Source organism: Heteronotia binoei, chromosome 15 (genome assembly GCF_032191835.1).
Source record: "Heteronotia binoei isolate CCM8104 ecotype False Entrance Well chromosome 15, APGP_CSIRO_Hbin_v1, whole genome shotgun sequence".
NCBI lineage: Eukaryota > Metazoa > Chordata > Lepidosauria > Squamata > Gekkonidae > Heteronotia > Heteronotia binoei.
In genome coordinates, this window is record NC_083237.1 from 14222715 (window position 1) to 14294349 (window position 71635).

At 41.8% G+C, this 71635-nt stretch overlaps 4 protein-coding genes across 4 annotated transcripts; all 4 read left to right on the forward strand.

Moving 5' to 3' along the window:
- The first annotated feature begins 3568 nt into the window (after positions 1-3568).
- Positions 3569-16253, forward strand: LOC132583096 (vomeronasal type-2 receptor 26-like). The gene is made up of 5 exons (XM_060254762.1): positions 3569-3730; positions 4778-5662; positions 14009-14236; positions 14796-14922; positions 15352-16253. The coding sequence occupies exons 1-5, from the start codon at positions 3569-3571 to the stop codon at positions 16251-16253; spliced, it is 2304 nt and encodes a 767-aa protein (XP_060110745.1).
- Positions 16254-23050: 6797 nt separating this feature from the next.
- On the forward strand, positions 23051-38005 carry LOC132583097 (vomeronasal type-2 receptor 26-like). The gene is made up of 4 exons (XM_060254763.1): positions 23051-23212; positions 27448-27675; positions 36205-36331; positions 37107-38005. The coding sequence occupies exons 1-4, from the start codon at positions 23051-23053 to the stop codon at positions 38003-38005; spliced, it is 1416 nt and encodes a 471-aa protein (XP_060110746.1).
- A 5012-nt stretch (positions 38006-43017) lies between these two features.
- On the forward strand, positions 43018-59253 carry LOC132583098 (vomeronasal type-2 receptor 26-like). The gene is made up of 6 exons (XM_060254764.1): positions 43018-43179; positions 52643-52870; positions 53245-53302; positions 53408-53539; positions 57140-57142; positions 58358-59253. The coding sequence occupies exons 1-6, from the start codon at positions 43018-43020 to the stop codon at positions 59251-59253; spliced, it is 1479 nt and encodes a 492-aa protein (XP_060110747.1).
- Positions 59254-61790: 2537 nt separating this feature from the next.
- LOC132583099 (vomeronasal type-2 receptor 26-like) lies at positions 61791-71293 on the forward strand. The gene is made up of 6 exons (XM_060254765.1): positions 61791-62005; positions 62849-63140; positions 64604-64819; positions 66135-66362; positions 69355-69481; positions 70377-71293. The coding sequence occupies exons 1-6, from the start codon at positions 61791-61793 to the stop codon at positions 71291-71293; spliced, it is 1995 nt and encodes a 664-aa protein (XP_060110748.1).
- The last annotated feature ends 342 nt before the right edge of the window (positions 71294-71635 follow it).

Consider the following 71635-nt stretch of genomic DNA (forward strand, 5'->3'; position numbering starts at 1 on the left):
CTGGAAATTCAATGTCTCTCTTTTTATAAAGAAAATGAAACAAAATTTTAAAGCGGAGTTTATGAATGTTGAACACCTCTAGTAGTACTTGTTTCCACAGTTAAAGTCACTAGCGAATCTTGGGAAAGGAGCATCTAAGTATCTATCACAGATTAGCCAGGCTGACTCATTTTTAAATGATTGAAGCAAAGGAATTGTATTTATTTTATTTTATTTTATTTATAAACTGCCCTCCCTGCAACATAGGTTTAGGGTGGGTACCATCAAGAATAAAACAATTAGCACTCACTAAATATAAATAAAACAGTTAAAAATACCGCAAGGGCATAAAATTCTGCCTCGACAGTAATGACTATTTACATTTTATTGCTTTGTTCCTGTAAATCTCTGGAATGATCTAGCCGAGTGGCTAATTCAGCCCTCTGGCACTTTCCTCTCTCTTACACATTTAGGATTATTAACCTGCATTTCATAACCAGGATGCTGTTGCATTGCCTACAGTTGTTGATACAATCAGGGCTTTTTTAGTAGAAAAAGCTCAGCAAGTAATCCTTTGCATATTAGGCCACACCCCCAGACATGACCATTGTTTCACACAGGGCTTTTTTTAAAAAAAGCCGAGCAGGAACACCTTTGCATATTAGGCCACACCCCCTGACATCACCATTATTTCATACAGGGCTTTTTGTAGAAAAACCCCAGCAGAAACTCATTTGTCTATTAGGCCACACCCCCTGATACCAAGCCAGCCAGAACTGTTTTCCTGTGCATTTCTGCTCAAAAAAAGCCCTGGATAAAAGGAATCAATTCCAGTTATGCCTTCTTCCACCTTGATTCCATTGTTAGGATTACTGAAGGCAAATCTGAGTTAGTATAACCCCAAAGGACTATCCCACTAGAGAGAAGGTGCAATGACAGCATGAGAAATATGTTTCCTTCAGCACTTGTGACATCAATGATGTCACTAGCGACAAACCCTCAAAGATTATGAGTATCCCTGTAATTATCATAATCACTGTCATTTATATTCTAAATTCAAGCTCCAATGGCCTTCCAGAAAAAAAATAACCCCCTGTTCCAGTTACTCATCAGATCTGCAATAGAGATAAACAATTTTCCAGTTTCTTCTAATTGTGTCTTGATTGGCATACAAATTTACTTCTGGAACTCTTCTGGGATTACTGATGGTGATGATGGTAGCTGAACCTTTTAATATAGCTACTTGGTCGAGTGAACTGCAATCCTGGACACTTTGTTGTAGGCTTTCAAATGTTAGTGATGATGCTAAAAATTTCTTCAGGAGAGTCTACAACAAGAAGACTTCTGTAATGCTGCTGTTGATACTGTTCCTGATCCCTCAACTGGTTTGTGAAGTACATGCATTGCAGTGTACTCAGACAGAACTTCTTAAAATACAACACGAGTGGTACCAGCCCAGTGAGATTATCATTGGTGGGATTGTATCTCTTATTTTTCAAAACATCCCCCAGATTCCCTTTGTGAAACACCCTTCTGAGGCATCTTCTAACTTTCCCATGTAAGGAATCAATTGTGCCCCTATTGAAATGATGGTTGAGTTTACTACTTCTGTATATATTTATTCTGCCGTATTTAGAGACAGAGACGAGTAATGTGCATGCATGTTGTTCTGCAAGTAGATGGATATAAATAATTATGAATGAACAAATGATTGAATGGATTGTATACATTTTTCATTATTGAATAAGAGCTACATGGTTACATTTGCATACATATCCCACAAACAACATGAGGCAAAATTAATAGTACAAAAAATATTTCTTATGAATAGCTAGTAGATATCAAATATGTTTCTTTGTGTTGCAAAGAGTCGGACTGGACTGCGAATGAACAACAAATCAAATGTGCGTTGAGAATGGAAGAGGCATGGAGATCTAGTATTTTGGTTTCCTTAACCAGTCAAGCACTGGGATTTTAGATTTTTTATAGCATCTGGTATTTCACAGGGATGGGGTGCAGATGAGGAAACCTCATTTTTACATCTCTACGATATGACTTCTCATTAGATTTTGCATGGTAGCTACAATTACATTGGGGTCAGGGGTGTATAACCCTCATGTCATCTTCTCACCTGAGAAGCTCTAATTAGAATGGGTGATATTATCTCAGCTTTTTAAAAATCAGCTTATTTACTTTAATACAAAAACCCACACAACCATTTTAGCCAAAAAATAAAGAGTCAAGATACACTGACCTCAAGGGACAAGTGTTCAGATGTTGTACACATTGAATGAGATAGTTGAAGCAGATATTCAGTTTCAGAAAAAAGCTACTAATGCAGATATATAGATAACTATCCCAACTACCTTTATTTGCCCTTTTTGCTATAATGTTATGAAATTCTTTACAAAAGGGGAGGGACGGTGTCTCAGTGGTAGAGCATCTGCTTGGGAATCAGAAGGTTCCAGGTTCAGAACCTGAAGACATTTGGGTGACATTTTTAGGGTGACCAACCCAACATTTTCATAGGAAAATAAGAGCATGACGTTACTAATGCATCTATATGCAAATTGGGGCACAGAATAGCTGTGCTCTGTACTTTCTCTCAGTCTGGCAATCATGAGTCACTAATTTCTATTTGGATATTGGCAAAGATCTAGCAAGAATGGAAAAACAAAGAATTTAAACCATACCTTTAAAAATAAGATGAGGATGCAAAATATCTGGATTATGGATGGTACAAGAACTATATATCACAACACAAATCAACACATGTGGCATTTATGATTTTAAATGCTGTTCCATGAAATGTTAAAGTTATGCTCCATTCTGCTTCTTAGAGAGTTCATTTAATAATTGTACAATTTATTTTATTATGCACTTCTGAGTTGCATTTCACATTATTATTTGTTTAACTTCTTTTCTTCCCTTCTAACCAATACAGTTGCAGGAGTTTATACGGCATAACATGTGTTGATTTTTCAAAGTATAGCAAAACTGCTTTGAGTTGCAGCATCCTCTCCGCAAAGAGCAGTAAAATGTTTCAGTCCCCTTAGTTCACAAAAATGGACCCTAAGAGGAGAAATGAAAAAGCTGTAGAACACACAAATATTTTCTTTATATTTATGAACTCCTTGGCAATATGTTTAGCATAGACAACACATTCTCCAGCAAAGGATGCGGTGGGGGCTACTGAACTGAATTGATGACATGCCTTGCTTTACTTATTTTAATTTTGAATATTTATATCCTGCATATGTATTTACGATAAATGAATTAAGATAAATCGACAAGACATATTAGTTTACAAGGGGCATCAGGCTGTAGCATATATAGTCCATTGGGGTGCTGGCTGATCCAGCTAGACTCTTCACACATTTTTATAAGCTATATTATAATACTATGGTCTCAGGTAGGGTTGAATTCTCTAATGAAACCAAGGAGTCATTTTATTTGCAGTTTGGTCCCCAAGTTCTATCAGCACGTTCTGGCCTTGGTTTTTGCCATCAAGGAGATCAATGAGGATCCCTCAATCTTACCCAACGTTTCCCTTGGATTTCACATTTATGACAATTACAATAATGCATGGATGACCTACCGCACCACTATGGACCTTCTCTTCAAATCATGCACTTTCATCCCCAACTATGAGTGTGGCATTCAGAAAGGTCTCATAGGAATCGTTGGTGGACTTGGTTTGGACACCTCCTCACATGTGGCAGATCTTTCCAGCCTTTACAAGATTCCACAGGTAGGATGAATGAATAGGGTCCTTTTGGTTTCTAAAGATTTCTTATGGATCATTTGAATCAGCAAATGCCCACAGAAATTTTCATCTGGCTCATTGGTCATTACTTCCCCCACCATAGCTGGCAGAGCTTTATAGTAAAGCATTATTCCTTGTTTCTTGCCTTAGCAGCTGGTTGGTTTCAGTTCCAAGACTATACTAAGCACTTTACTAGAAGTCAATAATAATAATAATAATAATAATAATAGTAAGAAAAATTATTTATATTCCGTCCTTCCCGCCAAGGCAGGCTCAGGGTGGCTTACAAGACATGATACATATACCATGATATAACAATAAAATACAATTAATACAATAAAATACAGTTAAATACAAATTCGTACATTTGAGTTAAATAAATAAGTAAAGAAGAAAGCATAAATTCTTTTGTCATGAAGGGATCGATGCTGCTGCTGAAACTTCTTATGAATCCTATCATTCTGCTACAACTGCATTAATTACTTCATGCTCTGCACAAATGTGCAACATTTTTTGCCACCTCCTGACCAAAAAGTCGGAATCCTTAATTTCCCAGGAACCAGATCAGTAGTGGCACTTTTGCAATGGTTTCTGCTGAAAATTGTCATCATGATTGATAATACAAGGCAACTGTGTTTGTGTGTTTTACAGTATTTCAATATATGGTCAATCTACATTACTGCTTATTGTAATAAACTGATAAATTTTAAGGTGGCATGTACTAGGCACAGGGGTATAATTCTAGCAGGAGCATCCTTGCATAATAAGCCACACACCCCTGATGTAGCCAATCCTCCAAGAGCTTACAAAAAAGAGCCTTGTAAGCTTACAGAGGACTGGCTACATCATGGGTTATAGCCTAATATGCAATGGCTCTTCTGCTAGAATTCTACCCCTGACTAGGCATATTGCTCTATGACATTAATGTGATTAATGTACCATACATATAGTTAGTGAAGACAAACATGTTATGAGTGAAGATGCACCCATTCTAGCCTTCTTTTCTAAAAGGTGTCCTTTTGGTTTCTAAAGATTTCTTATGGATCATTTGAATCAGCACCAAAGGATCAAACAAATTTCCCTCCTTTTTACCGTATGATAGCCAATGAGGCCCTTCAGTACATAGGAATTGTCCAGCTACTTCTGCATTTCAGGTGGAAATGGGTTGGGCTTTTCATAAAGGATGATGAAAGTGGAGAACATTTCTTGCAGACATTGGAGTCGAAGTTTTCCAAGAATGGAATCTGTACAGCTTTCATAATAAGGAATCAAGTAAATGTGCATTTTGATAGTATGTTACACGTGCTCCAAGACTCTTACAGTAATACTTCAGATTTAGTAGAAAGTACAGCCAAGGTAGTTGTTGTCTATGGAGAGACAGCCACCATTATGCGGCTGGCATGGATTATATGGATGCCCATATTAATGGCACCAGTACCAGAGTCACGTTATTTGGAGAGGACCTCTTCAGGAAGGGTATGGATTGTGACTGCCCAGATTGATTTCGCTTTCGATATGTTGCAAAAGACTTTTGATATGCAAATGTTCCATGGTGCTCTTTCTTTCACAATTCAGAAAAATAAGATCCCAGGTTTCCAAATATTTCTTCAGAGTATCTATCCTGCCTTGGCAAACAAGAATGGTTTTATCAAAGACTTCTGGGAACAAGTCTTCCATTGTGCATTTTTGGATTCCATTGGCACAACCGACTTTGATGAAACGTGTACTGGAGATGAGAGAGTGGAAAGTGTTCCAGCACCTTTTTTTGAAATGAGTATGACTGGCCACAGCTACAGTATCTATAATGCTGTCTACGCTCTGGCACATGCATTACATATGAGGGACACATCAAGAACCAGGCACAGAGCAATTAAATATGGGGACAGACTGGGTACTCTAAATTTGGAGACCTGGAAGGTAATTCCGCCCCATTGTCCATGTTTTCTACTATGACTTTGGCTCAAACCCATTATTGTGACATTCATCTATCAGTGTGTCATTTACCAGGACTCAGTTACAAAAGTATTGGCCCACTTTTATTCTCTCTTGACTAACTCCCTTCCTTGCCAGATATAGATACATCAAAATAATTTTGTTCAGGGGTCATTTTGTGGGAAAATAAGTGGTGGGGCTCCTCAAGGTATTGTTATGAATCTGCACCTACTATTCAAAGGACAAGGTGGAAAGGAGGAGGTCAACTCTCAGAAAGGTTTAGGAGCTGTGCTCCTGTGAGTTCCAGCTAAATCCAAGCCCTGATTTTGTTTATATTTTCCTGATCCTATATTAGATTGGGCATAAGCCAAACCATAAGGCATAAATGTAGCCCTGTTCACAGTTCACAAACAGGAGTTCTTGGCACATCTACCATCATGAACGTCCATGAATGTTTAAAGCAGAGGTGTCAAACATGCAGTCCATGGACCTAATCCAGCCCCCAGAGGGCTCCGGTGAGGCCTACCCGCAAACGGCCAACATCTGCTTCCTTTCCCTCTCTTGCTTCCTTTGGTAGCCTTTTTTGTGTTTCTTCCTGTGATGCTGCCAAGCCAAGCAGCCTCTTGCATTTTCCCTCTCCCCCCTCCCTTTTCCCAAAGGGAGGAGGATGGAGGAGGAACCTCAGCCAATGGACGGGCTTGACTCTGTAGCTCTGGTGTGCAATTGATAGAGCCTGGGTCTCTTAATCAAACAGCAGAGCTACAGAGCCAAGTCCCTCCATTGGCTGTGGCTTCTCCTCCTCCCTCCTTCTCCCTTGGGGAAGAGGGAGGGGGGAGAGGGAAAGAACAGAGGCTGCTTTGCACAGCTGCCTTAATCCCACCAGAGATTCAAGGAATAAGCTTTTTTCCTTGCTATTCTCTCATATTGTGATTATGTGTATTGTTAAGCTCCTTTTGTCTTGCAATTTACAGATACACACCTTAACAGCATAGTCAAGATTGCTACAGCAAAACCATCTCCAAATTTTGACGCAGTAATTCAGAGCAAGAGGTAGCAGTTATAAGAGATTGTTAAACAAAATATTGCAAACATGCTAAGGTTTTAAGCAATTTTTTTTAAAACAAATAAGATCTTTAGTTGTGTTTGTCTATGACCTATAAAGTTTATTTCTTTGCTACCTGGCATTATGACAGACATAGCCCAGCACACCAAGTTCTCATTATGTCAGATCAAGTCCTCATAACGAATGAGTGACACCCCTGTTTAAAAGCGATTTGTAGTGGGGACTTCCGGGATTAGAAAACAGCGAGCTGAGCTGCTTTCCTTAACTGGGGCAGGCTGGCACTTCTGTTCGGGGTAGTAGAAGGCAAACTAATGCCTTCTGCCTACTTTTCTCAGCTAGAGAATTGTCCAAGATATGCACAGATACTTTGAGGAGAGTTATCTTAGCTGAAAGGGTGTCTTCGGAGAGAAGTTGCATATTCATCATCTACAGAAGTTTCCAGAGTCATTTATTTGACTTAAGCTCGACAGGTTCCGAGTCTTCTTTTACAGCTTTAAACATCTAATCTACAAAAGACTGGTGTCAATTTGGATAAACTACAAAAAAAGGTATTGATCGCTATCTTTTCACTCCCGGACTAACTAAAGCTAAACAAAACAAAATTAAAAGGTGGGCGTTGGATATAATGGAAGCTTGAAAGGAGGAGAAGGGGCTAAATTTGAACTTTGTAAATTTAAAAGACAGTGCTAAAACGAGAAAGGAATTTATTGTTTAGTCTATCTGCGTTTGAGGAAATAGCCCCATCGTCATAGATCTGCAGCACTCACAGTCAACACGGGAAGTACATCAGACATTGCGAGATTTCTCTACCAGTGAAACGAGACTTGGTGGCAGGAAAAGCAGGAAGTACCAGAGGAAGAAGAAGGAAGTACCAGAGGAAGAAGGAAGTAAGAGAAGGAAACAGCCTACTCTAGGATTACAATATCAGAGAGAAACATCGGCAGCCATTGCTGGGAGGACAAAATTTTAACAACGTTTTTAAAGTGACTGGGACAATAAAAATTGGTGGAGTTAGTTGAGTTGGTAATTTTAAAATAAGGACTATTGGACAGTGGTGAAGAAGATTTGAATTGAATAAAAGGAAGAGAACGAAAAATTTTAAAGTGAAGCAAAAGTCATGACCACCATTTTGGGGGAAATAAAAACTTTGAATATTAATATCTGAGCCTGGGAGGCCCAGAGGATGGCAAAATTGGGTTCATTGGAAAGGGTAAGCTTCACTTTATTAAACCTGATGGTCCAAATTTAATTTGGAGAGATAAAAATTTTCGATCTTTTATATGTCAGACCCTAAGCAAATCCATACTAGGTCTTCTTCAATATAGAAAATGCAAGCCCATTTACATGCAATGGAAGCCAGGATAATGAAGGGGGTGAAAGAAATGATAACTGCCTCTAAAAAAGAAATAAGAAAGGACATTGAGGACTCAAAAAAAGAATTAAAAAAAGAGATAGAGAATCTCAGAAATGAGACTGTAAATAACAAAAAAAGTATAAGAGGTGGAAGAGAGAGTGAAAACACATGATTCCACCTTGTTAAATTTACAAGAAAAGGTGATAATACATGACTGCAAGTTGATGGAGACACAGATTGGTCTGAGAGGTGTACCAGAAGATGAAGAATCTGATTTGAAAGAATATATCATAAAAATAATTGCAGAATTTTCAGAGGAAGATCCTTAAGGGAATAGAAATATGTATGATTATATGTATAGAGTGAACTCACTCTATGCAAAAAATAACAATCTGCCAAGAGATGTGGTTATAAGATTTATGACAAAAGAAATGGTGGGAAAAATCATGAACAAAAATTTTGAAAAGACATTGATAGTGGGTGGTAGCACAATAAGAATTATGAAAGAGTTGCCAAGACAAGTGTTAACTGACAGGAATGCATATAAAAAATTGACAGAAAGACTACGTGACAATGGAATGAGATATAGATGGATAATAACTGAAGGTTTGAGCTTGAGCTTTCAAGGGAAAAGGATTACAATTACAGGAACTGCGTAGATTTTATGGAGAGAATAAAGAATTTGCACCACGATGGATTACAAATTGATATCTTGGAATGTAAATGGACTAAATTCACCACAAAAAAGAAGGGCAACATTTCATTGGATAAAAAAAAAAAATGTAATATAGTTTGTTTACAAGAAGTGCATATTAAACAAAAGGATTATAAATTTTTATGGAATAAGCAACTGGGACTAGAATTTTATACATTGGCTGAACAGAAGAAGAGAGGAGTAATTTTTTATATGAAAAAAGAATTAGACCTGAAATTGTTTTTTAAAGATAAAGATGGAAGATACATAGCAGTGGAAATTTTATTGAATGCTAAAAAGACTTTATTGTTGGGACTCTATGCTCCAAATGGTGCAAAGGACATTTTCTTTAAAAATATTCTGCAACATCTTGATGAAGTGACTTATGAGCAAATTTTGTTGATGGGAGATTTTAATGGAACAATTCAAAACACAATAGATAGATATGGGAAGAAAAAATTGATAAAGAAGGGAAATTGCCAAAATCTTTCTTTGAGCTGGTTAAACAAGAGAGTTTGGAGGATATATGGAGGAAGTTTAATCCTGAAGTATGGGACTACACCTTTTTCTCAGCCAGACATAACTCCTTTTCTAGAATTGACATGTTGTGGGGGTACTAAAAATTTGGGACTTATAACAAGGAAGATAGAGATTCTACCCAAAATAGGAGCTGACCATAATCCATTAGTGTGGATTACAAAATTGTCTAAAAAGTCGAGATGGAGAATAAATGAAGATTTACTACAAAACAAAGAAATAGTGACAGATACATGGGAATATTTGTGGAAGAATTCTATGAAACTCTCAACATGTCAGAGTATTAAAGATAATTGTTTTAAGATGATGTATAGATGGTACATGACGCCTAAAAAGTTGGCAAAGATGAATAATAAGATGCCAGACAGATGTTGGAAATGTATAAAACATGAAGGTTCTTTCTACCATATGTGGTGGACTTGTGAAAGAGCGAAAAAGTACTGGCAGATGATTCAACAAGAGATTTCTAAGATCTTGGAATATGAATTTAATAAAGAGGCAGAGACTTTTCTGTTGGGATTACAAATGGAAAAAATTCCAAAAGAAGATAGGACTTTAATCTGGTACTTGTTCTCAGCTGCTAGGACATTGTATGCGCAGTTGTGGAAGCAAGAAAAAATACCAGAGAAATGGGATTGGATTGTAAAAGTTATGACATGGAGTGAAATGGAGAAGTTAACAAGAACCTTAAGAGACTATGATTTAGAAGTATTTAAGACGGAATGGAAAAAGTTTAAAAGATACATAGAAAAAGAGTGGAAAATAAAAGGACATTGGACAATTTTTGATAATGACTAAGTATAAGAGGGAGGAGGATATGAATTTTGCTTCTTTTTAATTAGGGTACCTTTAATACTAACTCCATTGCCTCCAAACTCGAAAACCTGCCAACAGGTCACTCAGATCGCATCATGTCCATGCGCCTCCCACTTCAAAACAAGCAGCATGCAACACTCTTCAGTGTGTATGCCCCAACCCTTCAAGCAGATCCTGCAGAAAAGAACAAGTTCTATGCTGATCTACACAACCTCGTACGGAAGACCCCTACAGAGGACAAGGTGATCATCCTTGGCAACTTCAATGCCAGAGTAGGTAAAGACTCGGAAGCCTGGAAAGGAGTACTTGGCAAACATGGCATTGGCAACTGCAATGATAACGGGCGCCTCCTGCTAGAATTCTGCACTGAGCACAAGCTCACCATCACCAACACTATATTTCAGCAGAAGAACAGCCTGAAGACAACCTGGATGCACCCACGGTCCAAGCACTGGCACCTTATCGACTACATTCTGGTGCGCCAGAGAGACCTTCGAGATGTCTTACACACCCGAGTAATGCCCAGTGCGGAATGTCAAACGGATCATCGTCTTGTACGCTGCAATCTCCGTCTTCACTTTAAACCCACACCCAGGAGAGGAGGTATCCCTCGGAGGAAGCTTCAGGTTGGCAGCCTTCAGTCAGCTGAAGTTAAAGCTGCCTTCCAGGCAAAACTCCAGTCAAGAATTGAGGACCCCAATTGCCCCACAGATCCTTCTCCAGAAGCACTCTGGGAACACCTAAAAACTACCATCCTGTTGATCTCTGAAGAAGTCCTCGGGTTCTCCACAAGGAAGAACAAGGACTGGTTTGACGAGAACAATCAAGAGATCCAAGAATTACTAGCGAAAAAGAGATCTGCCTACCAAGCACATCTTGCTCAGCCCTCCTGTCCTGGGAAAAAAGCAATCTTTCGTGCTGCATGTAGCAACCTCCAGCGCAAGCTTCGAGACATTCAGAACGAGTGGTGGACCAAGCTTGCAGAGAGAACCCAGCTGTGTGCAGACACTGGTGATTTAAGAGGGTTCTACGAAGCCCTGAAGGCAGTATATGGCCCATCATATCAGGCTCAGAATCCCTTGCATAGTGCAGACGTCCAAGTGCTCCTCACAGAAAAGGCATCCATACTGAACCGGTGGTCGGAGTATTTTCAGGTTCTCTTCAGTGCCAACCGCGTAGTTCAAGATTCAGCAATCCACCTCACCCCATTTCAACCAGTGAAAACAGAGTTGGATGAGATCCCCACCCTAGAAGAGACTGTTAAAGCCATCAAGCAACTGAAAAGTGGCAAGGCAGCGGGAGTTGATGGAATCCCACCAGAGATCTGGAAGCATGGGGGCACAGTACTACATAGCACACTTCACAAAGTACTTGTCACCTGCTGGGAACAAGGCAAACTACCACAGGACTTTCGCGATGCAATCATCATCACTCTACGCAAGAACAAAGGGGAAAAGTCAGACTGCTCCAACTACCGGGGGATAACCCTGCTCTCCATCGCAGGCAAAATCCTTGCCAGAATACTCCTGAACAGACTGGTGCCCACCATTGCAGAAGAACTCCTCCCAGAGAGCCAGTGCGGCTTCAGAGCTAACAGGAGCACCACCGACATGGTATTTGTTCTCAGGCAGCTCCAAGAGAAATGCAGGGAATAGAACAAGGGTCTATATGTGACTTTTGTCGACCTTACCAAAGCTTTCGATACCATTAGCAGTAAAGGCCTGTGGCAAATCTTGGAACGTTTAGGATGTCCCCCAAGGTTCCTCAGCATGATCATCCAGCTACATGAAGACCAGCGAGGCCAAGTCAGACACTGCAACGACCTCTCGGAGCCCTTCCCAATAGGCACAGGTGTAAAGCAAGGCTGCGTTCTCGCGCCAACTCTCTTTACAATCTTCTTTAGCATGATGCTTCAAAGATCCGCAGGAGATCTAGATGATGACGATGGTGTCTACATCCGCACTGATGGCAGCCTGTTCAACCTGAGGCGACTAAAGGCTCACTCTAAGACAATGGAAAAACTTATCCGAGAGCTACTGTTTGCTGATGATGCTGCACTCGTCTCCCACTCGGTATCAGCTCTGCAGCATATGACATCCAGCTTTGCAGAGGCTGCCAGGCTATTCGGCCTAGAAATTAGTCTGAAGAAGACAGAAGTTCTCCACCAGCCTGCACCCCAGGAAGATTATCACCCTCCCTGCATCACTGTGGGTGAAACAGTTCTGAAGACAGTCCAGCAGTTCAGCTACCTGGGGTGCATCATCTCCTCAGATGCCAAGATCGACAAGGAGATTGACAACAGGCTGGCAAAGGCAAACCGTGCCTTTGGCCGACTGCACAAAAGAGTGTGGAGCAACAAGCATCTGAAAAAAGGCACAAAGATCAATGTTTACAAAGCGGTTGTGATGACAACCCTCATCTACGACTCTGAATCGTGGGTTTTATACCGTCATCACCTGCGACTCCTTGAGTGCTTTCATCAGCGCTGCCTTCGCACCATCCTCAACATCCACTGGAGTGACTTTGTGACCAACACTGAAGTCCTCAAGAGGGCGGAGGTTACAAGCATCGAGGCACTGCTGTTGAAGATGCAGCTGCGCTGGGCAGGGCATATTTCTAGGATGGAAAACCACCGCCTTCCCAAGATTGCTCTGTATGGCGAACTCTCCACCGGCCATCGAAATAGAGGGGCACCAAAGAAGAGGTACAAGGACTCCTTGAAGAAATCCCTTGGCAGCTGTCGCATCAACCATCACCAGTGGTCTGACCTAGCTTCAGATCGCAAAGCATGGAGGCACACCATTCACCAGGCTGTCTCTTCCTTTGAGAACGCATGCATAGCTGGTCTTGAGGACAAAAGGAGATTGAAGAAGAATCGCACTGCTACAGCACCAACCCCAAATCAGACTTTTCCCTGCAGCCACTGTGGCCAGACCTGCCTGTCCCGCATTGGTCTTGTCAGCCACCAGCGAGCCTGCAGCAGACGTGGACTACTGCACCCTTCTTAAATCTTCGTTCGCGAAGTCAAGCCGAAAGAGACCTTTAATACTAATATTTTAAGTATAGTACACCGGCAGGGGTCAAGTAATGGGGGGAGCGGTGGTTAGAAAGTAATATATGGGATTTAGGAAAAAGTAGTTATTAATGATGTAAGAAATTGAATATACTACCATATGTTACTAATAAAATTGTTTGAAACACAGCAATTTGTAGTGGAACATGGATGAGATAGAAAGAAGCAATTTAAAGGGACACTGAGCCCCTTTAAACACCTGCTTTTTGTTCACCATGAAAGTTGGAAAAAATCTGAGTGGCAGGGAGGCGCTCCCTTTCTCTCAGCTGTTTTGAGGGGTGGTTTTTTAGTCCCTTTAAAGTTTAAAAAGACAGCACAAGGCAGCCCAAAACAGCTAAGCATCATGGAGCAAACTGATCCTCACTGTTCAGGGTTTTTTTTTTTTTGCTTTCTGCAAACCGCATTTAAAAGGACTGTGGTTCCTTTTAATAGAGCTTTGAGTGCCATGAACCACAAACTGGCTTAGTTCATGAACAAGCCTCCTGTTTTGGTTCATGGTTCAGTGTGGGGGTGTAGTCATTAACCATGAACCAAACCACATTTTCCTGGTTTGTGCCCACCTCTAGTCCAATATGGATATTTTTAGGAATTTCAGTTAGTTCCTGAAAATGATAAAACATCCAGATTCATGCTTATCAATAGTTTGTCTTTATCTGCCACTTCATATGTCATATACCTTTAAATGCAATATAACTGCATTCATAAAATGATAACCTAGATCAAGATAATCAAAATGCAGAAACTATTTCCCAGAACATTTCATTGGCCTTAACTTTCTCTGTCTTTCCATGCAGATTCACTCGTTCCTTCAGAAGATCTCTTTTAACAACAGTGCTGGAGATGAAATTCAGTTTAATGAGGATGGGGAACTAGTATCTGGATTTGATATAACAAACTTGATTACTTTTCCAAATAACTCCTATACCCGAGTGAAAGTTGGAATGCTGGATCCTCAGGCTCCTTTAGAGAAAGAGCTCACCATTGATGAGGACAAAATCAAGTGGCACAAATTCCTCATTCAGGTGGGATAAGAATGACATAATATCTCAAATAGCTAGCTTCAGGCTGATTCTGCACTTACCTTGCTCCTGGCTAGGCTTTTGTTTCTCTCTGGAGCAAGCTGGCAATTTCGCACCAGTTGCTCTTCGCTGCCATTTTGCTCAGGGAAGATCTGCTGCACAGCAGCTTAAACCTGTTTTTTTCAGCATAAACATGTAACCTCCCAAACCTGCAGGTTTTTCAGCATAAACCTGCAACCCCTGACCCAATGTGTAAGCAATCACCGGGAATTATCTTCATGATGATTTTGTGGAAGGAGTACTCACTGGCTATTTCACAAGGAACACAGAAAACACTTTTGTTCTTACTAAAAGCCACTAAGGAAATGATGTTGATACTGTAGATTGTGTGCTAGTTCAAATTTCCTGTTGACCATCAGGATGAATATGAGAACGATGATGATGATGTTTATTGTAAACAGCACTCAGTTCCAGAAAGAGTTGTATATGCCTTTTGTATATAAAACAACTAGTATTCAAACAACTTCTCTCAACTCTGAATTTTTCTTTTGCTCAAGGGAAGGTTCCTCCCATTTCTCTGTGCAATGACTTCTGCCATCCTGGTAACAGCAGGAAAAAGAAAGAGGGGGAGAAATTTTGCTGTTATGATTGTGTTTCATGTCCTGAAGGGAAGATATCGAACCAGGAAGGTAGGAGTTATCTTGCTAAAATTGAGAATCTAATAAAAAATCCAGAAATTTGGTGGGATTGGAGGCAGGAGTAGTGTCCAGGAGGATATATTAACTTCTTTATGTTTGGACAACAGGAAAGAATGGCTAGACATGGTATTTTCAAACATGCTAGAAACATTTCAAAGATGAGTAATTGGAAGACTAGTGTTTATTGCTTATGCAGTAAAGAAAAATGATGGTGACAAAATGTCACAAGGCATTACATTAAAAGGAAGACTGCAGACTTTGTCTTCAGACCCCATGCACTGTCTGATATCTGAGATTCAACATAGTGTACAGATGGCAAATTAAAATGTGTGACTGGGAACTGATCTGTAATCCCTTGAAAGGAATTTTTAATCTTCAATAACGCAGTAGCTTTAAAATATCCCTATGTTTCTATTTCAGACATGGATTGCTGTATTGCTTGCCAAGAAGATCACTATCCAAACAAGGGACAAAATCAATGCATTCCTAAGATTATGAGTTTTCTATCCTCACAAGAAAATACGGGGATAATTTTAGAGTTTTTGTCTCTTTTCTTTTCTTTGATCACGGCTCTGGTGCTCCTCATCTTTCTTAAGTACCAGGACACTCCCATAGTCAAAGCCAACAACAGAAGCCTCACCTACATCCTACTTGTCTCTCTCCTTCTTTGCTTCCTCTCTTCACTGCTCTTCATTGGACAGCCTAACAAGGTGACCTGCCTCTTCCGACAAGCAGCTTTTGGCATCATCTTCTCAGTGGCTGTTTCTTCAGTATTGGCAAAAACCATTATTGTAGTGGTGGCTTTCATGGCCTCTAGACCAGGAAACATTTTCAGAAACTGGATGGGGAAAAGACTGGCACATTTGATTGTCTTTGTATGTTCTCTCATTCAAATAATCATCTGTGTTATGTGGCTGAGTTCTTCTCCTCCATTTCCAGATTTGGACATGAAGTCACTGACTGAAGAAATCATAATAGAATGTAATGAAGGGTCAGTCATCATGTTTTATTGTGTCTTGGGCTACATGGGGTTCTTGGCCACTTTCAGCTTCACTATGGCTTTTCTAGCCAGGAAGTTACCTGATACTTTCAATGAAGCCAAGTTCATTACATTCAGCATGTTGGTCTTTTGCAGTGTTTGGCTCTCTTTTGTCCCAACCTACTTGAGTACAAGAGGGAAAGATATGGTGGCTGTGGAAATCTTCTCCATCTTGGGCTCCAGTGCTGGGTTACTGGGTTGCATCTTTTTACCCAAATGCTATATCATTATCCTGAGACCTGATCTGAACAGCAGAGACCTTCTAAAAAGGAATAAGAATTAAAGCATTTGATAATTTATCTGGTCTACAGTCATCTGTGTCCTTTAAATGATTTATGGAATGGATCAGGCTATCTGTTTAATTTATGTATACCTTTAGAGCATTATGCTTGTCCAATCCAGTCTCTCCATGAGAAAAGGTTAACTCTTTAAAATGATTCCCCTCCCCCAATACACACAATACTGATGAGTAAGTTTTTAGGATTTGGCAACATTCGGGGCAATGGAAATGAAGGAAAATGCAGCTTCTTTCTAGAGAAACACTTGCATCATCTTGCTTCCTTCCCTCTCCTTTAAGGGAAGCAGTCATCCATACAAGCAGTCATCCATACATTCAGGGTTTGGCAGGTGGCTGTTGAGTGACAGACGTCAGCTTGATATTCCTTACAATGGGCTGCCTGACAAAGAGCTCTGTCTCTCCCATTCCATTGTATAAGTCTCATTGGGAAGGTGGTTGTGATGTCTGGTCCTATAGGAATGTGTGGTTCTAATTCAAAAATCTTACCAACTCCTACATTATTTGGGGTTATGCATAATTGTGGCTGAGAGTGGTGAGAGTTAAGATGTACCTTTCTTTGGATTCTACAGTGTCATAATAGCATTCATTTGATACTATCTGAAAGCACATATTAGTGTAGTGCTTAGAGCAATGGAATAGGATTGGGTAGGGTAACAGGGATAAAAATACTCTCAATTCTGAAATGCACTGGGGATTGTGATAGATAGCTCTGGTCAAAACACAAGATGATTCCTTTGGCAACATCTTCTAATTTACCATGTCTTCTGTGTTGGCAAAAACCTTAACAGTGCTGAAATATTTTCAGAAAAAGATTGGGGATGTAATTTGCATTTGTTTTGTTTAGTTAGCAACTTCCTCTCCATTCACAGATTTGGAAATGGACTCAATGACTGGAGCAGATTAGTGAAATGTAAGGAAGTGTCAGTCACCATGTTTTACTGTGTCTTGGGCTTCCTTGGTTTCCTGACTATTGTCAGCATCACTGTGGCTTTCCTGGCCAGGCAGTTACCTGATAGTTTCCATGAAGTCAAGGTCATCACCTTCAGTATGTTTTTTTTTTCCTGTAGTGTTTTGCTGACTTTATCCTCAGCCTATCTGAGCACAAAAGGAAAAGACATGGTGGCTGTAGAGATCTTCTCCATCTTGACCTCAGTTATGTAGTGACTGGGCTGCATCTCTTTGCCAAAATGCTATAGCATAATAGTAAGACCTGAGAAAACAAGAAATCATTTAAAAGAAAAGGCACCAATGTTTTTAGTTGTTAGGCTGTTTTGTTTCCACTGAGGGTGAGTCTCTGAATCCCATGAAGGCCAGAATTATGTGTAAGTGCTGGAAATTCAATGTCTCTCTTTTTATAAAGAAAATGTAACAAAATTTCAAGGCAGAGTTTATGAATGTTGAACACTTCCATTAGTACTTTTTTCCTCAGTTAAAGTCACTAGCAAATTTTGGGAAAGAAGCATCTAAGTATCTATCACCGATTATCCTGGCTGACTCATTTTTAAATGATTGAAATAAAGGAATTTTATTTATTTGATTTGATTTTATTCAATTTATAACCTGCCCTCCCTGCAACATAGGTTTAGGGTGGGTACCCTTTGAGAATGAAACTAATAATAATATAGGTAGATTAGGCATTTTTTCTAAAGTTACAAATAAAGACTTAAAATTAACAATAGGCCCTAGAAGAGCATCATTAGACGTTTGGAAGAAATGGCAACCCTATTGGTTAGGAAAAGTTTCTAGATGGGCACCCCGCGAAACTGTTAACGAGGAAGTGCAAGAAATTAATTGGTGGGAAATGTTAAATCTTAAAGGTTATCACAGAGTGGGGGATATGTTTAGAAGTGGAAATCTTAAACCCTTATAGGAAGTAACAGAAGAGATAGGTAAACAATATTGGTTAAAAATAGCTGGGCTATATAAGGCAATAAAAACGATTAGCGAAAATGAAGAACTCTGGATAGATGCACCAATGGAAGTAATATACAAAGAAATGGCAAAGCAGAAAAAGGGTTTGGTAGGGAAAATATATAGAGAGATGATAATAAATAAGGATAAAATAACAGAATACTTACAAAGGTGATGGAGCCATGAAGGTTAGATAGCAGAGAGGATGGCAGATAAAATTATGAAAGGAACAGAGGAAATCAAAGTAACCAAATTTAAAGAACTTGAATATAAATTCCTTACAAAATGGTATAAGACACCAGCACAGCTAGCTAACATGATTCCAGGATTAAGCCCGTTGTGCTGGCACAGTAAACACTCTAAAAGTTGGTATGCACACATGTAGTGGGAATGTTCGGAAGTAAAGACCTTTTGGAAGGAAATTATCAAAATTATTAGAAAAGTATGCAATATAACACTAACTATAGATTTTAATCTAATGTTGTTAAGTACAATAGGAGGCCCGATAATGGATAGGAATATTCAAAATTTAGTTAAGGCTATGATACTGGCGGGAAAGGCGGTTATAGCTTTGGGTTGGAAAGACAAAAGTAAATGGACAGTAGAAATCTGGCACAACTATTTGTTTGAATTTATACAGTCAGACATTGTGGTGTCAATCAACAAAGAGAAAACATGGGAAGGGAAATCTAATGAAATTAAGACCAGATGGAAGACCTACCTAGATTGGATATTGAAAGAAGGAAGAAAAGACATTCAGTGCAAGATTAAGACTTTGTGCCCATGGCTGGGGTGAAAAGACTAAGAGTAAAGGGAGGGAGGGTGGGAGGAAGGGAGAGATCGAAATGTATATAGCTAAAAATATTTGTTGTAACAGACTAAATAGAACAATAAAAAAATCACTAATAAAAAAGGGTGGGTATCATCAAGAATAAAGCAATTAACACTCACTAAATATAATTAAAACAGTTAAAATACAGCAAAGGCATAAAACTCTGCCTTGACAGTAAAGACTATTTACATTTTAGTGCTTTGTTCCTGTAAATCTCTGGTATAAAAAGGAGAGAATGATCTAGCCGAGTGGCTACTTAGGCCCTCTGGCACTTTCCTCTCTCTTACATATTTAGTATTATTAACCTGCGTATCATAACCAGGATGCTGTTACATTGCCTACAGTTGTTAATACAATCAAGGCTTTTTTAGTAGAAAAAGCTCAGCAAGTAATCCTTTGCATATTAGGCCACACTCCCTGACATCACCATTATTTCACACAGGGCTTGTTAAAAGAAAAAGCCCAATAGGAACTCCTTTGCATATTAGGCCATACCCCCTGACATCACCATTGTTTCATATAGGGCTTTTTGTAGAAAAAGCCCAGCAGCAACTCATTTGCCTATTAGGTCACACCCCCTGATACCAAGCCAGCCGGAACTGTTTTCCTGTGCATTTCTGTTCAAAAATAGCCCAGGATACAAGGAAACAATTCCAGTTATGCCCTCTTCTGCCTTGATTCCATTGTGAGGATTACGGAAGGCCAATCTGAGTTAGTAGAACCCCGAAGGACTATCCCTCTAGAGAGAATGTGCAATGACAGCATAAGAAAATATGTTTGCTTCAGCACTTGTGACATCAATGATGTCACTAACAACAAACCCTCAGAGATTTTGACTACCCCTGTAATTATCATAATCACTGTCATTTATATTCTTAGTTCAAGTTCCAATGGCCTTCCAGAAGAAAAATAACCCCCTGTTCCATTTACTGATCAGTTCAGGCAATACACAAAAACAGTTTTCCAGTTTCTGCTAATTGTCTCTTGATTGGCATGCAGATTTACTTCTGGAACCCTTCTGGGATTACTGATGGTGATGATGGTAGCTGAACCTGGTTGAGTAAACTGCAATCCTGGACAGTTTGCTGTAGGCTTTAAATTTTAGTGTTGATGCTAAAAATTTCTTCAGGAGAGTCCACAACAAGAAGACTTCTGTGATGCTGCTGTTGATACTGTTCCTGCTCACTCAGCTGGTGTGTGAAGTACATGCATTGCGATGTACTCAGACAGAACCTCTTCAGACACAACACGAATGGTACCAGCCCAGTGAGATTATCATTGGTGGGATTGTATCTCTTATTTTTGATAGTATCCCCGAGATTCTCTTTGTGAAAAACCCTTCTGAGGCATCTTCTAACTTTCCCTTGTAAGAAATCAATTATGCCCCTATTGAAATGATATTTGAGTTTACTACTTCTGTATATATTTATTCTGCCATATTTTGAGACAGAGAAAAGTAATATGTATGCATGTTGTTCTGCAAGTAGATAGATATAAATAGTTATGAATGAACAAATGATTGAATGGAATGTATACATTTTTCATTATTGAATAAGAGCTACATCATTACATTTGCATCTCTCTCTCTCTCTCTCGGCTTGGCTTCGCGAACGAAGATTTAAGAAGGGTGCAATAGTCCACGTTTGCTGCAGGCTCGCTGGTGGCTGACAAGACCAATGTGGGACAGGCAGGTCCGGCCACAGCGGCTGCAGGGAAAAGTCTGATTTAGGGTTGGTCCTGTAGCAGTGCGATTCTTCCTCAATCTCCTTTTGTCCTCAAGACCAGCTATGCGTGTGTTCATATCCCACAAACAACATGAGGCAAAATTAATATTAGAAAAAATATTTCTTCTGAATAGCTAGAAAATATCAAATATGTTTCCTTGGGATCGCAAAGAGTCAGACTCGACTATGCAAATGAACAACAAATCAAATATGTGTTGAGAATGGAAAAGGCATGGAGATCTAGTATTTTGGTTTCCTTAACCAGTCAAGCACTGGGATTTTAGATTTTTTATAGCATCTGGTATTTCACAGGGATGGGGTGCAGATGAGTAAACCTCATTTTTACATTTCTGCAATATGACTTCTCATTAGATTTTTCATGGTAGCTACAATCACATTGGGGTCAGGGGTGAATAACCCTCATATCATCTTCTCACCTGAGGAGCTTTAATTAGAATGGGTGAGATTATCTCAGCTTTTTAAAAGTCAACTTATTTAATTTAATGCAAAAACCCACACAACCATTTTAGCCAAAAAATAAAGGGTCAAGATACACTGACCTCATGAGACTAGTGTTTAGATGTTGTATACATTGAATGAGATAGTTGAAGCAGATAATGTATAAACTTGGTTTCAGAAAAAAGCTACTAATCAGATGCATAGATATCTAGCCCAGCTACCTATGTTTGCCCTTTTTGCTATAATGTTATGAAATTCATTACAAAAGAAGAAAAAGAAAACTGGCATCAACCACAAATATCTAAAGCTGGTCTGCCACCATCCATTTATCTTCTCGCCAAGAAAGGGAGAGTTTGCCATTGAACCCAAATAGGCCAGAAGCCCTTTTTGAAATGAGGATTTCTTCAAAAGAAATCAAGTATCCTCCTCATTTAGAAATATTTGGAAAGTTCCCTCCATGCTAGCTCTATGCTAGGATGGGACAATTTTATCCCAACAGGACTATGACAGGGATAGAGAAGGGCAGGGATTTCATCTGGAAATTATGACCTTCAGAACCCCAAGACATTTGGGTGACATTTTTAGGGTAACTAACCCAACGTTTTCATAGTAAAATAACAGCATTATGTTACTAATGCATCTATACGCAAATTGCTTTATAGAATAATGAGGAGTAAGCATTGCCAAAACCCAGTAGATATCAATTGTTCTTATTGTGGTAACCTAAGGACCTTTTGAATGCTTCATTTTATTTGTCTGAGCCATCTATGTATTACAATTTATTTGTACTTCTAATGTCATGGGATAGTTGCTCACAGTCTTTATTGTTTAGAAGATACATGGGGCACAGAATAGCTGTGCTCTGTACTTTCTCTCAGTCTGGCAATCATGAGTCACTAATTTCTATTTGGATATTGGCAAAGATTTAGCAAGAATGGGAAAACAAAGGATTTAAACCATACCTTTACATATAAGATGAGGATGCAAAATATCTGGATTATGGATGGTACAACAACTACATATCACAATACAAATCAACATGTGGCATTTATGATTTTAAATGCTGTCCCATGAAAAGTTAAAGTTATGCTCCATTCTGCTTCTTAGAGAGTTCATTTAAAAATTGTACAATTTATTTTATTGTGCACCTCTGAGTAGCATTTCACATTATTATTTGTTTAATTTCTTTTCTTCCATTCTAACCTATACAGTTGCAGGAGTTTATACGGCATATCATATGTTGATTTTTCTAAGTATAGCAAAACTGCTTTGAGTTGCAGCATCCTCTCCGCAAAGAACAGTAAAATGTTTCAGTCCTCTTAGTTCACAAAAATGGACCCTAAGAAAAGAAATGAAAAAGCTGTAGAACACACAAATATTTTCTTCATATTTATGAACTCCTTGGCAATATGTTTAGCATAGACAACAGATTCTCCAGCAAAGATTGTAGTGGGGGATAATGAACTGAATTGATGACATGCCTTGCTTTACTTATTTTAATTTTGAATATTTATATCCTGCATATGTATTTACGATAAATGAATTAAGATAAATACTCAAGACATATTAGTTGACAAGTGGCATCAGGCTATAGCATATAAGGTCCTTTGGGGTGCTGGCTGATCCAGCTAGGCTCTTCACACACTTTTATAAGCTGTATTATAATATTCTGGTCTCAGGTAGGGTTGAATTCTTTAATGAAATCAAGAGGTCATTTTATTTGCAGTTTGGTCCCCAAGTTCTATCAGCACGTTCTGGCCTTGGTTTTTGCCATCAAGAAGATCAATGAGGATCCCTCAATCTTACCCAACGTCTCCCTTGGATTCCACATTTATGACAATTACAATAATGCATGGATGACTTACCGCACCACTACGGACCTTCTCTTCAAATCACACACTTTCATCCCCAACTATGAGTGTGGCTTTCGGAAAGGTCTCATAGGAATCGTTGGTGGACTTGCTTTGGATACCTCCTCGTATGTGGCAGACCTTTCCAGCCTTTATAAGATTCCACAGGTAGGATGAATGAATAGGGACTATTCCCCAATTTTGCATGTGTCTGTTTATTGCTCTGAAATTACCATTGATCGTAGGAAGAATCCTGTTTTCTATGCAATGGCACAAGTGTGGGCAAATGCCCACAGAAATATTCATCTGGCTCATTGGTCAATACTTCCCCCACCATAGCTGGCAGAGCTTTATAGTAAAGCATTATTCCTTGTTTCTTGCCTTAGCAGCTGGTTGGTTTCAGTTCCGAGACTATACTATTCACAATACTAGAAGTCAAGAAGAAAGCATAAATTGGTGTGTCATGAAGGGATCAATGCTGCTGATGAAACTTTTTTATGAATCCTATCATTCTGCTACAACTGCATCAATTTCTTCATGCTTTGCACAAACGTGCAACGTTTTATGCCACCTTCTGACCTCAAAGTCTGAACCCTTAATTTCCCAGGAACCAGATCAGTAGTGGCACTTTTGCAATGGTTTCTGCCAAAAATTGTCATCATGATTGATAATACAAGGCAACTGTGTGTGCGTGTGTGTGCGCTTTACAATATTTCACTATATGTCCAATCTACTTTATTGCTTATTCTAATAAACTGATAATTTTTGAGGTGGCTTGTACTAGGCACAGGGGCGTAATTCTAACAGGAGATCCCTTGCATAATAAGCCACACACCACTGATGTAGCCAATCCTCCAAGAGCTTACAAAAAAGAGCCTTGTAAGCTTACAGAGGACTGGCTGCATCAAGGGATGTAGCCTATTATGCAATAGATCTTCTGATAGAATTCTACCCCTGACTAGGCATATTGCTCCATGACATTAATGTGATTAATGTACCATACATATAGTTAGTGAAGACAAACATGTTATGAGTGAAGATGCACCCATTCTAGCCTTCTTTTCTAAAAGGTGTCCTTTTGGTTTCTAAAGATTTCTTATGGATCATTTGAATCAGCACCAAAGGATCCAACAAATTTCCCTCCTTTTTACCGTATGGTAGCCAATGAGGCCCTTCAATACGTAGGAATTGTCCAGCTACTTCTGCATTTCAGGTGGAAATGGGTTGGGCTTTTCATAAAGGATGATGAAAGTGGAGAACATTTCCTGCAGACACTGGAGCCGAAGCTTTCCAAGAATGGAATCTGTACAGCTTTCATAATAAGGAATCAAGTAAATGTGCATTTTGATACTATGTTACACGTGCTCCAAGAATCTTACAGTAATAGTTCAGATTTAGTAGAAAGTACAGCCAAGGTAGTTGTTGTCTATGGAGAGACAGCCACCGTTATTCGGCTGGCATGGATTATATGGATGCCCATATTAATGGCACCAGTACCAGAGTCACATTATTTGGAGAAGACCTCTTCAGGAAAGGTATGGATTGTGACTGCCCAGATTGATTTCGCTTTCGTTATATTGCAAAAGACTTTTGATATGCAAATGTTCCATGGTGCTCTTTCCTTCACAATTCAGAAAAATAAGATCCCAGGTTTCCAAATATTTCTTCAGAGTATCAATCCTTTTTTGGCAAACAATAATGGTTTTATCAAAGACTTCTGGGAACAAGTATTCCATTGTGCATTTTTGGATTCCATTGACACAACCGACTTTGATGAAACGTGTAGTGGAGATGAGACAGTGGAAAGTGTTCCAGCACCTTTTTTTGAAATTAGTATGACTGGCCACAGCTACAGTATCTATAATGCTGTCTACGCTCTGGCACATGCATTACATATGAAGTACACATCAAGAACCAGGCACAGAGCAATTAAATATGGGGACAGACTGGGTACTCTAAATCTGGAGATCTGGAAGGTAATTCCGCCCCTTGTCCATGTTTTCTACTGTGACTTTGGTTCAAACCCGTTATTGTGACATTCATCTATCAGCGTGTCATTTACCAGGACTCAGTTACAAAAGCATTGGCACACTTTTATTCTCTCTTGACTAACTCCCTTCCTTGCCAGATATAGATACATCAAAATAATTTTGTTCAGGGGTCGTTTTGTAGGGAAAAAAATGTTGGAGCTCATCCAGGAATTGTTATCAATCTGCACCTACTATTCAAAGGACAAGGTGGGAAGGAGGAGGTAAACTCTCAGAAAGGTTCCAGCTGAATCCAAGCCCTGATTTTGTTTATATCTTCTTGATCCTATATTAGAATGGACGTGAGTCAAACCACAAGGCAAAATGTGTCATAAATTTTGTTGTGTTCACGGTTCACAAACAGAAGTTCATGGCACATCTACCATATTGAACATCCATGAATTTTTAAAGCAGAAGTGTCAAACATGCAGTCCATGGACCTAATCCAGCCCCCAGAGGGCTCTGATGAGGCCTGCCAGCAAATGGCCATCATCTGCTTCCTTCTCCCTCTCCTGCTTCTTTTGGTAGCCATTTTTGTGTTTCTTTCTGTGATGCTGCCAAGCCAAGCAGCCTCTTGCATTTTCCCTCTCCCCCCTCCCTTTTCCCGAAGGGAGGAGGATGGAGGAGGAACCTCACCCAATGGATGGGCTTGACTCTGTAGCTCTGGTGTGCAATTGATAGAGCCTGGATCTCTTAATCAAACAGCAGAGCTATAGAGCCAAGCCCCTCCATTGGCTGAGGCTTCTCCTCCTCCCTCCTTTTCCCTTGTTGAAGAGGGAGGGGGGAGAGGGAAAGAACAGAGGCTGCTTTGCACAGCTGCCTCAATCCCACTGGAGATTCAAGGAATGAGCTTTTTACCTTGCTATTCTCTCACTCTCTCAATCATATTGTGATTGTGTGTTTTGTTAAGCTACTTTTGTTAGAGCTCTCCTGGATGTAACTGGATTTTCTTCTGCTTTTCAGTGTATTCATGCCCTTATCTAATCTTTCTCAATAGGAACGCAATGGGAACTATTTAGATGAGGAATAACCACAGTCCACAGTAAGGTGGATTTGGTGGAGAGTGTGTGCCCAGCACATTTCCTGTGTAGATTGGAGATTTTGAACCTAGACTTCCCAGAGAGTAGGCTGATAGTGACCACTATACTGGCTGTCTCTATTCTTGCACTGACTCACAGGAGTTTTAGTTATTTTTCTGGGGAAGATGATGGGTTTATAGATAAACACATAGCCCTCATTCTATGTTATGGTGCCTTCACATGTTCATGACCAGCACAAAAAACAACTCATCTACAAAAGCTCACAATGCCCAGCCATTTCATGTTTTTCTCTTGGGTCTTAGGGCACAGAGCAGTGACCATGAAATTTCTGTAGTGAATGTCAATAAAGCAAAAGTAAACGTGCAATTTACAGAAACACACCTTAACAGCATAGTCAAGATTGCTACAGCAAAACCATCTCCAAATTTTGACGCAGTAATTCAGAGCAAGAGGTATCAGTTAGAAGAGATTGTTAAACAAAATATTACAAACATGCAAAGGTTTTAAGCATATTTTATTTTAAATAAATAAGGTCTTTAGTTGTGTTTGTCTGTGACCTATAAAGTTTTATTTCTGCTACCTGGCATTATGACAGACATGGCCCAGCCCACCAAGTTCTCATTATGCCAGATCCAGCCCTCATAACGAATGAGTTTGACACCCCTGTTTAAAAGCAATTTGTAATGGAACATGGATGAGATAGAAAGAAGCAATTTAAAGGAACTCTGAGCCCCTTTAAACACCAGCTTTTTGTTCACCATGAGAGTTGGGAAAAATCTGAGTGGCAGGGAGGTGCTTCCTGTCTCTCAGCTGTTTTTTGGGAGGGTTAATTTGTAGTCCCTTTAAAGTTTTAAAAGACAGCACAAGGCAGCCCAAAAGAACTAAGCATCATGGAGTAAACTGATCCCCACTGTTCAGAGTTTTTTTTTTTTTTTTGCTTTCTGCAAACCCCTTTTAAAGGGACTGTGGTCCCTTTTAATAGGGCTTTCAGTGCCATGAACTATAAACTGGCTTAGTAAGCCTCCTGGTTTGGTTTATGTTTCAGTTTGGAGGTGTAGCCATTAACCATGAACCAAACCACATTTTCCTGGTTTGTGCCCACCTCTAGTCCAATATGGATATTTTTAGGGATTTCAGTTAGTTCCTGAAAATGATAAAACATCCAGATTCATGCTTATCAATAGTTTGTCTTTATCTGCCACTTCATATGTCATATACCTTTAAATACAATATAACTGCATTCATAAAATGATAACCTAGATTAAGATAATAAAAATGGAGCAACTATTTCCCAGAACATTTCAATGGCCTTAACTTTCTCTGTCTTTCCAAGTAGATTCACTCGTTCCTTCAGAAAATCTCTTTTAACAACAGTGCTGGAGATGAAATTCAGTTTAATGAGGATGGGGAACTAGCAGCTGGATTTGATGTTACAAACTTGATTACTTTCCCAAATAACTCCTATGCCCAAGTGAAAGTTGGAATGCTGGATCCTCAGGCTCCTCCAGGAAAAGAGCTCACCATGGATGAGGACAAAATTGAGTGGCACAAAGTCCTCACTCAGGTGGGATAAGAACTCTTATATAAGGAGAACAAATGGAATGTCTTCTTGATGTTTAGCTTAGAAATCTCACAAAATGAAGGGAGCAAATGGTAGTGCTGTAACTCTTGCCAAGCATGGGCTACAGTTACAGTTACTGTCGGATTATATCCTTTCCAACAGAGAAGGAACTAGATTTGGTGATGCTAACCCATTCCCTTGAGCTTCTGTTTAGCACAAGGATTTCCACATGAAGCTCTGATTATTCGGCCCCGTTCCGGCCGGGCCGCAACGCGGCTGCACGCTGCGGGGCCGCCTTTTGCAGCCCCGGCACGATCAAGGGGCCGCTTTCCCGGGCATCCGGGGATGTTGTGTGGGCTGGGGCTATAAATAGCCTCAGCCCCACCCCTCTCCACGCAGTTTCGTGGAGTTGTTGGTGGGATTGGCAGCACGTCGGCTGTCCGATTGAAGCTGCGTCATCGGGTGCAGGCCGGGAGGCGGCCTGTTCAGGCGGTGCGGAGCACGCTTGCCCCAGCATTGAGGAGGCTTCTCCAGCTGGCGTGCAGGGGGCGGCGTGGCTGGCGGCTTGCCTTAGACGGGAGTCGGGAGTGCTTCGGCAGCGTGAGTTTTTTTCTCGGCTGCGACTGTGAGGCCGGTGGTCGCGTCCCGTGCCGGGCGTCGGGGGATTGGCGGCAGCGCGTTTCTTCTCAGCCAGGACTGCGAGGTCGGCGGCAACATCTTGAGCTGGGCGTTGGGGATCGTTAGCTGCGCGTCGCTCCTAGGCCAGGACGGCCAGTGTGTGTGTGTTGCGGGTTGTTTGCGGAGCGGCCCTCCCCCCCTACCCCCTTATTGTATCACTATTAGTGGGGCCTGGGGAACGGAGGCAGCACTCTTCGCTGCTGTAAGCAGCAGAGTGATAGGGGCTTGGGTGAAGCAGAGGCCTCGGGGTGTAGAGGGGTTTGTAGTGTGGTTTAATTGGTGGGAGCAACAGGTGGGGCTGGCCTTCATTAGGGGGTTCGCCTACACCCCCTCCCAACTGCACTCAAACACTCCCCCCCTCCCAGGTTCATTGGGGTGGTCTGCAGCAGCCCCCCCCTGCATAGAGTGATTATTTTAGGGTTTGGTAGGTGGGTAGCTTAGGTTGCTATGGGCCCCAAGAAGGGACAGGGCCCTTCTAAGGGCAAGCAGCCTGCCAAGGCTGCTTCAAAAAGGAGAAATGAGGAACCCCCCGGCGACGACCTGGATCGCACTGTCGTAAGGCAGGCCATATTAGATAGGGTGCAAGTGATGGAGGATAACCAAGGTGCGTCAGGGTCGCAGGCAGTTTGGCCTGGACGCCATAGCGCTTCTGGGCGATCGGGGACGCTCACTTTTGAACGTGAATTGCTGGCCAGGCTTTCTGTTTTACAGGACAACATGGTGTCCAACTCAAGGGCGGTGCAGAGCCAGGAGGTCGATCCGGCCATGGAAGCGGCACCAGCGAACGACGGCGGTGACCATGAGGAGGCTGAGGACCACCAGCAGTTGGCACAACTTGTGGTGGTCGCAGTGGCACCAGCAGTGGAGGAAGGTAGGGCAGCGCCTACCCCTCAACAAGGTAGCTGGCCTTGGGGGGTTTGGGGCCCAAACACATTACAGCATACCGGAGGGGTTGGTCAAGCGCCCTCGCCGTTGGAAGGCGCACAGTGGTTGCCCCCGGCACAGCCAGGACCATCTTGGGCGGGTGGTTTCCAGATGGGTAGTGTGCATGGTATGCAGGCAGGGTGGGGCCAGGCGCCTTTAGCCACGGGAGGGGTGGTGCCCGCACACGGGCATACAACACCAGCGGCGTTAGCAGAAATTTTGCCGTGGGGGGGCCAGATGCCAGTTACTCCTCCATTGGCATGGCCCGCGGTGGCTTGCACCCCTTGGGGTTATACTCATAACCCGTATGGGTCTGTCCCCTTTTTATTTATCCCGTTTGGAGACCCAGCATTGCCGTTGTGGAACCACCTCACTCCGGCTACAAGGGAGAAGATATTGAGAGGGGAATACGTGGACGTCTTTAGTCTCTTGTACAGAGAATTGGAAAAGAAAAGTAAAGATGAACTAGACGAGAAGGAAAAAGAAAAGCTTAGGCGTCGCAAGGTTGAGAGAACCTGGGTCAATTGGCTTCCAGGTTTTCTCATTTACGTGGGGGTTATCGCCAGGGCTCAGCCGAGCAGGGCCGCTCCCCTGTTTCAATACTGTGACATCATATACCGGGCCTACTCCAATTTCGCGGGGTCGGCCTGGCTACAGTATGATGAAACATTTCGTATGAGGGCGGCCATTAACCCATTGTTGCCGTGGGACCAGATCAACCAACAGTTGTGGTTGCAACTGATGGCCCCGGCTAAGCCCAATCTCGGGGACCGGGTGGATACTGGGCATTTGGTCCACAGACAGGCAAGTACCCCAGCAGCCCACTCCACGGTGGGTCAGTCGGTTCAACCCCGGCTGTTATGTTGGGAGTACACCTCGCAGGGGGTCTGTTCCAGGAAGGCATGTAAATTTAAGCACGAGTCCCCACTCTGCGGGGGCTCTCACGCTTTTACTGCATGCAATAAGGCAAAGCCGAAGAGCGGGCCCAAGCGGCCCGGGGGCGGCGACGGTTCACAACCTCTGGGTAAAGGGTCCCAGCCCCATTCAGCTGAGGGTTCTTGAGCAGTTCCTGGAGAATTATCCTAGGGTTGCTGATAGGATTTATTTGTTAGAGGAATTTGTTAGAGGGATTCACGTTTGGTTTTAGGATCCCATTCGCGGGGCCTCGGGCCCCCTCCGCGGCCTCAAATCTGCGTTCCATTGTACGTATGGAGCAAGTGGTTAGGAACAAAATTGCTAAGGAGTGCACAGAAGGGCAGGTCCTTGGTCCTTTCAGTGCCCCGCCTGTGCCAAATTTGAAGGTCTCTCCATTGGGCGTCGTTCCTAAAAAGGCCGCGGGGGAGTTTAGGTTGATCCATCATTTGTCTTATCCCTCTGGGGGGTCGGTGAACGACGGCATTCCCGATCACCTCTGTTCTGTTCGTTACACATCGTTCGACCAAGCGGTCAGAGTTATACGGGGTTGTTGGCGGGGTGCGGAAATGGCGAAATGCCATATCAAGTCTGCATTTCGGCTGTTGCCTGTGCACCCCGCTGACTTCGAGTTGTTAGGTTTTCAGTTTGAGGGCTATTATTATTTGGATCGAGCTTTGCCAATGGAATGCTCGGTGTCCTGTGCTGCTTTTGAGCGCTTTAGTTCATTTTTAGAGTGGCTGGTCAGGGACAGGTCGGGACGCAGCGAGGTCGTGCATTATTTGGACGACTTTTTGTTCGCAGGTGCGCCAGGTTCAGGGCACTGTGCGCGGCTGTTGGAGCTGTTTACCCGGCTTGCCGGCGAGCTGGGAGTACCTCTGGCTCAGGAGAAGACAGAGGGTCCCGCGACTTGCATTATGTTTTTAGGGATTGAACTGGACACTGTGCAGCAGACCTCTCAGCTGCCGAATGAAAAGGTCCAACAGCTCAGAGCGAGGCTCGCAGCATTGAAGGAACTGCAGCAGCTGGTGGGGTATCTAAACTTCACCTTTAGAGTTGTAGCTCCAGGCAGGCCATTCATACAGCGCCTTTGGGATGCCATAGTGAACCTCCGTTTGCCACACCATAGGGCACACATAACTGGGAGTATGCGCAAGGACCTTGAAGTTTGGGAGAAGTTTTTGGGGGTTTTCAACGGGGTGTCCTTTTGGAGGGAGGACATGAAGGTCGAAGCCGACCTCCAGATTTGCTCCGATGCCGCAGGCTCCTCGGGTTTTGGCGTATTTTTTAGAAGGCAGTGGTGCGCAGAACAGTGGCCTGCGGATTGGCAGGACAGCGGCATCTGCAGAAATCTGACCTTCTTGGAGTTCTTTCCGATTGTAGTGGCGGTTTTTATATGGGGGGAGCAGCTCGCCAACCGGGTCGTGCACTTTTGGTGTGACAATCTGTCTGTTGTGCATGTAGTTAACTCCCTGTCTTCTAAATCTAAGCCGGTTATGACCTTAGTTAGGGTTTTTACCCTCCGTTGCCTCCGTTTAAATATTTTGTTCTTAGCCAAGCACGTGCCGGGAGTTAATAACGGGGTGGCGGACGCCCTGTCTCGCCGGCAGATGGAGCGATTTCACCTGTTGGCCCCGGAGGCCGAGCCTCGCCCGTCACGGATGCCACCCGACCTTTGGCAGCTTGGCAGGCTGAAGCCGGTAGGGCTATCCTCTTAGCACTGCCCCCAAGCACTCGGAGGGCATACGATCGCGCAGCTTGTCAGTTTAAGGTATTTCGCACCTCCTCGGGGCTGGGAGATACCTGGCCCATCCCAGTTGCACACTTGATGCAGTTCTGTGTACTGCAAAAGTCTAAAGGTATGAAGGTTAAATCCATCCGGGGCCAGTTGGCGGCTTTAGCTTTTTTAGTAAGGCCCAGGGTTACCCGGCCTCGGGCAATGACTTTAGAATCAAAAAGATGCTCGAGGGATGGTCTAGGGAGCAAGGGTTGAGGGCCGACACTAGGCAGCCCATGTCACCTTCTATTTCGTGGGGTCTGGGTAGTGTTTGGCCTGAGGTTTGCAGCTCAGATTATGAGGCCATCTTGTTCCATGCGGCAGCTTTAACAGCCTTTTTTGGTGCCCTGCGGGTCAGCGAATTGGTGCAGTCTTCGTATAGTGACCCTTCTAACACCGCTTTGCAGGGTGGTGTTGTTCAAAGATAGGCGTGTTTTGTTGCATGTATGTCGGTCCAAAACGGATCAGCGTCAGAAGGGCACTACAATCACGCTTGACCCCTGTACTGAGCCAGGGCTATGTCCGGTTCAAGCCTTACTGCAATATGTAAAGGCCCATGGGACCGCGCAAGGCCCCTTTTTCCGCCATGAGGATGGGTCACCCCTCACAAAATATCAATTTTGGACCATGACCGCCCATGCATTGGGTAAGCTTGGTTCAGGTTTGGGACCCATTCCTTTCGGATTGGGGCGGCGTCGACGGCCGCTGCCATGGGATATCCGGGCCCAACTATCCAGCGGGTTGGGCGGTGGAGGTCCTCAGCATACCGGACTTATGTGCGCCCCTTGTTGTGCCCCTAAGGGGGGGTCTGGTTGTTGTTCTGTTCTAACTATGTTTTGTTGTTTCAGGTGCTGTGGCTCGTCATGGGAGGCTGAAGATCCTTGTATGCAGGCACAGCATGGTTTTTTGGGCAGCTCACTTTGCCAGAAGATCGTCGGTCGGCTCGCAATTGGGGTTGAGCGAGTGGGCTGTGGTCGACTGGTTGGGGCGACGTGGGCTCAGATGGGCTGAGCTGTTGCCATTATTATTTGTTGGAAGGGCCTGTCCCCAGCCCGACGTACTGGTCATCCACCTCGGTAGGAATGACCTGGGCCTGTTGAAGGGGAAGGCCCTGTCTTTGCAGGCGATTGCAGACTTGCAGGTCATTGTGAGGAGGTGGTCCGGGGTCCGGATCATTTGGTCTGCTATTCTGCCTCGCCGAGTCTGGCGTGCCGCTTGGAACCCGGCTGGGATCGAGCGAGCCAGTTGGTGGTGTGTTTTTCGCCTACCTTGTACTGCTAACAGTGGAGTGGTTGTTAGGTAGGTAGTTAATTTGGTCACTTAGCGGAATTTGCAAGGGGTTTAGACCTTGCCGGTGAGCACCCAGGCCTAGGCACCTGTGTTGTGCATGCGATCCGTAGGAATGGCAGATGGGCTTCACGGCTCAATGTTCTGAAATACGGATCGGGTTTCATGCCTCCCTTTGGTCGCCCCCTTCTGGGCATCGGGGTGGGGGTAAAGGGAGGGCATGTGGGTCTGCCGGCCTGGTTCTAGCCACATTTGGTTGGCTGCGACTGGGGGCAGGGTGCCTCGCCCTTGTAGGACTTGGCGGGGTCAGGCGTGACCCCAGGGCTCGTCCTATTTCAATTTACCTTGCCAGGTTGTGTTAAAGTTAATAAAGTGGCCCGTTTTCCCAAGTACGTTGTCTGCCTCTTTATTCCGTATGGGGGTGCAAATTTAGGCTCTTAAACATTTGCATTGGAACGTAGAAAAAAATAATCTTTTTTCAAATTAGGTTATTTATATATAATGATGATACACAGGTATATCTATCTTTAACTAAGCCTCAAGAGGAAGACAGATATGTACTGAACAAGCATATGAAAATTATGGTTAGGTAGATCAATTGGAACAAGTTTTAACTTAATTCCCACAAGAAGGCAAGGTGCTAGTGAAGAAGTAGATACTGTGGAAGGGAGTGATTTACTTCTCTTCAAAGGGCTAATGTTATGCCATTCACCTGAGGGAAAGAGCTTGGTGGATTCTCTAGGACTTAGCTGCTGCAAGAGTTAATGGGACAATCTTGAAGTGACTGATCTTGTTTCTCCAAGATCAAAGACAATGGGTGCTGCTGGAGGGTAGTGGTGAATGTCAATTAGTCACCCACTAATATCTGGAGTGCCTCACGGGGCAAGCCTCTTTCCAGTGCTAATAACCATATGCACACCTTGCCCAGCTCGTTTGGAGATTTGGGCTGTAACTGTTGATGGGAAGCTGAATCCAACTAAGATGGATGTTCTGTGAATAGGCAGGGTGACTGAGGATTGGGAGCCAACTCCCAGCACTTGACAGGGTGCCTCTTACTCTGACACCTACCATCAGGAGACTGTGGGTGATCTTGTACCCAACTATGTTATGAACAGAAAAGAAGTACCAAACAGGATCAGTGAAGCAAAGCCGTTTATTGTAACGATTTGCAAAGCATGGGAGGACCCTGGGCCAAAAATTACCCCAAAGTCCTCCAAAGTCTGCAATGCAGGCAGCTCATTATTAAGCCTCTTTGGTTCTGCCTTCTCTGTCTTGTCAACAAATTGGCTAACAAGCTCACAATCTAACCAACCTCTATGTGTACACTTCTAACATGCGTGCTCCCCGTGTTTCCCCCTCCCTGTTCCCCTTAAGATATATTCTGGTGTTTTTTCTTCGGCTGTAAAACCTTGGCTGACTTTCCTCATTAAATTCCGTTTCTTTGTTCTTAAGCAAAGGATATGAGTTATCTACTGCTGGCGGTGTGCCTACTTTTATTTGGCGGTTAAAGCAATGTTTTTCTACTGCATGCCTAATTAACTATGTATGCTTATATGTCCTGTCACGCATATACGTCCAGGTGCTTTATCACAAAATAAAACAATTTCCTTTAGCCCTTTTACCCTATCAATTATATATATTAAAGCTCAGATCACAAATGTTGTAAAACAGGCAGTTTTTTTACTGTGCCAACTCAGACAACTGGCCCCATCTGTCTTGCCCTGACCTTGCCACAGTAACACATGGAATGGTCATCTCCAGGCTGGATTGCTTTAACTTGCTTTAAGTAGGGGTACCCTTGAGACTGACCTTGAAGCTCCAATTGGTCCAAAATGTAGAAGCGCGGGTCCTTATGGGGACCCCATGGAGGACATGCATACATACAGTGCTCTGCAATGTGCATTGGTCTCTGGTGGAGTATCAGATTACATTCAAATTTCTGGTGCTCACCTTTAATGTTCTTAATGCTCAGGCACCCACATGTCTTCAGGACTGCCTCTCCCAGTACATCTCCGGAAGGGCATTGAAATCTGTAGATAAGAACCTTCTGGTGGTCTCCAGCACAAAACTCATCCGGCAGGCCTCAGCCAGGGCTTGGGACTACTCTGCCCTGGCCCAAGCCTGGTGAAACTCTCTGTTGAGTAGTATCCATGGCCTGTAAACCGGCCTAAGCCCTGCAGAAGCAGGTAAGGCAGTCAAAAAATCCAATTAAATAACAATAAATAAATAAAGATCTTTTTTGGCTGCTTGTCTACTTCAGGCACAATTCAAGGTGTGGCTTAATGTCTTTAACACCTTTTGTGACTCATGGGACTAAGGTTTCAGGCCTCTAGGTGGGGCCTGGAGATCTCTCAGAATTACAACTGATATCCAGATGACAGAGATTAGTTTCCCTGAAGAAAATGGCTGCTTTGGATGGTGCATTCTATGGCATTATACACTGCTGAGATTCCTCCCAAAACCCTGTCCTCCCCACAAGCCACCTGCACGTATCTAGAGTTGGTGACCCTCCCTGGGATCTCCATACCCAGGTACAGTCTCTGTTGACCTTAAACTGCATACAGACATAAGTCAACTCAGCAAGAATGTTTGGACTTCTTCTCAACCTGTACGTTAAGAAATGTTGTAATAAAAGAACTGCTGTAGTAAGAGCAAGCCCCCCCCCCCGGGATGTATAACCAATCATGTGGAAATATCTTCAGGAAGATATTGTGGAAGGAGCACTCTCCAGCTATTTCACACAGAACACACAAAACATTTATGTTCTTACAGAAAGCAATTAAGGAAATAATGTTTACACTGCAGATTGTGTTTCAAATTTCTTCTTGTTGTTGAATAAGAAGGTGATGATGATGTTTATAGTAAGCAGCTCTGTGTTCCAGAATGTATTGTTTATGCATTTTTTAAAATGTTAACAAATGTTAACTCTGCATTCTTCCTTTGCTCAAGGGTAGGTTCCTCCCATTTCTCTGTGCAATGACTTCTGCCTTCCAGGCAAGAGCAGGAAAAAGAAGGAGGGGGAGAAATTTTGCTGTTATGATTGTGTTCCATGTCCAGAAGGAAAGATATCAAACCAAGAAGGTAGTATATACATTGATAAAAATGAGAATCCAAACAAATATGCAGAAATTTTGTGGGATTGGAGGCAGGTGTAGTGTTTAGGAGGACATATTAATTTCTGTATGTTTGGACAAAGGGAAAAAATGGCTCGACATAGTGTTTTAAATGTTCTAGAAACATTCAAAGATATGTAATTGGAAGAATAGTGTTTATTGCTTAGGCAGTACAGACAAGTGATGGTGGCAAAATGTCACAAGGCATTTCATTAAAAGGAGGACTCTAAAGACTTTATCATCAGACACCATGCACTGTCTGAGATCTGAGATTCAACATGACATGGAGATGGGAAATTAAAATGTATGACTTCAGTTTGAGCCAAAGTTGAGCCAAGTTGATTTTGGTGTAGTGGATAAGTGTGAGGACTCTTATCTGGGAGATCTAGGTTTGATTACCCACTCCTCCACTTGAACCTGCTGGAATGACTTTGGGTCAGTCATAGCTCTGGCAGAGGTTGTCCTGAAAGGGCAGCTTCTGTCAGAGCTCTCTCAGTCCCACCCACCTCACAGGGTGTCTGTTTTGGCAGAGGAAGATAAAGGAGATTTTGAGCAGCTCTGGGACTCTGAGATTTGGAGTGGAGGGTAGGATATAAATCCAATATCATCATCAGCAAACTGCTCTGCAATCCTTTGGAAGGTTTGTTAGTACAGAGTTAGGAGGAATCTTGGAAAGGGAGTTTTTAATCCCCAATAAAAATTGCAGTAGCTTTAAAATAAATACTCTCATGTTTCTATTTCAGACATGGATTACTGTATCACTTGCCAAGAAGATCACTATCCAAATAAGGGACAAAATCAATGCATTCTTAAGATTACACATTTTCTATCCACACAAGAAAATTTGGGGATAATTTTAGTTTTTTTGGCTCTTTTCTTTTCTTTGATCACAGTTCTGGTGCTCCTCATCTTTCTTAAGTACCAGGACATTCCTATAGTCAAAGCCAACAACAGAAGCCTCACCTACATCCTACTTGTCTCTCTCCTTCTTTGCTTCCTCTCTTCACTGCTCTTCATTGGACAGCCTAACAAGGTGACCTGCCTCTTCCGACAAGCAGCTTTTGGCATCATCTTCTCAGTGGCTGTTTCTTCTGTATTGGCAAAAACCATTATTGTGGTGGTGGCTTTCATGGCCTCTAGACCAGGAAACATTTTCAGAAACTGGATGGGAAAAAGACTGGCACATTTGATTGTCTTTGTATGCTCTCTCATTCAAGTAATCATCTGTGTTACATGGTTGGGTACTTCTCCTCCGTTCCCAGTTTTGGACATGAAGTCACTTACTGGAGAGATCATAATAGAATGTAATGAAGGGTCAGTCATGTTTTATTGTGTCTTGGGCTACATGGGGTTCTTGGCCACTTTCAGCTTCACTATGGCTTTTCTAGCCAGGAAATTACCTGATACTTTCAATGAAGCCAAGTTCATTACGTTCAGCATGTTGGTCTTTTGCAGTGTTTGGCTCTCTTTTGTCCCAACCTACTTGAGTACAAGAGGAAAAGATATGGTGGCTGTGGAAATCTTCTCCATCTTGGGCTCCAGTGCTGGGTTACTGGGTTGCATCTTTTTACCCAAATGCTATATCATTATCCTGAGGCCTGATCTGAACAGCAGAGACCTTCTAAAAAGGAATAAGAATTAAAGCATTTGATAATTTATCTGGTCTACAGTCATCTGTGTCTTTTAAATGATTTATGTAATGGATAAGGTATCTGTTTAACTAGTGTATACCTTTAGAGCATTATGCTTGTCCAATACAGACTCTCCATAAGAAAAGGTTAAATCTTTAAAGGGACTTTTCCAAAATAAACACTATAATGGGTATGATTCCAAAATAAACACAATAATGATGAGTATGTCTAGAGCATTATGCTTGTCCAATCCAGTCTTTCCATAAGAAAAGGATAAATCTTTAAAATGACTCCCCCCTCCCCCATTACGCACAATACTGATGAGTATGTTTTTAGGATTTGGCAACATTCAGGGCAATGGAAATGAAGAAAATGCAGCTTCTTTCTAGAGAAACTCTTGCATAATCTTGCTTCCTTTCTTCTCTCCTTTAAGAGTTGGAAACAAGCAGTCATCCATACATTCAGGGTTTGGCGAGTGACAGACTTAAGCTTGATATTCCTGACAATGGGCTGCCTGACAAAGAGCTCTGTCTGTCCCATTCCATTGTATAACTCTCATTGGGAAGGTGGTTTGGCTGTCTGGTCCAATAGGAATGTGTGGTTCTAATTCAAAAATCTTACCAACTCCTAAATTATTTTTATCATTATGTGTAAAATGTGGGGTTATGCATAATTGTAGGTGAGAGTGGTGAGACATAAGGTGTACCTTTCTTTGGATTCTACAATGCCATGATAATATTCATTTGATGCTATCTGAAAGCACATACTAGTGTAGTGGTTAGAACACTGGAATAGGATTGGGTAGGGTAATGGGGTTAAAAATACTCTCAATTCTGAAATGCACTGGGGATTGTACTAGATAGCTCTGGTCAAAACACAAGATGATTCCTTTGGCATCATCTTCTAAGTTACCATTTCTTCTGTGTTGGCAAAAACCTTAACAGTGATGAAATAGTTTCAGAAAATGATTGGGGATGTAATTTGCATTTGTTTTGTTTAGTTAAGAAGAAGAAGAAAATTTTGGATTTATATCCTGCCCTATACTCTGAATCTCGGAGTCTCAGAGCAGTCACAATCTCCTCTACCTCCCCCACCCCCACAAGTTAGTTACTTCCTCTCGATTCACAGATTTGGAAATGCACTCAATGACTGGAGCAGATTAGTGAAATGTAAGGAAGGGTCAGTCACCATGTTTTACTGTGTCTCGGGATTCCTTGGTTTCCTGACTATTGTCAGCATCACTGTGGCTTTCCTGGCCAGGCAGTTACCTGATAGTTTCCATGAAGTCAATGTCATCACCTTTAGTATGTTTTTTTCCCTGTAGTGTTTTGCTGACCATATCCTCAGCCTATCTGAGCACAAAAGAAAAATACATGGTGGCTGTAGAGATCTTCTCCATCTTGACCTCAGTTATGGAGTGATTGGGCTGCCTCTGTTTGCCAAAATGCTAGCATAAGAGTAAGACCTGAGAAAACAAGAAATCATTTAAAAGAAAATGCACCAATGTTTTTAGTTGTTAGGTTGTTTTGTTTCCACTGAAGAATCGAGGGTGAGTCTCTGAATCCCATGAAGGCCAGAATTATGTGTAAGTGCTGGAAATTCAATGTCTCTCTTTTTATAAAGAAAATGTAGCAAAATTTTAAAGTGGAGTTTATGAATGTTGAACACCTCCAGTAGTACTTGTTTCCACAGTTAAAGTCACTAGCAAATTTTGGGAAAGAAGCATCTAAGTATCAATGACAGATTATCCAGGCTGACTCATTTTTAAATGATTGAAACAAAGGAATTTTATTTATTTTATTTATAAACTGACCTCCCTGCAACATAGGTTTCATTTCAAGTTATGCCTTCTTCCACCATGATTCCATTGTGAGGATTACTGAAGGCCAATCTGAGTTAGTATAGCCCCAATGGACTATCCCTCTAGAGAGAAGGTGCAATGACAGCATAAGAAAATATGTTTGCTTCAGCACTTGTGACATCAATGATGTCACTAGCAACAAACCCTCAGAGATTATGAGTACCCCTGTAATTATCATAATCACTGTCATTATATTCTCAGTTCAAGTTCCAATGGCCTTCCAGAAAAAAAAATAACCCCCTGTTCCCTTTACTCATCAGATCTGCAATATAGATAAACAGTTTTCCAGTTTATTGTCTCTCTTCTAATTGTCTCTTGATTGGCATGCAAATTTACTTCTGGAACCCTTCTGGGATTACTGATGGTGATGATGGTAGCTGAACCTTTTAATATAGCTACTTGGTCGAGTAAACTGCAATCCTGGACACTTTGTTGTAGGCTTTCAAATTTTAGCGGTGATGCTAAAAATTTCTTCAGGATAGTCTACAACAAGAAGACTTCTGTGATGCTGCTGTTGATACTGTTCCTGATCCCACAACTGGTGTGTGAAGTACATGCATTGCAGTGTACTCAGACAGAACCTCTTCAGATACGACACGAGTGGTACCAGCCCAGTGAGATTATCATTGGTGGGATTGTATCTCTTATTTTTCATAGTATCCCCGAGATTCTCTTTGTGAAACACCCTTCTAAGGCATCTTCTAACTTTCCCATGTAAGGAATCAATTGTGCCCCTATTGAAATGATAGTTGAGTTTACTACTTCTGTATGTTTTTATTTTGTCATATTTAGAGACAGAGAAGAGTAATGTGCATGCATGTTGTTCTGCAAGTAGATGGATATAAATAATAATGAATGAACAAATGATTGAATGGATTGTATACATTTTTCATTATTGAATAAGAGCTACATAGTTACATTTGCATACATATCCCACAAACAACATGAGGCAAAATTAATAGTACAAAAATATTTCTTATGAATAGCTAGTAGATATCAAATATATTTCCTTGGGGTCGCAAAGAGTTGGACTTGATTGTGTGAATGAACAACAAATCAAATGTGTGTTAAGAATGGAAGAGGCATGGAGATCTAGTATTTTGGTTTCCTTAACCAATCAAGCACTGGGATTTTAGATTTTTTATAGCATCTGGTATTTCACATGGATGGGGTGCGGATGAGTTAACCTCATTTTTAAATTTCTACAATATGTCGTTTCATTAGATTTTGCATGGTAGCTACAATTACATTGGGGTCAGGGGTGTATAACCCTCATGTCATCTTCTCACCTGAGAAGCTCTAATTAGAATGGGTGATATTATCTCATCTTTTTAAAAATCAGCTTATTTACTTTAATACAAAAACCCACACAACCATTTTAGCCAAAAAATAAAGGGTCAAGATACACTGACCTTATGAGACAAGTGTTCAGATGTTGTATACATTGAATGAGATAGTTGAAGCAGATACTGTATAAATTCAATTTAAAAAAAAATTATTTATCAGATGCAGATAGATAGATAACTAGCCCAACTACCTATGTTTGCACTTTTGGCTATAATGTTATGAAATTCATTACAAAAGAAGAAAAACAAAACTGGCATCAATCACAAATATCTAAAGCTGGTCTGCCACCATCCATTTATCTTCTCGCCAAGAAAGGGAGAGTTTGCAATTGAACCCAAATAGGCCAGAAACCCTTTTTGATATGAGGATTTCTTCAAAAGAAATCAAGTATCCACCTCATTTAGAAATATTTGGAAAGTTCCTTCCGTGCTAGCTCCGTGCTAGAATGGGACAATTTTATCTCAACTAGACTATGACAGGGATAGAGAAGGGCAGGGATTTCATCTGGAAATTATGACCTTCAGAACCCCCAGACATTTGGGTGACATTTTTAGGGTGTCTAACCCAACGTTTTCATAGTAAAATAACAGCATGATGTTACTAATGCATCTATATGCAAATTGCTTTATAGAATAATGAGGAGTAAGCATTGCCAAAACCCAGTAGATATCAACTGTTCTTATTGTGGTAACCTAAGGACGTTTTGAATGCTTCATTTTAACCTAACCTAAGGACGTTTTGAATGACCCATCTATGTATTGCAATTTATTTGTACTTCTAATGTCATGGGATAGTTGCTCACAGTCTTTATTGTTTAGAAGATACATGGGGCACAGAATAGTTGTGCTCTGTACTTTCTCTCAGTCTGGCAATCATGAGTCACTAATTTCTATTTGGATATTGGCAAAGATCTAGCAAGAATGGAAAAACATAGGATTTAAACCATACCTTTAAATATAAGATGAGGATGCAAAATATCTGGATTATGGATGGTACATGAACTCTATATCACAATACAAATCAACACATGTAGCATTTATGATTTTAAATGCTGCTCCATGAAAAGTTAAGGTTATGCTCCATTCTGCTTCTTAGAGAGTTCATTCAATCATTGTACAATTTATTTTATTGTGCACCTCTGAGTTGCATTTCACATTATTATTTGTTTAATTTCTTTTCTTCCATTCTAACCAATACAGTTGCAGGAGTTTATACGGCATATCATGTGTTGAATTGCAGCATCCTCTTCACAAAGAACAGTAAAATGTTTCAGTCCCCTTAGTTCACAAAAATGGACCCTAAGAGGAGAAGTGAAAAAGCTGTCGAACGCACAAATATTTTCTTCATATTTATGAACTCCTTGGCAATATGTTTAGTATAGACAATACATTCTCCAGCAAATGATGTAGTGGGGGATAATGAACTGAATTGATGACATGCATTGCTTTACTTATTTTAATTGTGAATATTTATATCCTGCATAAGTATTTACAAGAAATGAATAAAGATAAATACTCAAGACATATTAGTTTACAAGTGGCATCAGGCTGTAACATATACAGTCCTTTGGGGTGCTGGCTGATCCAGCTAGGCTCTTCACACATTTTTATAAGCTGTATTATAATATTGTTGTCTCAGGTAGGGTTGAATTCTCTAATGAAACCAAGAGGTCATTTTATGTGCAGTTTGGTCCCCAAGTTCTATCAGCATGTTCTGGCCTTGGTTTTTGCCATCAAGGAGATCAATGAGGATCCCTCAATCTTACCCAACGTCTCCCTTGGATTCCACATTTATGACAATTACAATAATGCATGGATGACCTACCGCACCACTATGGACCTTCTCTTCAAATCACACACTTTCATCCCCAACTATGAGTGTGGCTTTCGGAAAGGTCTCATAGGAATCGTTGGTGGACTTGGTTTGGATACCTCCTCGTATGTGGCAGACCTTTCCAGCCTTTACAAGATTCCACAGGTAGGATGAATTAATAGGGACTATTCCCCAATTTTGCATGTGTCTGTTTATTGATCTGAAATTTCCATTGATCGTAGGAAGAATCCTGTTTTCTATGTAATGGCACAAGTGTGGGCAAATGCCCACAGAAATATTCATCTGGCTCATTGGTCAATACTTCCCCCACCATAGCTGGAAGAGCTTTATAGTAAAGCATTATTCCTTTTTCTTGCCTTAGTAACTGGTTGGTTTCAGTTCAGAGACTATACTAAGCACGTTACTAGAAGTCAAGAAGAAAGCATAAATTGGTGTGTCATGAAGGGATCAATGCTGCTGATTAAACATCTTATGAATCCTATCATTCTGCTACAACTGCATCAATTACTTTATGCTCTGCACAAATGTGCAAAGTTTTTTGCCACCTTCTGACCTCAAAGTCTGAACCCTTAATTTCCCTGGAACCAGATCAGTAGTGGCACTTTTGCAATGGTTTCTGCTGAAAATTGTCATAATGATTGATAATACAAGGCAACTGTCTCTGTATGTGTGCTTTACAATATTTCAATATATGGCCAATCTACATTACTGCTTATTCTAATAAACTGATAAATTTTGAGGTGGCCTGTACTAGTCACTGGGGTATAATTCTAGCAGGAGATCCCTTGCATAATAAGCCACAGACCACTGATGTAGCCAATCCTCCAAGAGCTTGGAAAAAAGAGCCTTGTAAGCTTACAGAGGACTGGCTACATCAGGGGATGTAGCCTATTATGCAATGGATCTTCTGATAGAATTCTACCCCTGACTAGGCATATTGCTCCATGACATTAATGCGATTAATGTACCATACGTATAGTTAGTGAAGACAAACATGTTATGAGTGAAGATGCAGCCATTCTAGCCTTCTTTTCTAAAAGGTGTCCTTTTGGTTTCTAAAGATTTCTTATGGATCATTTGAATCAGCACCAAAGGATCCAACAAATTTCCCTCCTTTTTACCGTATGATAGCCAATGAGGCCCTTCAGTATATAGGAATTGTCCAGCTACTTCTGCATTTCAGGTGGAAATGGGTTGGGCTTTTCATAAAGGATGATGAAAGTGGAGAACATTTCTTGCAGATATTGGAGTCAAAGCTTTCCAAGAATGGAATCTGTACAGCTTTCATATTAAGGAATCAAGTAAATGTGCATTTTGATACTATGTTACACGTGCTCCAAGAATCTTACAGTAGTAGTTCAGATTTAGTAGAAAGTAAAGCCAAGGTAGTTGTTGTCTATGGAGAGACAGCCACCATTACGCGGCTGGCATGGATTATATGGATGCCCATATTAATGGCACCAGTACCAGAGTCACATTATTTGGAGAGGACCTCTTCAGGAAAGGTATGGATTGTGACTGCCCAGATTGATTTCGCTTTCGATATGTTGCAAAAGACTTTTGATATGCAAATGTTCCATGGTGCTCTTTCCTTCACAATTCAGAAAAATAAGATCCCAGGTTTCCAAATATTTCTTCAGAGTATCAATCCTTTTTTGGCAAACAAGAATGGTTTTATCAAAGACTTCTGGGAACAAGTCTTCCATTGTGCATTTTTGGATTCCATTGGCACAACCGACTTTGATGAAACGTGTACTGGAGATGAGAGAGTGGAAAGTGTCCCAGCACCTTTTTTTGAAATGAGTATGACTGGCCACAGCTACAGTATCTATAATGCTGTCTACGCTCTGGCACATGCATTACATATGAAGTACACATCAAGAACCAGGCACAGAGCAATTAAATATGGGGACAGATTGGGTACTCTGAATTTGGAGACCTGGAAGGTAATTCCGCCCCATTGTCCATGTTTTCTACTGTGACTTTGTTTCAAACCCATTAGTGTGACATTCAGCTATCAGTGTGTCATTTACCAGGACTCAGTTACAAAAGCATTGGCACACTTTTATTCTCTCTTGACTCCCTTCCTTCCTTGCCAGATATAGATACATCAAAATAATTTTTTTCAGGGGTCATTTTGTGGGAAAATAAGTGGTAAAGTTCATCAAGGAATTGTTATGAATCTGCACCTACTATTCAAAGGACAAGGTGGAAAGGAGGAGGTAAACTCTCAGAAAGGTTCAAGAGCTGTGCTCTTGTGAGTTCCAGCTGAATCCAAGCCCTGATTTTGTTTATATTTTCCTGATCCTATATTAGAATTGGCATAAGCCCAACCATAAGGCAAAATCTATCATAAATTTTGCCCTTTTCACAGTTCACAAACAGGATTTCTTGGCAGATCTACCATCATGAACGTCCATGAATTTCTAAAGCAGGGGTGTCAAACATGCGATCCATGGACCTAATCTAGCACCCAGAGGGCTCCGGTGAGGCCTGCCAGCAAATGGCCATCATCTGCTTCCTTCTCCCTCTCCTGCTTCCTTTGGTAGCCATTTTTGTGTTTCTTTCTGTTATGCTGCCTAGCCAAGCAGCCTCTTGCACTTTCCCTCTCCCCCTCCTTTTACCCAAAGGGAGGAGGATGGAGGAGGAACCTCAGCTAATGGACGGGCTTGACTCTGTAGCTCTGGTGTGCAATTGATAGAGCCAGGGTCTCTTAATCAAACAGCAGAGCTACAGACCCAAGTCTCTCCATTGGCTGTGGCTTCTCCTCCTCCCTCCTTCTCCCTTGGGGAAGAGGGAGGGGGGAGAGGGAAAGAACAGAGGCTGCTTTGCACAACTGCCTTAATCCCACCAGAGATTCAAGGAATAAGCTTTTTACCTTGCTATTCTCTCATATTGTGATTATGTGCATTGTTAAGCTCCTTTTGTCAGCGCTCTCCTGGGTGCAAAATGGATTTTCTCCTGCTTTTCACTGTATTCATGGCCTTATCTAATCTTTCTCAATAGGAAAAAAATGGGAACTATTTAGATGAGGAATAACCACAGTCCACAGTGAGGTGGATTTGGCAGAGTGTTTGTGCCCAGAACATTTCCTGTGTAGATTGGAGATTTTGAACCTAGACTTCCCAGAGAGTAGGTTGATAGTGACCACTATACTGGTTGTCTCTATTCTTGCACTGACTCACAAGAGCTGTAGTTATTTTTCTGGGGAAGATGATGGGTTTATAGATAAACACATAGCCCTCAGTCTATGTCATGGTGCCTTCACATCTTCATGACCAGCACACAAAACAACTCATCTACAAAAGTTCACAATTCCCAGTCATTTCATGTTTTTCTCTTGGGTCTTAGAGCACAGAGCAGTGACCATGAAATTTCTGTAGTGAATGTCAAGAAAGCAAAAGTAAGCTTGCAATTTACAGATACACACCTTAACAGCATAGTCAAGATTGCTACAGAGAAACCATCTCCAAATTTTGACGCAGTAATTCAGAGCAAGAGGTAGCAGTTATAAGAGATTGTTAAACAAAATATTGCAAACATGCTAAGGTTTTAAGCATATTTTATTTTAAACAAATAAGATCTTTAGTTGTGTTTGTCTGTGACCTATAAAGTTTATATCTCTGCTACCTGGCATTATGACAGACATGGCCCAGCACACCAATTTCTCATTATGTCAGATCAAGTCCTCATAACAAATGAGTGACACCCCTGTTTAAAAACAATTTGTAGTGGGGACTTCCGGGATCAGAAAATAGTGAGCTGAACTGCTTTTCTTAACTGGGGCAGGCTGGCACTTCTGTTTGTGGTAGTAAAAGACAAACGAATGCCTTCTGCCTACTTTTCTCAGCTAGAGAATTGTCCAAGATATGCACAGATACTTTGAGGAGAGTTATCTTAGCTGAAAGGGTGTCTTCGGAGAGAAGTTGCATATTCATCATCTACAGAAGTTTCCAGAGTCATTTATTTGACTTAAGCTCAACAGTTTCCAAGTCTTCTTTTACAGCTTTAAAGATTTAATCTACAAAAGACTGGTGTCAATTTGGATAAACTACAAAAAAAAAGGTTTTGATCTCTATCTTTTCACTCCCGGACTAACTAAAGCTAAACAAAACAAAATTAAAAGGTGGGAGTTGGATATAAAGGAAGCTTGAAAGGAGGAGAAGAAAAGGGGCTAAATTTGAACTTTGTAAATTTAAAAGACAGTGCTATAACGAGAAAGGAATTTATTGTTTAGTCTATCTGTGGTTGAGGAAATAGCCCCATCGTCATAGATCTGCAGCACTCATAGTCAACACAGGAAGTACGTCAGACATTGTAAGATTTCTTTACCAGTGAAATGGTGGCAGGAAAAGCAGGAAGTACCAGAGGAAGAAGAAGGAAGTAACAGAGGAAGAAGGAAGTAAGAGAAGGAAAAAGCCTACCCTAGGATTACAATATCAGAGAGAAACATCGGCAGCCATTGCTGGGAGGACAAAATTTTAACATTGTTTTTACAGTGACTGGGACAATAAAAATTGGTGGAGTTAGTTGAGTTGGTAATTTTAAAATAAGGACTATTGGACAGTGGTGAAGAAGATTTTAATTGAATAAAAGGAAGAGAAGGAAAATTTTTAAAGTGAAACAAAAGTCGTGACCACCATTTTGGAGGAAATAAAAACTTTGAATATTAATATCTGAGCCTGGGAGGCCCAGAGGATGGCGAAATTGGGTTCATTGGAAAGGGTAAGCTTCACTTTATTAAACCTGATGGTCCAAATTTAATTTGGTGATATAAAATTTTGTCGATCTTTTTATATGTCAGACCCGAAGCAAATCCGTACTAGGTCTTCTTCAATGGAGAAAATGCAAGCCCAATTAGATGCAATGGAAGCCAGGATAATGAAGGGGGTGAAAGAAATGATGACTGCCTCTAAAAAAGAAATAAGAAAAGCCATTGAGGACTCAAAAAAAGAATTAAAAAAAGAGTTAGAGAATCTCAGAAATGAGACTGTAGTAATAACAAAAAAAAAAGTACAAGAGGTGAAAGAGAGAGTGAAAACACATGATTCCACCTTGTTAAAATTACAAGAAAAGGTGATAATACATGACTGCAAGTTGATGGAGATACAGATTCGTCTGAGAGGTGTACCAGAAGATGAAGAATCTGATTTGAAAGAATATATCATAAAAATAATTGCAGAATTTTTGGAGGAAGATCCCGAAGGGAATAGAAATATGTACGATTATATGTATAGAGTGAACTCACTCTATGAAAAAAAGAAGAATCTGCCAAGGGATGTGGTTATAAAATTTATGACAAAAGAAATGGTGGGAAAAATCATGAACAAAATTTTTGAAAAGACATTGATAGTGGGTGATAGCAGAATAAGAATTATGAAAGAGTTGCCAAGACAAGTGTTAACTGACAGGAATGCATATAAAAAATTGACAGGAAGACTACGTGACAATGGAATGAGATATAGATGGATAATAACTGAAGGTTTGAGCTTTGAACTTCAAGGGAAACGGATTACAATTATAAATACACAGGAACTGCGTAGATTTTATGGAGAGAATAAAGAATTTGCACCATGATGGATTACAGATTGATATCTTGGAATGTAAATGGACTAAATTCACCACAAAAAAGAAGGGCAACATTTCATTGGATAAAAAAACAAAATTGTAATATAGTTTGTTTACAAGAAGTGCATATTAAACAAAAGGATTATAAATTTTTAGGGAATAAGCAATTGGGACTTGAATTTTATACATTGGCTGAACAGAAGAAGAGAGGAGTAATTTTTTATATTAAAAAAGAATTAGACCTGAAATTGTTTTTTAAAGATAAAGATGGAAGATACATAGCAGTGGAAATTTTATTGAATGCTAAAAAGACTTTCTTGTTGGGACTCTATGCTCCAAATGGTGCAAAGGACATTTTCTTTAAAAATATTACGCAACATCTTGATGAAGTGATTTATGAGCAAATTTTGTTGATGGGGGATTTTAATGGAACAATTCAGAACACAATAGATAAATATGGGAAGAAAAAAATTGATAAAGAAGGGAAATGGCCAAAATCTTTCTTTGAGCTGGTTAAACAAGAGAGTTTGGAGGATATATGGAGGAAGTTTAAATCTGAAGTATGGGACTACACCTTTTTCTCAGCCAGACATAACTCCTTTTCTAGAATTGACATGTTGTGGGGTACTAAAGATTTGGGACTTATAACAAGGAAAATAGAGATTCTACCCAAAATAGGAGCTGACCATAATCCATTAGTGTAGATTACAAAAATATCTAAAAAGTCGAGAAGATGGAGAATAAATGAAGATTTACTACAAAACAAAGAAATAATGACATCGTTAGAAAATGAAATTAAAGCTTATTTCCAAGTTAATGAAAGAGAAGATATAGAATTTCAGACGTTTGGGATGCCTATAAGGCAGTAATGAGAGGAATATTGATAACACTGAATAATAAAGATAAGAGAGCAAAAGATAAACAGATCTTGGACATTCAAAATGAAATTAAGAAAAAAGAATGTGAATTAAGAAAAAGGCCAGGGAAAAAGAAAATTATAAGGGAGATTACAATATTGCAAACACAAATGAGGCATTTGTTAAATAAGGAAAAGGAATGGAATTTGAAAAAATTACAACAGAAATCGTTTGAGGGTGCAAACAAACCTGGAAGGTACTTGGCCTGGCAATTGAAGAAAAAGAGAGAAAGCAAAATTATTAATAAAATTGTAGTTGATGGGAAAGAGATGGTGGACCAAGAAGGAATAAAGAGATAATTTTTAAGTATTATGCTAATTTAGTTAAGGGTGTTAAAGAAAGGAAAGAAAGGATTGAAACGTATTTGCAAAAGATCAAAATAGCACCCTTAACTGAATATAGGAAAAAAATTTGAATGACCCAATTGAAAAAATAGAAATTGAAGCAGTGATTAATGTAATGAAAATTGGAAAGGTACCTGGTCCAGATGGCTATACAGCAATTTTTTTTTAAATGCTTAAAGAACAAGTAGTACCGAAACTCCAGAAATTGATGAATGCGATAAGATTAAATGGGAAAATACCCAAACATGGAAAGAAGCTGTAATCTTGTTGATTCCAAAGGAAGATAAAGACGTCACGGATGTAAAGAATTATAGGCCAATTTCATTATTAAATATTATATTAAATGATTATAAGATATACACAAGAATCCTGGCAGAACGGCTTAAACAATATTTAATAAATTTTATAAAGGAAGATCAAGCGGGCTTTCTTCCCAAAAGGCAAATAAGAGACAATATTAGAACTGTTGTAAATATTGTAGAATATTATGAAAGACATCCAGAGAAGGAAGTTGCATTATTTTTTTGTGGATGCAGAGAAAGCTTTTGATAATCTGAACTGGGATTTTATGTTTGCAGTTATGGAAAAAATAAAGTTTGGGGAAAACTTTGTAAGAATGATAAAGGCAATATATACTGAACAACGTGCAAGGTTATGTATAGATGCAGATCTTACAGATGAAATGAAAATTAGCAAAGGCACAAGATAAGGTTGTCCGCTTTCGCCATTGTTGTTCATAATGACTCTTGAAATTTTATTGATGCAAATACAAGTTGATGAAGAAATAGAAGGAATGAAAATTAAAGGATTTATCTATAAATACAGAGAGTTTGCAGAAGATATAATGTTTATAAATGAAAATCCTATACAAGTAACACCTTTGTTGTTAGCTAAAATACAAAATTTTGGTGAATTGGCTGGACTTTATGTTAATAAAGAAAAATCAAAACTTTTATGTAAAAATATGCAGGTAAATAAACAAAAGGAACTGCAGAAGCTAACGGGATGTGAGGTTACATCTAAAGTAAAATATTTGAGTGTGGAAATAACAATGAAGAACATTGATCTGTTTAAAAATAATTATGAAAAGCTATGGCGTAAAATGGATGAAGATATGATAAAGTGGAACAAGCTTAATTTGTCATTGCTTGGGAGAATAGCTGCAATGAAGATCTTGCTGAGAATAATGTATCTATTCCAAACTATCCCGATTGTGAAAGACAGCAAACAATTTAATAAATGGCAAAGGAAGATCTCAGAATTCGTATGGACTGGAAAGAAACCAAGGATTTAAAAGAAAGTTTTAACAGACACTAAAGAAAGAGGAGGATTTCAATTACCAGATTTAAGACTATATCATGAAGCAGTTTGTTTGGTGGGGATAAAAGATTGGGTGACGCTGTTGAATAAAAAACTTTTAACATTGGAAGGTCATGGAAATAAATTTGGCTGGCACGCTTATATGTACTATGGGAAGAAAAAGATGGATGGTTTTTTCTCTCACCATTATATAAGAAATATTTTACTAAATGTCTGGATGAAGTATAAGAAATATGGAGATGGATTGTGCCTGAAGAAGTAATAAAAATAACAGCTGAGTTAGGAGAGGGAAAATGGATGTCATACAATCAACTATTCAAAATACAAAGCGGCAAAACAGAGTTGAAAACTGCTGAGGAATTGAATTATAGGTATGATTGGTTTCAAAGGCAACAAATAAAGAGTTTGGTGGAAAGTGATCTTAAAACTGAAGGAATAAGATGAGAACAAACAGAAATGGAAAAAGTTCTGCTTGGAGATAATGAAAAATTAATTTTGAAAATTTATAAGTTAATAAGTTGCTACAGCAAAATCATCTCCAAATTTTGATGCAGTAATTCAGAGCAAGAGGTATCAGTTAGAAGAGATTGTTAAACAAAATATTGCAAACATGCAAACGTTTTAAGCATATTTTATTTTAAATAAATAAGGTCTTTAGTTGTGTTTGTCTGTGACCTATAAAGTTTTATTTCTGCTACCTGGCATTATGACAGACATGGCCCAGCCCACCAAGTTCTCATTATGTCAGATCTAGCCCTCATAACGAATGAGTTTGACACCCCTGTTTAAAAGCAATTTGTAATGGAATATGGATGAGACAGAAAGAAGCAATTTAAAGGAACTCTGAGCCCCTTTAAACACCAGCTTTTTGTTCACCATGAAAGTTGGAAAAAATCTGAGTGGCAGGGAGGTGCTCCCTGTCTCTCAGCTGTTTTGAGGGGTGTTTTTGTAGTCCCTTTAAAGTTTAAAAAGACAGCACAAGGCAGCCCAAAACAGCTAAGCATCATGGAGCAAACTGATCCCCACTGTTCAGGGTTTGTTTGTTTTTTTGCTTTCTGCAAACCGCATTTAAAAGGACTGTGGTTCCTTTTAATAGGGCTTTCAGTGCCATGAACCACAAACTTGCTTAGTTCATGAACAAGCCTCCTGTTTTGGTTCATGGTTCAGTTTGGGGGTGTAGTCATTAACCATGAACCAAACCACATTTTCCTGGTTTGTATCCACCTCTAGTCCAATATGGATATTTTTAGGTATTTCAGTTAGTTCCTGAAAATGATAAAACATCCAGATTCATGCTTATCAATAGTTTGTCTTTATCTGCCACTTCATATGTCATATACCTTTAAATGCAATATAACTGCATTCATAAAATGATAACCTAAATCAAGATAATCAAAATGCAGAAACTATTTCCCAGAACATTTCATTGGCCTTAACTTTCTCTGTCTTTCCATGTAGATTCACAAGTTCCTTCAGAAGATCTCTTTTAACAACAGTGCTGGAGATGAAATTCAGTTTAATGAGGATGGGGAACTAGTATCTGGATTTGATATAACAAACTTGATTACTTTTCCAAATAACTCCTATGCCCGATTGAAAGTTGGAATGCTGGATCCTCAGGCTCCTTTAGAGAAAGAGCTCACTATTGATGAGGACAAAATCAAGTGGCACAAATTCCTCATTCAGGTGGGATAAGAACGACATAATATCTCAAATAGCTAGCTTCAGGCTGATTCTGCACTTACCTTGCTCCTGGCTAGGCTTTTGTTTCTCTCTGGAGCAAGCTGGCGATTTCGCACCAGTTGCTCTTTGCTGCCATTTTGCTCAAGGAAGATTTGCTGTTTTTTTCAGCGTAAACATGCAACCTCCCAAACCTGCAGGTTTTTCAGCATAAACCTGCAACCCCTGACCCAATGTGTAAGCAATCACCGGGAATTATCTTCATGATGATTTTGTGGAAGGAGCACTCACTGGCTATTTCACAAAGAACACACAAAACACTTTTGCTCTTACTAAAAGCCACTAAGGAAATAATGTTGATACTGTAGATTGTGTGCTAGTTCAAATTTCCTGTTGACCATGAGGATGAATATGAGAACGATGATGATGATGTTTATTGTAAACAGCACTCAGCACCCAGAAAGAGTTGTATATGCCTTTTTTATATAAAACAACTAGTATTCAAACAACTTCTCTCAACTCTGAATTTTTCTTTTGCTCAAGGGAAGGTTCCTCCCATTTCTCTGTGCAATGACTTCTGCCATCCTGGAAAAAGCAGGAAAAAGAAAGAGGGGGAGAAATTTTGCTGTTATGATTGTGTTTCATGTCCTGAAGGGAAGATATCGAACCAGGAAGGTAGGAGTTATCTTGCTAAAATTGAGAATCTAATAAAAAATCCAGAAATTTTGTGGGATTGGAGGCAGGAGTAGTGTCCAGGAGGATATATTAACTTCTGTATGTTTGGACAACAGGAAAGAATGGCTAGACATGGTATTTTCAAACATGCTAGAAACATTTCAAAGATGAGTAATTGGAAGACTAGTGTTTATTGCTTATGCAGTAAAGAAAAATGATGGTGGCAAAATGTCACAAGGCATTACATTAAAAGGAAGACTGCAGACTTTGTCTTCAGACCCCATGTACTGTCTGATATCTGAGATTCAACATAGTGTACAGATGGCAAATTAAAAGGTGTGACTGGGAACTGATCTGTAATCCCTTGAAAGGAATTTTTATTGCCCCCCCAGGCGAAATAACGAGGCAGACAACAAGTTGGGTTAAAAGGGGCCACTTTTATTAACTTAACGGCAAGGGCAAAACATGGGAACAGGACAAGCCAGGGGTCATCCCGACCACCTCCTTGACCTGGAACTGGGCGAGCCCCCTGAGCCCCGGGTGTGAGCCAACCAAACGGCTCAGACCCGGCCGGCCCGGCAACTTGATCACCGCTCACCGTAGCTCCGCCATCCCCACAGGCAGCAGCCTGGGATGCGGACGCTCACCGCGTGCCGGGATCCAACAGACTCCCTGGAGCCAACCTTGGGCCGTACAGCTTGCGGTTCCCCAGGAAGTCATGCACCAAATGGCGCGCTGCTACGGGAGCTCACCAATCCCCAAAACATAATGCCCACCACAAACTGCCAGTGACCAACCTATATAACGGCACCGCCATTCCAATTGCCAACACCAGACATCATCAGTACAGGGTAGGCAAAAACACCCCCGGACAAGGCCAATCGTCCGAGGGCGAAAAATTCCTACCCGGCCCCCGAAACAGGCGACCAGCCTCTGCCTGAACTGCATGAAGGGCGGGCGGGCGGGCCGAGAGCGATTTTCCAACTGCGTGCTAGGGGGGCGTTGGCAGCCTATTAAGGCTGCCCTTCGCCCCCTCCCTCCTGAGCTAATCCATTGCCTCGGATTCGCGCGGGGAGGCAATGGGCGGCCCCCAGCCTCAGCAGTCGATGGACTGCTCGGCTGGGAAGGGGCCGAATTGCCCCCCCAGGCGAAATAACGAGGCAGACAACAAGTTGGGTTAAAAGGGGCCACTTTTATTAACTTAACGGCAAGGGCAAAACATGGGAACAGGACAAGCCAGGGGTCATCCCGACCACCTCCTTGACCTGGAACTGGGCGAGCCCCCTGAGCCCCGGGTGTGAGCCAACCAAACGGCTCAGACCCGGCCGGCCCGGCAACTTGATCACCGCTCACCGTAGCTCCGCCATCCCCACAGGCAGCAGCCTGGGATGCGGACGCTCACCGCGTGCCGGGATCCAACAGACTCCCTGGAGCCAACCTTGGGCCGTACAGCTTGCGGTTCCCCAGGAAGTCATGCACCAAATGGCGCGCTGCTACGGGAGCTCACCAATCCCCAAAACATAATGCCCACCACAAACTGCCAAGGACAGCGCCAAGCCTCTGCTTAGGCAGCTGTACCCCAAACTAAAAAACGACAGCCCTTGCCGCAAGTCATTTAATAACTCGTTGCCCCCCTTCAACAAATGCGCCCATCTCACTATATAATTCTGGCATATCGGATGGAATCGAAGGAGGAGACGTAATCACAAAACCGCCCACAGGGCCAAGCGCAATGCACGGTTGGCTTATCTACGGCGCGCTCCAAACCTTAAGGGTCCCAGGCCGTCCGCTAACCCGGCACGGCAACATGGCCAACCCAAGGACAAGGACACCCGGCCACCGTTTTAGATCAACGCCAGGTCCGACTGGGCCAGACTCAAAAGGGGGGCCCTGCCCTTAATCAGACCCGCCTCGTTACCACCCAGATGAATTACAATACTCTGCGGTGGAGGGTCAGACAGCTCCCTGAACAGCGTAGGTAGGAGCCCAGGCCAACTCAATCCACGCCGCCTTGCCAGGTGATCACAGCTCAGTAGCTCAGACCCCCTTGTGAACCAACGGTGTCAGGCGGGCCTGGCGTGCCGCCCAACAGACAAAGCTGTGGCTGCGTCTAAGGATCCACTCATCGTCAGCCGCAGCCCCTAAAAGAGAAAACTGTTAGAACTGGAAACAATAGAAACACCTGGCGCGAACATCAAAGGCTCCCTGCGACTAAGGGAGAAGCAAAACTTGAAAAACATAATTGCGGGACATTAAAACCAACTCGTTCCACAACTGCTTAAGAACCCTCCGACGTATGGGGCTGGGGCCCTTTTGGAGGGTGTTGACCAGTACCGCTGCCTGACCGCTCATTAGGCCACCTCTGTTTTGATCTGGTGCAAGCCGCGGAAGCATGAGGGCCAGCACAAATCGGGCACTCGTGCTTATATTTACAGGCCTTCCTGGAGCACGAACCTTGGGAGGTAAACTCCCAACAAAGCAGCCGTGGCTGCACTGACTGCCCGTCGGAAGCGCGGGCGCCAGAGGAGGTCGATCCTACTGTCTTTTGCACTAAATGGCCACTGTCCGATCGCTCCCCAACATTTGGTTTTACGGGCGCCATGAGTTGCAGCCAAAGCTGCTGGTTAATCTGATTCCACTGAAGGAAAGGATTAACTGCCGCACGCATGCGGAACTGCTCATCATACTGGAGCCACGCCCCCCCAGCAAAATCATTATACGCCCGGTATATTATATCGCAATACTGAAACAATGGAGCGGCTCTCCATGGCTGGGCCCTGGCAATGACCCCCGCATAAATGAGAAAACCGGGGAGCCAATTAGCCCACGTTCGGTCGACCTTACGACGCTTGAGCTTCTCCTTATCCTTCTCGTCAAGCTCGTCCTTTGATTTTTTTTTCAAGTTCTCTATATAACAGGCTGAATACGTCCACGTATTCGCCTTTCAGAATTTTTTCCCTGGTTGCTGCCGTGAGATGGTCGCCAAGGGGCATGGCAGGATCCCCAAAAGGGACAGCATGGAAATCCAAAGAACCGTAAGGCACAGGTGGGTGAGGTGGGAAACCCCAGATTGTACCATGCTGCCCGGGCCACGGAAGAGCCGCGGCCGGGGCTTGCTGCCATCCCCATGGGGGCACACACACTGCCGGACCCTGGCCGCCAGACCCGAGACTGCTCACATAACTATCGCTGCCAAGCGCTGCACCCCATGTAAAAACAGACAAATCAGGCGTGGGCGCTGCAGAAGAAGTGCTCGCCTGCGGCAGAGAACTAGAGCCCACCGGTCGCCCCGGCAGTGACCCGGCCCCTAAATAATTGACCCCTACACCTTGGGCTCCTCCCACTGGCCTCGAAGGCGGAGCTACATTGGGCATCCACGGGCCCCATGGCCATCCCATTCCCTGCTGTGGCACGGAAAACTTACCATCCCCAGCAGTCGGCACCACCACCACCTCATCGGGCTCATCAGACTGCTCCTCTTCCCGAGGCGCTCCTTCCTTTGGCGCACCACCACTTCCTTCGGCTCCCTGTAACACAGAAAGGCGAGCCAGCACCTCCTTCTGGAAAGAGATGGTGGCCGCTCTACCAGGCCCCAACAAGCCGGTGGCCCTCCTGGCGGGGCCCGCCAGACCCCTGGCCCCCTCCAGGGCTGCCAACTGAGCCATAATGGCCTGCCGTGTCAGAACCTCCTCCCCCTACTCCTGCGGTGGTAATTCTGGTAGTGGTCTCTTGGGAGGACGCTTGGCTGGCTGTTTTCCTTTTTTATTCCCCTGTCCCTTCTTGGGACCCATTGTTGTTGTTGGTGTTATTTATTTATTATTATTATTATTTTTATTTTTTACAACCCAGCACAAGCCTTCCCAGCTAAAATGCCGGGAGTGGGGAGGTATGAGGGAGAGGGAAATGACCCTAACACAGCACCCCGACGGCTATACCTTCCTGGTGTGTGTGTGGGGGGGAGCTGCACCAGGCTCCAAGACCGGCCTACTATCCCCTTTATCAGGCCTGCTAAAGGCGCTGACGAACAAAATGGCAGGAGGGGGTGATGGGCGATCAGCAACAGGCCCTTAAGCACTGCGCCGCCCCACCGGCGCTACCGCGCTAACCGCTGAAGCTGTGGGCCCACCCCAGCCGGAAGGCCCGCCAACGATCCACAACAACGTTGGGGGGGGGGGGAACTGGGCGCCAAGCGCCACACCCCCGCCGGGGCTGATGACGGGCCCGAAGAAAAAAAAAAACCTCCCTGGGGACTCTCCGTGACCCGCGGAGGCCGCCGCAAAACAAACCGCGGACGCACCGGCCTGCCTGTGAGTCAGGCAACAAAGAGGAGGGGGGGGGGTTGGGCGAGCCAAGGGGCCCGCAGCCCAAGCGCCCTCAGATAGGAGCAGAAAAGGGGGGGAGGGGGGGCCGTGCAAACCGCTCCTCCCGAAGACGCGGCCGAAACTCCCGCCGCTGAAGGCTGCCGCGTCGGACCGCCGCACCCCGCCGATCAGCTGTTCGAGCAGGCAAGCCGCTCCTCAGAAGCTGTTCCAGGGGGTGTGAAGCACGCCGACGCCTCGCTCCCGACGGTCCCCAGTCAGCCGATAGGAGACTGAACCGTCCGAGAGCGATTTTCCAACTGCGTGCTAGGGGGGCGTGGGCAGCCTATTAAGGCTGCCCTTCGCCCCCTCCCTCCTGAGCTAATCCATTGCCTCGGATTCGCGCGGGGAGGCAATGGGCGGCCCCCAGCCTCAGCAGTCGATGGACTGCTCGGCTGGGAAGGGGCCGAAATCTTCAATAACGCAGTAGCTTTAAAATATCCCTATGTTTCTATTTCAGACATGGATTGCTGTATTGCTTGCCAAGAAGATCACTATCCAAACAAGGGACAAAATCAATGCATTCCTAAGATTATGAGTTTTCTATCCTCACAAGAAAATACGGGGATAATTTTAGAGTTTTTGTCTCTTTTCTTTTCTTTGATCACGGCTCTGGTGCTCCTCATCTTTCTTAAGTACCAGGACACTCCCATAGTCAAAGCCAACAACAGAAGCCTCACCTACATCCTACTTGTCTCTCTCCTTCTTTGCTTCCTCTCTTCACTGCTCTTCATTGGACAGCCTAACAAGGTGACCTGCCTCTTCCGACAAGCAGCTTTTGGCATCATCTTCTCAGTGGCTGTTTCTTCAGTATTGGCAAAAACCATTATTGTGGTGGTGGCTTTCATGGCCTCTAGACCAGGAAACATTTTCAGAAACTGGATGGGAAAAAGTCTGGCATATTTGATTGTCTTTGTATGCTCTCTTATTCAAGTAATCATCTGTGTTACATGGTTGGGTACTTCTCCTCCATTCCCAAATTTGGACATGAAGTCACTGACTGGAAAAATCATTGTAGAATGTAACGAAGGGTCAGTCACCATGTTTTATTGTGTCTTGGGCTACATGGGGTTCCTGGCCAGTTTCAGCTTCTCTATGGCTTTTCTAGCCAGGAAATTACCTGATAGTTTCAATGAAGCCAAGTTCATCACATTCAGTATGTTGGTCTTTTGCAGTGTTTGGTTCTGTTTTGTCCCAACCTACCTGAGTACAAAAGGGAAATATATGGTGGCTGTGGAGATCTTCTCCATCTTGGCCTCCAGTGCTGGATTAATGGGCTGCATCTTTTTACCCAAATGTTATATCATTATCTTGAGACCTGATTTGAACAGCAGAGAGCAACTAAGAAGGATTTAAAATCAAAGCATTTGATAATCTATCTTCTTTATACTCCTCTTTGTGTCCTTTCAAGAATTTATGGAATGGGTCAGTCTGTCTGGGAGAGTCCATGTTGTCTCCTTCTCTTTGACTAGTGTATGTTTTTAGAGCATTATGCTTGTCCTGTCCAATCTCTCCATAAGAAAAGGTTAAATCTTTAAAATTATTTCCCCCCTATATACACACAGTAATAATGATTAAGATTTTAGGATTTGGCAACATTCAGGACAATGGAAATAGACGAAAATGCAGCTTCCTTCTAGACAAATACTTGCATCATGCTATTTCCTTCCTTCTCCCCTTTAAGAGTTGGAAACAACAGTCCATCCATAAATTCAGGGTCTAGCAGGTGGCTGTTGAGGGACAGATCTCTACTTGATATTCCTGCCAATGGGCTGCCTGAGAAGGAGCTCTGTATTTCCCATCCATTTTATAACACTTATTGGAAAGGTAGGTGTGACTTCTGACCCAATTGGAATATGTGGTTCTAATTAAAAAAAATTTTTTACCCATTTTTATGGTTGGGTGCAAAATTTGGAGTTATGTATAATTGTGGCTAAGAGAGGTGAGAAATAAAGCTTACATTTCTTTGGTTTCTACAATGTCATGAAAACATTCATTTGACGCTATCTGAAAGCAAATATTGTGAAGTGGTCAGAATAGGTAAAGTACCCCAAACCCTTTAATCATTCTAGAGCAGGGGTGTCAAACTCATTTGTTATGAGGGTCAGATCTGACGTAAATAAGACCTCATTGGGCTGAGCCATGTCAGGCCAGGCTGTGTGTTTACCTATTTAAGAACATAAGAACATAAGAGAAGCCATGTTGGATCAGGCCAATGGTCCATCCAGTCCAACACTCTGTGTCACACAGTGGCTATACACACAAACACACACACACTGCAGCTAATAGCCACTGATGGACCTCCGCTCCATATATTTAAGATTAGATAGCAAAGGTATAAACTTTGTGAAGGACACAAACACAAATATTTTCTTTAAAAAACCAAAAACCTTAAAACATTAGCACTCACTGGTCTCAAAGGTGCTTTCTTTGTATCTCTCCCATGGGATCCAGGGAACTGGGCAAAGTAAGCTCTGTCTCTTTTCTTCCTTCCCAAGAGGGGGAGAAGCCTCAGCCAATAGAAGGAAGAGAAGCTTGGCTCAGTAGCTCTGCTGTGCAACTGAGAGAGCCTGGCAAAGCAAGCTCTCCCTCCTCCTTTCCTCCCCAAGGGAGGAGGCTCAGTCAATGGAGAAAATTGAGATTTTGCTCTGTAGCTCCTGTGCAATTGAGCAAACCTTGCAAAGCAAGCTGTTATGCAGAAGGAAGCAAGAGAGAGGGAGAAGGAAGCAGATGACAGCCAGTTGCTCGGGGGCCTGATAGAAGCCTTCTGGTGGCCTGATTTGGCTCCCAGGCCACATGTTTGATACCTCTGTTCTAGAGTCAACCATCACCCCTTGAGAGTTTTATAATCTGTGTTGCAGTCTATTCACAGACACAGTGAAGAAACACATTTCTCCCTTCCCTTCATAGTGCTGATAGGTTTTTGTTGTTATGATGTGTGAACAGGAAAGGAAATGGATAAAGGCAAATGTCTGTGAAGCAAAAAAACAAAGTTCAAAGGCACTATAATTTGTAACTAATTCAGTAGGTGGTGGTCGTTATTGCACTGAATTTGCATCCATCCAGTACCTTCGGGGAAGTTCTGTTATGCAAAGGAGAGGGCAAGATTTGCCAAAAATGCAATGAAGATATGAAGCTTAAAACCTGCAGCTGCACAACAACCTGGAAACCACAAAATCCTGTTCCTATGTTGAAGTCACCTTAGTTCACCACAAAAAAGAAACAAATTGTAGATGGCTACAATTAACACTTTTCTTAAGTAAGATTCAGGGATCAGACGGTGGATGATCTGACCACGGTTAATTTTGTTTTTGGCATTCACTGTTTTCTTCCTGGGCCGAAGGAGCACAATTACAGCATTTCCTTATCTATTCCAAGCATGTCTCCTTCTACTGAGTTATGTCCTAGGGATATCTGGGGTTGGGGAAGGGGGGAATGTTCCTTCCCAGAGTGACATGGCAATGAAAATGGACAAACATGTTTATTTCAGAAGTTCAGCAATCAATTACACTGAAAGGATCTGAAAAGCTGTGCTGAAACAATTACCTCCTGTGCAATTACCAGAATACATGTTATTTGCTCATTCAAACAAGGCACCAATCAGTTTCCAGAGGGTTGTCAAAAATGATTTGAAAACGAAATCTGAAATTTGTAGATATTAAAAACCTCACTATGCAATAGGTAGCTCAGGTTAAGAACCAAAGCCATGAGGGGGTTTTTTAAATGGGAGTTGTTAATGTCTAGCATTCAAATAATGTCTTTGTAGCATGAAACCATATGACCCACCAATACACTTTCAACAAGTCTAAGTCAACTGATCACTGGGAGGCTAGCAATAAGGCTGTAGAGCGAGCCGGAAGTGTCTGTGTGCAGAATTCTGCTTTCCCATCAGGATGGTGAAGTCTTTATTGATGCTGATGCTGCTTCCTCATGTGGCATGCAAAATACATCCAGTGAAGTGCACTGGGGATAACCCTCTTCAGATCCCGCACCAGTGGTACCAGCCAGGGGAAATTCTTATTGGTGAGATTTCAACTCATATTGCTTTCCTGTCCCATGACACTTCTTTCAAAAAGCACCCATCTGAGGACTTTATTCCCCTTTCAGGGTAAGCAATTAATATTAATATTTTACCACAATGAATGAAAGCGGATTTTATAATTGATGACTCCACATGTTTATATGATGCAGATTCCTTCAGTCTGTTACTTTGAAGGGTATAAGTCATGAACATGAACATATGAACATATGAAGCTGCCTTATACCGAATCAGACCCTTGGTCCATCAAAGTCAGTATTGTCTTCTCAGACTGGCAGCGGCTCTTCAGGGTCTCAAGCTGAGGTTTTTCACACCTATTTGCCTGGACCCTTTTTTGGAGATGCCAGGGATTGAACCTGGGACCTTCTGCTTCCCAAGCAGATGCTCTACCACTGAGCCACCGTCCCTCCCCTAAGTCATGATAATATGCTGAAGGAATGGGCATTCAAAAATAAATTTCCTAAAAACCAGTCAGCATGGACTGGGTCAGACTCCAGAACAATACCAAGGCCTGATAATTTTTTTTTTAAAAATGCACACTTTAGGTTACAGTATGTGTTTCCTGAATTTTCAGAGTTTAAAGAGGCACTCAACCAGTCAGTAATTAACCACTGCTTTTAAATTTCAATTTTTGCAAAGGGATGGCAAGAAAGCAAAGGAAGGCGAAAATAATACTTTGGGAATGGTTCTTGTGATGAGGAAGCACAATTTTTGGATGATATGAGGTTCAATGCAAATTATAATAAGTGTGACATTTAATTGCACCCTTCACTGTATGCAGCACGGTACTTGCAGCAGAGACAGGGTAAAGCAACTAAGGGAAGAGATTTTTTTTAAAAAAAGTTTGTGTATGATTTGATTTCAAGCGCAATTGTGTTCTGGTGTGAGCAGAGACTTTGCTTTTATTTGCAGTGTGATGAGCAAGTTTTACCAGCACATTCTGGCCTTAGTGTTTGCTATCGAAGAAATCAATCAGAACCCTGACATCTTGCCCAATGTCACCCTGGGCTTCTACATCTATGACAGCTACATGAATAAAAAATGGACTTATCGGACCATTCTTGACCTGCTCTTCCAATCAGATGGCTTTTCCCCCAACTTCAAGTGTGGCATCCAAAAATATGTCATTGGGGTCATTGGAGGGCTTGGCTTTGAAACATCCTCCTACATGGCTGACATTTTAAGTATTTACAAGATACCACAGGTAGGCTCAATGCACAGGGAGAATGAAATGATTTTTCAGACTCCAAGCTCATTCAATGTGTACTTGTCTTTCTAGTACATTTCTTTGGGTAAGAAAAAAGGGAGAAAAATAATAACTAGAAAAGGACGTGAAATATGTTCAGTTGTTGAACAAAGCATGAGTCAAGATGCACATTTAAGACCAACCAAGTTTTATTCAGAACATAAGCTTTCTTGTGCTAAAAGCACACTTTGTTCATCTGCTTCAGACCAACACAACTGCCCACTTGGATCTATGTTCAGTTGTATCAGACATGGATCTCCAAAATTAGTTGAAGGGAACAGTTTGGGATAATGTGTGTTTAGTAAAAGGGAGCATGATGTCCTGTTGGGTCAGATGGAGGAATAGATGGAGAAATGACTGAACAAGTTGTGGGAATGTTGAAGAGAAGAGTTCTTATGCAATTGGTCCATATTGAGCATTGAATGTATGATGCTGACTTCTGCGTACATGGAAGAACAAGGAAAGGAAAGGAAAGGAAAGGAAAGGAAAGGAAAGGAAAGGAAAGGAAAGGAAAGGAAAGGAAAGGAAAGGAAAGGAAAGGAAAGGAAAGGAAAGGAAAGGAAAGGAAAGGTCCCCTGTGCAAGCACCAGTCATTTCCGAGTCTGGGGTGACGTTGCTTTCACAAAGTTTTCATGGCAGACTTTTTAACAGGTGGTTTGCCATTGCCTTCCCCAGTCATCTACACTTTCCCCCCAGCAAGCTGGGTACTCATTTTACTTACCTTGGAAGGATGGAAGGCTGAGTCAACCTCGAGCCTGCTAACTGAACCAGCTTCCGTGGGGATCGAACTCAGGTTGTGAGCAGGGAGCTCAGACTGCAGTACTGCAGCTTTACCATTCTGTGTCATGGGGCAGAAAGGAAGAACAAGAGGGCATGGTTATATTCATTTTTTCAGTTCAGAAGCCCAGTACATGTTTTGTATTAGTCTTTGGGTACCAGAGCCTGAAGCAGTTTCAGATCAGATTTTCCTGACAGTTCTGGGTAAGTTGGTTAGGCAAGGGGCTGTGAAGGATCTGGTAGGCCTTGGGTTCTTTCTTTATATGTGGTTTTACTCAAGAAAACCCTTCAGCATACCCTTGAGTGATTCCAGTATCCAACACAAGAGCATGCAAATACCTAGAAAGAAGACTGCCTTTCCTTTCCTAAGTGTATCTTATGTGAAAAAGGTTGAAGGCCTTCTGGTCCCCCCCCCCCCCCCACACACACACAATTTACTAGGTTCTAGCTGTTTGGAGATTGTTGTGAAGTCTCTCAAATGTTCAGCTCTCAAGATTGCTCTGTGAAAGCAAGGTGTCAATCAAACCAATGGGTGAATGAGCATCTCTTGGTAAAATTTAAGTAGCTTTATACATAAGAAAGCAATATGTAAAGTGGTCCTAACATATTGCTATGACCTCTCTGTAACACCTTTTATTCTCCAGATTTCATTTGGTTCATTTAAATCAAATGTGAATGACTCAGCCCATTTCCCTTCATTTTACCGCATGGTCCCCAATGAAGCCCTTCAGTATATTGGAATTGTCCAGTTGCTTGTCCATTTCAAATGGAAATGGGTTGGGTTCGTCACTCCCGACGATGAAGGTGGAGAACAGTTCTTGCAGAACTTGGAGCCAATGCTTTCTAGAAGTGGAATCTGTGTAGCCTTCACAGAAAGGGCTCACAGAAAGGTCCAAATGGACAGAATAGCTGACCTGTTGAAATTAGCTTACAGTAATACTGATGTTTTTCTGGAAAGCAAAGCAAATGTCATTGTGGTATATGGAGAAACTTCAACCATTCTGTGGCTGGCATATAGTCTCTGGGAACGAGCACAGATGATGTTCAAAGGAGACACAGAACATATGGAGAAAACATCTAAAGCAAAAGTGTGGATTACAACTGCCCAGATTGATTTTGCATTATCTAATATTCTACAGGGATTTGATATACGGATTTTCCATGGTGCTCTTTCTTTCACAATTCACTCAAGAGCAATCCTAGGATTCCAAAAATTTCTTCAGATTGAGAAACCTTCCTGGACAAATGAGAATGGTTTCATCAGGGGCTTTTGGGAAGAAGTATTTGGCTGTGAATTCCCATCTTCTGTGCATCTAGAAAATTCTAATGGAATATGCACTGGAGAAGAGAGACTGGAGAGTGTTCCAGCAACCTTCTTTGAAATGAGCATGACTGGACACAGCTACAGTATCTATAATGCTGTCTATACTATAGCACATTCCTTGCATATGATGTATTCATACAGAGCCAAGCATGCAGTTGTGAAGGATGGGGACAGACAGGCATTTCTAATACTTGAGCCCTGGCAGGTTAGCTCTCCCCACTGCTCAAGATCCTTTTCATATACAGTTGTATGTTCAAATCATCAATACAAGCACTTGCCTTTTACTGGGCACCTTCATTGCCTCCTTGCCAGATAGGAATACAGAAGAACTACAACACTTCTAGCCTCATTGCTCCTAGTGTGGAACATTGTTAGTGTGATGTAGTGGTTAAGAGTAGTAGACTCTAATCTGGAAAACTGGGTTTGCTGCCCCACTCCTCCACATGAAGCTGTCTTGGGTGACCTTTGGGCAGTCACAGTTCTCTCAGAGTTCTCTCGGCTCCACCTACCGCATGGGATGTTTGTTGTGGGAAGAGGGAGGGAAGGGAATTGTAAACCTCTCTGAGACTCCTTAAGGGAGTGAAGAGCAGGGTATAAAATAAAATAAACTACTAATACTACTCCTTATGGGTATCTTACTGCAAGTCTTCAAAGCAGTATTTTATATTATCAATTTAGAACTAGTATTTAAAATAGTATCAGCTACACCACCATCTTGCTTCAAATGTAAAGTAGTTGCATTTTAAAATCACTTCCATTCTCTTTATTGGAATCATTCTAGAAACTTCTTTTAAAAAATCCCATAGTGACTATCCCAACACAGTATCATCCCATTTCTCCTTTCTTCATAGTTGCACCCATTTCTTCAGAGGATTTCATTCAACAACAGTGCTGGAGATAAAATTGCGTTCAATGATAATGGAAGATTGGTAGCTGGGTTTGACTTGACCAACTTGGTAACTTTCCCAAATAACTCCTATATCCGAGTCAAAGTTGGGAAGTTGGATTCTCAGAGTCTTCCAGGAAAAGAGCTCACCATTCATGAGGACAGAATTGAGTGGCACGGGTACCTCAGTCAGGTGGGAAAGAGCCTCGTTGTCTGTCAAATGGCGATACATTGATGATAGATTTAAGGGAAAGAAATAGAATCATATGAACATATATATGAACATATATGAACATATATATAAAGCTGCCTTCTACTGAATCAGACCCTCGGTCCATCAAATTCAGTATTGTCTACTCAAACTGGCAGTGGCTCTCCAGGGTCTCAAGCTGAGGTTTTTCACACCTATTTACCTGGACCCTTCTTAGTTGGAGATGCCGGGGATTGAACCTGGAACCTTCTGCTTACCAAGCAGATGCTCTACCACTAAGCCACTGTCCCTCCCCTACCATCCCTTCTTCATGCAGTGTTTTGTTGACCCATTAAATTCCACAATGTGACATATGATGATGGCACAATTGGTCTGGATAAAAACTGAATGTTTTAACTTTTGGACTTGTGGTGTCTTTTGGACAATAAGTCCTCTTCCCAGTGAATGTGCTATCTGTGAGCTCACAGTCTCCTATTCATGTACCATCAGATTTATTGCTGATAATATGTAGTATGTACATCAGTTGTAAAGTTCTTCCCTCTGCCAGCTGACTTCAAGTGAACGAATGGCTATTTAACTGTCACCGTCTCTTGAACATTCCATCAGCTTCCATTGGTCATTCTTAAAAAAAACTTTCAATAAACTGTGAAATAGGATTTGGGACGTGGTGATTCCTTGGTTTGACTAGTCTTTTCTGTTGTAGCTCCAATCTGTATTTTTTTACAGGGAGCATAGCGGCATAGGGAAAGTCAGGTGGGAAAGAGCCACATTATGTCTCTATTGCTGATCCATTGACAGTGGATGAAGGGAAACAAGTAGAAGCCTTTCTTCATGCAGTGCTTTCATTGACACATAACATTTACCAATGTGGCATATAATGAAGGCACCATTTTCTGTCCAAAGATTTAATCTTTTGGACTAGTACCATGTTTTAGACAGTGAGTTCCCACACCAATGAATAGGCTACCTGTGAGGTTACATATTACATACATATACTACCAGACCTTGTGCTAATAATGTATACATCAATTGGAAGGGCAAGTTAAAGTAGGTTCTGAATGCCACTGCTGGAAGTGCAGGAAAGACCTGGAAATAACATCAAAGATAAATTGAAGGAAATTTTCTGAAGATTTTGCAAGGGTTTCTGAACACAACCATTCTTGGTTAAGTTTGGATAGGATTGATAAGTAATAACAGGAGATCTTCAGCCACCAAGTAGAGCCTGGGAAATTACTGCAAATCCATATGGATTTCCATAAGACTCTGCACTTTCCTTCATGTTCTTTGTGTGTGTATGTATGTGTGGGTGAGAGAGAGAGATTCTGGAAGTCATGGCGACCTCTGGCGACTGACCCCCTACTGTGGGGCTGGAGGATACTCAGGGAGAGGGTTGAATAAATCCTGCCCCTGCCTCCCACCTCCTGGTATTCCAAGGAGGTCTCCCATTCAAGTACTTGTCAGAATCAACCCTGCTTAGCTTCCAAGATCTGATGAGATCAGGCTTGCCTGGGCTATCTAGGTCAAGGTTTTCCTTCAGGTTTTAGAATATTTATTAGACCACTGAATGACATCATTAGAATCTTGAGAATGAGCAGAACACGGAGAATGCTCTGCGAAAATCTAGGACCTGAAGGCTCCCTCACACCCATCTTTTTGCATACTTGATAAAAGGGAGATGTTGAGGAGAGATCTTCAATAAAGGCAACAGTTCAGGAAGTCATTTTAAAGGGAAGGTGACTATGAATTGAGCCAATTTCATAAGACACATTATCAATTAGCTGCTGTTTTTACACTGTTGATGCTTTATGGTTTTCTACACACACACACACACACACACAATTATAACTAGATTCTTTATCATGTGCAATATACTATGCTCCTTCAGATGTTGGTAATCCTAGTCCTAGTATAGTGCTCATTCATATAGATCATATTGGCGGACACTGTGCTTATAAACTGATGTTGGAAATTTGTTAAAGGTGCTACTGGACTCTATTACTTTGCAGCAACAGGCCAACTCCTCTGGACCTGTGCTTATAAGATCTTTGTGTGTGTATGTTCTGTTATTGACGCACACTGTATAATCTGCTTTGAGAAAACTGGACTACAAATAAAGTAAATAAATAAATACAGTAAATATGCTCTGACAAACAACTGAATGCTTTAGGTTTTTACAATTCCTGGCTTTGGATCTACATTCAGGACAGTCTGTAATGATATGAAGCCAGATGCCCACTTAGATACACCTGGCAGGCTATGTTAGTGGCCCATTGACCTGGCAGTTCTGTGGTGTTGTAACTCTGACATATGGCTTTGCAGTTGTCAGTGAGCTATTACATATTGTTGAAACAAGAGTAGCGGCATACTTCTATCTCAGATAGTTGCCCTCTTCCACTCACTGCAGACCTTCAAGAGGGACACAAAGGGAGGGTGACAGTGGAAAGCCAGATCAGCCAAATGAACCCCAGCAATCAGAGGAGCGAACCTAGTTTCCCCTTGCACAGACCTTTTTTTTTGTAGCAGCAACTCCTTTGAATATTAGACCACGCACCCCTGATGTAGTCAGTCCTCCCGGAGCTTACAGTAGGCCCTATACTAAGAGCCCTGTAAGCTTTTGGAGGATTGGCTACATCGAGGTGTGTGGCCTAATATGCAAAGGAGTTCCTGTTACAAAAAAAGCCCTGACCTTGTATCTTTTTTACAGTTGTAGCACCCATTCAGTTGCATGATCATTAAGAGGAGCGCTGGAAGGTGCCCTCTCTAACTGTTTTTTGAAGAACATCCAAGACTTTTTCACTTCTCAAAAAGTATATGCTCACTACAGTACCATTGTAATTGTTTTTTTGTGTAGTTTTTTTTAAAAAAACATTGTTGTAAGCTTCTCTGAAAATGTGCAGAAGGTTATGTTTATATATGAACATATGAACACTTTAGTATCTTTTCTGGTCTCAATTGTTCCATTGTTCAAAAACAGACGCCTCCCTTTTCTCTGTGTAATGACAAGTGCTACCCTGGCAATAGCAGAAAAATGAAGGAGGGAGAGAAATCTTGCTGTTATGATTGTGTTCTGTGTCCAGAAGGGAAGATGTCGGACCAGGAAGGTAAGATATGTACAGTTAAGAAAGTTTAATCCCAAAACTGGCATATTTTCCAGTTTATATATGTGCTCCTTGTTTTAGGTGGTTTTTAACCAGGGCTTTTTTTGTAGAAAAAGCCCAGCAGGAACTCATTTGCGTATTTGGCCACATCCCCTAACTCTAAGGAAGCCAGAACTGCGCTCCTGTGCGTTCCTGCTCAAAAACCCTGGTTTTTACTAAATCTAATATTTAAAACTTAGGTTCTTGCTATTGTTATTGTTAAGGTTCTTCCTTTGTATAGCCATAATTCAATTTCTACCGTCTATATCTTTTAACATGTTTTTGATTGTTGCATGATGCAGGTTGATTTTTTGTTTTTTTCTTTCTTGTCTTTTTTAAAAACAAAATTTCAATAAATATTTTGTAAAAAAAAATGAAAGATTAACCCAATCATATATCCAGAAATGCTGTGGAATAGAAACCAAGAGTGGTGCCTAGAAGGGTATTTTAACTTCTATCCTTCTGGGGAATGTGATGAAGAGGTTAAATGTGGTTGCAAGAGTCTTAAAACTTTAAAGGGAAACTCATCACAATGTATATATGATGCATAACACCAGTGTTTGGGACATGAGACATTAAAAGATAGTCTCTTCCAATACTGAAGGACAAAAACAACCCCTGTGTGCTTAGGCAGTCAGATGTCCAGGAACCCACATATCTTTGGAGGCAATTTTAATTAGCATTTTTAAAAAGAACTCTTCAAGGTATCAAATCAGTTCTTTCTAAAGGGGGAAAGTATGGTTTTGAGAGAATATATGAAGCAGCTTGTGATCTTGGAATCAACTCAGTTTCCAGATTTTGATAGCTTCTTCTTATTGTGTGGTGAAAGCTCCTAAATGCCATTACCTTCTTCTTTCAGATATGGATTCTTGTATCACTTGCTCAGAGGGTTACTTTCCAAACAAATTCCAAGATCAATGCATCCCCAAGCTTCCAAGTTTCCTTTCCTTTGAAGATCCTTTGAGCATTGTTTTAGCATTTATGGCTCTTTTCTTTTCTCTGATCACAGCTATGGTGCTTGCAATTTTCATCAAGTATCAGGACACCCCCATAGTCAAAGCCAACAACCGGAGCCTCACATACATTCTTCTTGTCTCCCTTTTCCTTTGCTTCCTCTGCTCTCTGCTCTTCATTGGACAGCCTAACCAGGTGACCTGCCTCCTCCGACAAACAGCTTTTGGCATCATCTTCTCTGTTGCGGTATCTTCGGTGTTAGCAAAAACCGTTACAGTGGTGGTGGCTTTTGTGGCCTCCAAGACAGGAAACATTTTCCGGAAGTGGGTGGGGAAAAGTTTGGCACATTCTATTGTCATTTCCTGCTCCTCCATTCAAATCGGCATTTGTGCTCTTTGGTTGGCTGCTTATCCTCCATTCCCAGATTTGGATATGCACTCACTGACTGCAGAAATTATAGTACAGTGCAATGAAGGCTCAGTCACCCTGTTTTATTGTCTCTTTGGCTATATGGGCTTCCTGGCCATTGTCTGCTTCACTTTGGCTTTCTTAGCCAGAAAATTGCCTGACACTTTTAATGAAGCCAAGTTCATCACCTTCAGCATGTTGGTCTTTTGCAGTGTTTGGCTTTCCTTCCTTCCAACTTACTTGAGCACAAAAGGGAGAGGCATGGTGGTTGTGGAGATCTTCTCCATCTTGGCTTCCAGTGCTGGGTTATTGGGCTGCATCTTTTTGCCCAAATGTTACATCCTAATAGTGAGGCCTGAAATGAACATCAGAGGGCATTTGAGAAGAAAACAAATTCCTGTCCATAATAATTAAATGTAAAATGTACTTTGACAGAGTTGATTTAACCACTTGGATCTATTCCATGGTAATATCAAGACTAGATTATTGTTATATACTCTCCATGGATGAGACCTTGAAGTCAACCCAGTTGTCTGAATCCAGACAGCTAATGCTGGTCAAAAAGACGGATACTCTAGAGTGACTAAATCCACTTGGCCTAGATGGGGGGAACATTGGCTTTTTCAGAGCAGGTTAAAAGCTTGGCGGTGCTCATGGACCCTGCCTTCATATTTGAAAAGCAGGTTAACATGGTGGCCAGGAACACCTTCTATCAAAAGCATCCGATTCTTCAGTTTTCTTGTTATCTAGTCTCAG

Coding starts and splice junctions, on each gene's coding strand:
- LOC132583097 (XM_060254763.1), top strand. CDS start 23,051: ATGACTTACCGCACCACTACGGACCTTCTCTTCAAATCACACACTTTC. Junction 23,213..27,447: donor GCCTTTATAAGATTCCACAG/GTAGGATGAATG, acceptor CTTTCCAAGTAG/ATTCACTCGTTCCTTCAGAA. Junction 36,332..37,106: donor AAAGATATCAAACCAAGAAG/GTAGTATATACA, acceptor TTTCTATTTCAG/ACATGGATTACTGTATCACT.
- LOC132583096 (XM_060254762.1), top strand. CDS start 3,569: ATGACCTACCGCACCACTATGGACCTTCTCTTCAAATCATGCACTTTC. Junction 14,237..14,795: donor GGCACAAATTCCTCATTCAG/GTGGGATAAGAA, acceptor GCTCAAGGGAAG/GTTCCTCCCATTTCTCTGTG. Junction 14,923..15,351: donor GAAGATATCGAACCAGGAAG/GTAGGAGTTATC, acceptor TTTCTATTTCAG/ACATGGATTGCTGTATTGCT.
- LOC132583098 (XM_060254764.1), top strand. CDS start 43,018: ATGACCTACCGCACCACTATGGACCTTCTCTTCAAATCACACACTTTC. Junction 52,871..53,244: donor GGCACAAATTCCTCATTCAG/GTGGGATAAGAA, acceptor ATTGTGTGCTAG/TTCAAATTTCCTGTTGACCA. Junction 53,303..53,407: donor CGATGATGATGATGTTTATT/GTAAACAGCACT, acceptor CTTTTGCTCAAG/GGAAGGTTCCTCCCATTTCT.
- LOC132583099 (XM_060254765.1), top strand. CDS start 61,791: ATGGTGAAGTCTTTATTGATGCTGATGCTGCTTCCTCATGTGGCATGC. Junction 62,006..62,848: donor GACTTTATTCCCCTTTCAGG/GTAAGCAATTAA, acceptor TTTTATTTGCAG/TGTGATGAGCAAGTTTTACC. Junction 63,141..64,603: donor GTATTTACAAGATACCACAG/GTAGGCTCAATG, acceptor TTTATTCTCCAG/ATTTCATTTGGTTCATTTAA.